Source organism: Callospermophilus lateralis, chromosome 6, assembly GCF_048772815.1.
Source record: "Callospermophilus lateralis isolate mCalLat2 chromosome 6, mCalLat2.hap1, whole genome shotgun sequence".
Taxonomy (NCBI): Eukaryota; Metazoa; Chordata; class Mammalia; order Rodentia; family Sciuridae; genus Callospermophilus; species Callospermophilus lateralis.
The window spans coordinates 121446640-121518728 of NC_135310.1; the positions used below are offsets into that span (position 1 = coordinate 121446640).

A 72089-nucleotide genomic window follows, 5' to 3' on the forward strand; every position below is an offset into this window, starting at 1 on the left:
CCTTTGGATTTTGGAAATTGGCTTATTTTACTTGGCATTATAGTCTCCAGTTCCACCTGCTTACCAGCAAATGCCATAATTTAATTCTTATTTATGGCTGGTATTATTCCATTGTGTATATGTACCACGTTTTCTTTTCCATCCATCTGTTGAAGGGCACTTAGGTTGGTTCCATAGCTTAGCTCTTGTGAATTGAGCTGCTATAAACATTGATGTGGCTGTGTCACTTAGTATGCTGATTTTAAGTCCTTTTGGTATAGACCAAGGAGTGAGATGACTGCATCAAATGGTGGTTTCACTCCAAGTTTTCTGAGGAGTTTCTATACAGCTTTCCAGAGTGGTTGCATCAATTTGCAGTCCTATTACCAATTTATGGGTGTACCTTCTCCCCCACATCCTCACCAACATTTCTTATTTCTTGTAATTTTGATAATGGCCATTCTGACTGGGGTCAGATCAAATCTCAGTGTAGTTTTAATTTGCATTTCTCTAACTGCTAGAGATGTTGAACATTTTTTCTTCATATATATATATATTTTTTTTTTCACCAATTGTATTTCTTCTTCTGTGAAGTATCTGTTCAGATCCTTTGCCCATTTATTGATTGGGGTAATTGGTTATTTAGTGTTAAGCTTTTTTAGTTCTTTGTGTATCCTGGAGATTAATGCCCTATCTGAGGTACAGGTGGTAAAGATTTTCTCCCATTCTATAGGCTCTCTCTTCACATTCTTGATTGTTTCCTTTACTGGGAAGAAGCTTTTTAGTTTGATATGTTCCCATTTATTGATTCTTGATTTTCTTCTTGCACTTTAGGAGTCTTGTTGTGGAATTCAATTCCTAAGCTGACATGGTGGAGAGTTGGGCTTACTTTTTCTTCTAGTAGGTGCAGGGTCTATGGTCTAATGCCAGGTCCTTAATCCACTTTGAGTTTTTTAAGGGTGAGAGATAGGGCCTAATGTCATTTTGCTACATATGGATTTCCAATTTCCCCAGATCATTTGTTGAAGATTGCCTACTGAATTTGAGGTGTAATTGAATCTTACATGATCAGCAAATGTCCCATTGGAGTGGGAAAATAGTTACCACCTGGCAGGTTATAAAATAGAGGTCTTTGTAGCCCTAAGATTCTCCAAACAGCAACACTGAGAATGGCTAAGTATAAGAACAATGCACAATATCTTGTTTAAATTTGTAATATTTTCCCCCCAAAATATTACAATGCCAGGGCATGCTAATACAACTGACTTCAGACCTTACTGTATTCTATTGGTTTCAAGTAGAAATTATATTTTGAATGTATGAAGTTTAATAAAATAATAATTTCATCTATTCCTTTTTCTTTTAAAATGTACTAGCAAACTTAAGATTGCATCTAGGGCTCATAGTTGTGGTTCAAATTATAGTTTTTTGGATAGCTCTGTTTTAGGAGCTTAATAATTGTATCTTCTATGTTCAGGTCTATCATTCATTTCAAATGGTTTTTGTACATGGTGTTGTTTTTCTCTTTGGGTCTCATTGGTCACCTCTGTTTGTTAAAATATGATCCTCTCCCTTTGGGTTCCTTGAGTCCCTTTCCATCAGCTTGGATGTACATTTCTAGTTGTGCATCTTTATTCTATCTTAGTGATGTAGACTACCCTGAGCCAGGCCTTTGTTTTATTACTTGAATGCAGAAGTATTTCTTGAAAATAGTCTTGACAATTCAAAGCTTTTTTTCACTTGCATACTGATTATAGACTTCAGTTTGTTAGTTTCTAAAAAACAGGCATCTTGATTTCAATTTCAACATTGAATCCATAGATCAATTTGGAGAGAACTGATAACTTGTCAATATCAACTACTCGAATCCTTGACTATGGCACTTTTATTTAGTTTTTTATTTATTTTCTCTTTATGATGGCTTATAGATTTTAGTGTAAAATGTTGCTGTTATTTTAAATATTAGATGTCCCAAAAATCTCACATGTGAGACAATGCAAGAAGGTTTAGAGGTGAAATAATTGGGTTATGGGAGTCTTAATCTAACAAATGAATTAATACTGATAGGGATTAACCAGATGGTAACTGTAGACAGGTAGGGTGTGGCTGGCAGAGATGGGTCCCTGGGAGTGTGTGTTTGGGGTATATATTTTATCTTTGTTAAGCAGAGCTATCTCTCTCTCTCTCTCTCTCTCTCTCTCTCTCTCTCTCTCTCTCTCTCTCTGTTTCCTGATGTGATGTCCTGAGCCAGTTCCTCTATTGCACCCGCTGCCATGATGTGCTGCCTCACCTCAAGCCGCAGGAATGGAGTCAGCCTTCTGTGGTCTGAGATCTCTGAAACTGTGAGCTGCCAAATAACCTTTTCATCATGTGATATTGATCTTGTCAGATCCTTTAGTCAGCAATAAAAAAACTGACTAAAACAATTGCCTGGTTTTTAAGAATGAGTATCTAAATGTTTTATTTCAATGTTATTATAAATGGAATTTAGGGTTTTCCCCCTAAAATATTACAATGCCAGGGCATGCCAACACAACTGACTTCAGACCTTACCGTGTTCTAAATTCATTTATTAGTTCAAGGAACTTTCTTTGCCTTAGGATTTTCTATGTATACAATCATGACATCTGCAAATTAAGACACTTCATCATCTATAAATTGAAACATAGTCTTTTCAATCTATATTCCTTTTATTTCTATCTCTTGCCTCAAGATTCTGGCTGAGATGATGAGTTACAATGTGTCACAGAAGAGGTGGGAGTTGACACACTGGCCTATGAGTTATGGTTTGGATCCTGAATGTCCCCCAAAGGCCTAATATGCCAAAGAATTGGTGACAGTCTAATGGATGAAAACTTTAATAGTGGGATTCCAGGTAAAGAGGCTAGTTTATTAGGGGTGTGCCCTTGGACAAGTGACTGAGACCTCGGTCCCCTCCTCTTTCTCTTTGTTTCCTGGCATCATGTGGTGAAGGGACTTCCTGCCACATGCTTGTGCTGAGGTACTGTGCCCCCACAAGCCCAAAGCAATGGGGCCAAGTAACTAGGCAATGACACCTCTGAACCAGTGATCCAGAATAAAGCTGTCCTCGTTTAAGTTGATTGATCTCAGGTGTTTTTTCACAGCAACACAAATCTGACAGCATATCTTAAATAAAAATATCACCATATCTTAAATAAAAAGCACTTTCATGAAAAATACATTGTTAGCTGTAGATTTTTTAGAGATGCCCTTTATCTAAAGAAGCAGCCTTTTACTCCTGGTTGGCTAAGAAATTGGATCAAGATTAGGTTTTGAGTTTGTATAATGCCTTTTCTTCAAGGAGATGGTCCTGTGGTTATTATCCTTATCCCATTAATATAGTAAATTAGTATTGATATTAAATATTCATCAAAATGTATAGTCTAGGATAAAACTAACTTCATCATAATGTTTATATTTGATTTGCTGATATGTTGTGGATTCATGAGTAATGTTAGTCCAAAGTTTTCTAGTTTCTTATGTGAACAATATAAAATTCAAATAAATGTATACATGTATGCAACTATCATCAAAATACAATTATGGAATAATTCCATTACCCTAAGTAATTGCTCCTGCTCATTGCCCTGCCCCCACTTCCATGGTTAGGCAAACACAAATCTTCACTTGAATTCTATGAATTTGTTTCACTTCACATTTCATATAATTGGAAATATATAATCTGTGGTCTATTCTGTTTGGCCTCTTTCATTTAGCATATTGTGTTTGTGTTTGTGTGTGTGCACGTGCTCACACATACATGCACAGTGCTGGGGGTTGAACCCAAATTCTTGCACAATGCTAGGCAAGCACTCTACTACTGAGCTACATCCAGCCCTACCATAATGTTTTGAGGTTTATACATGTCTCAGTATTTCATTACTTTTTATTGCTAAATATTATTCTATAGTATGGATATACCTCATGGGGTTTGTATCTAATTACCAGTTGATGTGGTATTACAAATTTCTACTATGAATTTCATTTTGCTAAAAGGTATGGAGCCATTTAGGTCATCTATGACTTCTAGTGTGTATGCAGATTCATGAGAGCATTTCAGAGGATATTTCCTAGAAAAAGAAATATGATGCCAATGATTCATTATATGTAATTATATATGACTATATAATTCTAAGTTATTAGATATCTGTTTTCCACACCAAATCTGCCCATTGACTTTCTTTCTGCGTTATTCCTCCCTCTGTGGTGAACCAGTACCACTATCAGTACCACTGTCACAACAAGTGTAACTCCAACACATGACTTCTTCAGTTTAATGTAACCAAATTTCTGGGTCTGAGACACTCTGATTGTCTAATATTGAATTTTAATGAAATCCTTCTTTCACCAGTCTCACTGAAAAGCAGTATTCCTGCTGTCTGAATCCCAATCACAGAGCAATGAGGAATGCAGCCTTCCTCTAATCCACCATCTTGACCATCCCATACATGACTCTTTGCTGAGTCACCCCCATGTCTCTCAGGGGAACACCAGCGACCCGCTCCACACTCCCCACCAGAGGAACTAGCTCACCAGCCCCTTCCTCCTCAAACATCCTGAGTCCACAGCGTACACATAGTGGGACCTTCACACCTGCCTCAGTTTTGTGATGGTCTTTTGCCCTGTAATATTTGGGGTTCTCCACCTGCTTCTCATTGGTCACCCCAATTCTTTTCTGGCCACTTTCTCTGTTTAGCCTTTTTTGAACCTCTATATTCCACCCCAGATTCTATGTGACTACAGAAAAAGTCTTCTTCTTATTTTTTTAAAACTTTATTTAGTTATTTTTATGTGGTGCTGAAGATCAAACCCAGGCCTCATACATGTGAGACAAGTGCTCTACCACTGAGTCACAACCACAGCCCAAGAGGAAAAATCTTGAGATAATTGATGGGTTTTGGCTAGAGAACACTCTGGTAAAAATCTAAAGATCTCTTGACTGAAGCTCAGATGCTGCAGCCCTTAGGCATACGCGTTGAGGCCTTCATCTCAGCCTTTTGGGGGAAACAAAGCTTTTCACTAGAAGTTAAGAGATTCTTGGCCAGGGCGACACCCTGTAGACACTGAAGCCCAGTAATTATGAGATGTTGGACCCTGGTACCCATTAGGATAAGGACTTCTTCTATTCCTTTTACCTTCTTATCTGTATCTCCAGAACACAGAACATCATGGGACCCTCAAGGGTCAGAGGGTGCCCTCCATCTCGGGTCAAGATGCCCTATTTAATGCCTGTTTGTCTCTCGTGTTTAAACAACAGCTTTCCTTACTCCTTAGCTGCCTTCCTGATACGCTGTCCCTCCAAGGCTGGCATCTGGAGTGTCAGCTACATAAGAAAAACTGGTTTGAGACCAGAGGGAAAAAGTGTCACTTCTAAGTTTAAGCTTCAGTGGGACCTGAAGACTGTTTTCTCTTCACTTGTGCTCTGGGACTCTGCTCTCTCCTTAGGTTCTTCCCTAATGATGATTGCACAGGGAAGGAAAATGGAAAATCCCACCTGTGCAAGTTTTCTTTTTCTTGAGAACCTTTTCCTGAGGTCCACCCTCTCCTGGGACTTCATGGGCTTCTACAGTCTTTAAGTATTTGGATGACTCTGATTCAGATTGCACTCTGGTCTGATGGATGTTCCATGTGTCTCTTTACTAGGGTAATTACAGGTGTGTAACTTTTTAAGTCTTTTTTTTAAGTTTTTTTTTTGGTAAATTCACCTTTGTTCCATGTACCTAAATTAATATATTTTTGTTCTATTGAGTCTTGTTTAATCTAACTGAAGTTTTTAGTCCTATGTGTTATACTGCTGTCTTTGTTCAGAGGCTAATTATTCAAAGGTGAATTCTCAAATACACCAGAAAAGGAAAGACCCCTTCACATGGTCCTAAAACAGAGAATAAACAGTGGTGATATTGACATAGGTCTACCTCATGGCTGGACAAGTGGCCATCTGAACCATTGATTCAGTGTCCAGGTGTGATTGATGGGCCCTGTCCCAGCCATCCCCAACTGTGCAGGACTCCTCCAGGTCTATGCCCTTTATTCTACAATATATTGATCACTGTCACACTGAAGACATTTGTGACTGGCTTTGTTTTAATTTCTGAAGGGTTAAATGTGATAGAAAATGTGTCATAAACACCTGTAGTTCTTTTGTCTCTTGTCTGCAGGGAGCATAAACATGGCAAAAAGTTATGCAATCCCCATTTCCTCTTTGATTTCATGTAGGTTTGTGCACACCTGTGTATTATATACTACGTCTACACACATGCTGTGTCTGTGCATCATTTATATGGTACCAAAACTGGCTTATAGACATATAATCTGGTTTATGGATAAATTTTAAAAAATGGGTTCAAATGACTTTTAGTTCTAATGACTTAAATAAACCTTTAACAAAAAGGTCAATTTAAATTATACAAAAAGATAAAGATAAAAAAATTACTAATCCACATGTTTTTCTAGGTGTTCAGCCAGTCAAGAGTGTTGGTTTCTATAAAATGTATCGCGTCCAGTGCTTTTAAGGTTTTTCTTCATCAGAAAAAGATGGCTCTAAACATTAGCATTCATTTTCATTGGTAATAAAAAGTCAACAATTAAAATGGGTAAACTAGATTTAGCCTAAATGATACAAACATTTATAAATATGTTTGTTAGAGAAGATACTTGATTGATTTGCAAAGTTAAAATACAGAACATAAAGTTGTATATATGAACTCAAGTACTCTTGGCTTATTAACTTCTTTAACAAATATCTGTAAAGTCTTTTAAGTGATCTTTTTAATAACTCTGGTTCTCTTTATGGTATTTAATGTTCTGAAACTGAATAAACGTAACCTGTCATCAATAAGTGATTTAAAAACTTTATGTCGCTCTTTATAGTGGAATGGAAATTTAAGTTTAAATGTATGTATTTTTTAAAATAGTAAAAGGGGAGTCTGATTTGCTTAAAAGTTTGACAATATGGAAAAATAAAAATATTTTATCACTTTTTCCACAAAAAAGAAGTTTCGAGCCCTGACTTCTGTTTGCTTCCTGCTTTAGATATAATGCATGTTTTGTTAAATGATATTCAGATAGGCTCAGGAAACATTATATGATAACTTTGTCGAATAACATTTAAAATGAGGCAAGGATCAGCTTCAAAAATAAAAACTCTAAGATTCCTCAAGAGCATTGTCTCACCTGAGATAGGTCTCTGCCTCTCACCCTAATAAGATGAGAGAAGTTGAGATGGCTCCAAAGTAGACTAGAATTAAACTCATTTGAAGTTATGTTCATCCTCAGAAAACTTGGAATGAGATCACCATTTGACCCAGTTATCCTACTCAGCATATACTCAGAGGATTTAAAATTAGCATACTATAGTATAACACCCACATCAATGTTTATAGCAGCTCAATTCATAATAGCTAAGCTACGGAACCAACCTAGGTGCCCTACTACAGATGAATGGATAAAGAAAATGTGGTATATATACACAATGGAATATTACTCAGCCATAAAGAAGAATGAAATGATGGCATTCACCAGTAAAATAGATTGAACTGGAGATGATCATGCTAATTAAAATAAGCCAACCCCCCAAACCACAGACTGAATGTTCTCTCTGATATATGATGCTAACACACATGGGATGGGGGAAGAACAGAAGTTTATTGGATTAAACAAAGGGGAGTGAAGGGAAGGGAGCAGGTATGAGAATAAGAAAGAAAGAAGAATGAACTGGGCATAACTTTCCTATGTTCATATGTGAATATATGACCCATGTAATTCCACATCATGTACAACCACAAGGATGGAGAGTCATATTATATGTATGTATAATATGTCCAAATACACTCTACTGTCATGAATATCTGACAAGAATAAATAAAAAAGTTAAACTCATAAAAGATAAAGTATGTTGAGCTGGGGCTATGGCTCAAGTAGTAGCGCACTTTCCTAGCATTTGTGAGGCACTGGGTTGGATCCTCAGCACCACATAAAAGATAAAGTATGTTCAAAAGATAGATTTTTGTTGTGAAGATTACTGAGATCTCAAAATAAAGGGGATATAATACAAAATAAAGTAAAAATTTTGGGTCAATTATAAAAAGTATTTAAAGTTTGTAAAGATTTAAAATAAAGAAAAATTTGTAAAGGATTTTTTATGTGATTGAGTTGGTAAAAATATATGGATCTTTGTAGAATAAATACATGGGTCTTTATGGAGGCTAAATAGATACAAAAGATACATTCGTGTTATTATAGAAATTATGCTTCTTGGATCAAAGTTATTATACAACAGTTTTGCTTTTGTAAAATTTTATACCCATTGTCTGTCAGTGCTTTGCAGAATTACTACTCTAACAGAACAACCGGAGTTAATTTAAGACAATAAGTTATCACCTGCAGGATTGAGAGGATATAATGCTGACTTCCAGTACTAATAGTTACCCTAAATATTGTCCCTAAGTCAATGAAAGAGATAACTGTAAAATTATAGACATTAAAGATAAAACCCATTACTCCCTCCTCAAGACTGGTGAAACTGGCCTATTGGATATTTAAAATAAAAATTTGAAGACAAAAGCCAAGGAAGTAAAAGGGCTAAGGAAAAAGCAGTCAATATTTGACCCTTGCCCTCTAAGGTCAGCCAGGACCCAGGGAATGATGGGAATACTCTAGGGACATCAACTCTGGCAAGTCATTTGACCTCCTGATCAGGGGGCTGTGAGGACCCTAGAGAATAGGAAGCCAACCAATGAATATTCTGCAGAGAATTATTGGAGAAGGAGATGTCCCTGATGCTTCCAAAGGAAGCCATGAGTGGTCAGCAAGAGTCTGACCCATCCTGGCAGATGAAATGGCTGGTAGAGGAAAGCTAAAGAGGCCAAGCTTCTTCTCACAAGTTCCTAAGAGTGATCCCTGAGGAATCTCAATGGCCCTGAGTGTAGGACAAGGTCTATTTTGAACAATTTAATCTTAAATCCTGGCAGTTAGTACAGCCAAAGCACAGCCATTAAGTGGACATGTAAAAGGAAAGACAATCTTGTGATGTATACTTGCGTCAGTCCTCCTAAAAGTCAGTAAACTAGGTGGTTATAAAGAGAGGGTTCTTGTGCGGGAGAGCCTAGTAAGTACCACAAAGGACTCTGATAGAGTGACAAGTCTGTCCTGAGTCCATTTGAGCCTAATCTCACAAACGTATCAAACTTCCTCCCCTCCTACATGAACGGACTGGGTCTGTGTTTTTGGCTTTCAATCTAGCCCCAAGCACAGCATCCATCAGAGCTAAATGGGCTATACCACTCATTCCTTTCCTGGTAGGACTGATAATAACTGCTGGGTGGATACAGTGATAGGAGGTCCATCCACCTCCCTCTCCTATCATCTAGATTTATCTAAAGATCTCTGTGTTAGTCTAGAGGAAACAGCAACAGACATAGTTACCCTGCAGAACCAGGTGGACTCACTAACAGCAGTCACTCTCCAAAACTGGAGATGATCATATCTATTTACCACCAAGAGACTGTGTCTCTTCTTGGAAGAAAGATGGCAATTTTATGTAAACCAATCTGGTATAGTTAGAGATGTAACAAAGAAATTAGCAGACTGTCCCTCCAGGATTAGGCAGAAACCATCAGATTCATAAGGATCATGGTCAAAATTACAGCTGGGTGTTTTGGTGCCATCCTGGTGGCATCCTTTCTGATGCTCCTAGCTCTGTTGCTTGGACCCTTCCTGTTAAACCTACTGTCATGGTTGATCTCTTCTCATCTAGAGGCTGTCAAACTCCAGCTGGTGCTGCAGCAGGGCTTCAAACCAATCCCACAAATGCACCCAAATGCCCTGCTGTCTCTTTTTGACAGATAGGGTGAGGGGGTCATGGTCCCCAATTAGGCAGGGAGAAGGACCCCAATGTGCCTGAATCAACTACAGGAGATGAGACCTCCAGCTCCTCAGCCACCCCAAAAGAATTTTGGGATCATGTCTCTCAGGGGAAAATGAGGTAGGAGTTTAGGGGTGTTAAGATAGTGGAATGTAGAAGAAAAATGTGGGTTGGTGTCCAGTATGGCTGCCTTATGGCAATAAGTCCCAGTACCATGACTATCTCTGCTCTGGAGGGCTTATTGCCCATGGCAACTCCCATCTCAGGTTCTGTATTCTAATTAGGTAAAAATAAAGTAAACACTGGGAACCAGCAGGACATATTCTTCAATCATCCTATGCAGAGAGGGGACCAAGGCACAGCTCAGCATGTAAAAGAAACTCACCAGACTCTGAGACCTTGGGTCATGCTCTAGCTTGACCCACTCTGCTCTACTTTAGAAGTGTTACTTTCCCTTTTCCTTTCAATAAATCTATGCTCTGTTATTTCTGTGTTTCTTGGTTACTTGTTTGATTGGGAAGCCAAGAACCTGGGCCTCATCTGGACATCCCACCAGTAACAGTTTTGAGGCATGATTTTTGGTGGATTGACAGTGATAGGGATTCCTGGTCTCCAAGGCCACGTTTCTTGCTTTTCAGCAGTGATTGATTTACATCATCTGAATAATGTGTGGGTGGACCTAGATCTTCTACATTGGCCTTTCTAGCCCTTATGCCTGGTGATCAGGTCCATGCAAAACAGGAGGGCTCTTACATCTTATCCAAATGTTTAATTCTATTAGTATTAAATACATATTCAGTATTAAACATAATCACTATTCTGTAAACTGCCCCTTCACCTTCTCTTAGAGCAGCTATTCAGCAGAGAACTGAAGAGGGTATTTTCTTTTGTTTTTGGAGAGGTCTCACTTGAATTATGTATATTTCCTTTCTTCCATCTTGACCACATTCATTAGAGTCCTCTATCTTTTCCTATCATCCTGGTGTTTAATACATCACCAGATAGAATAAGATTCTGTAAACTGCCTCTGATAGCAAAGATGTCGTTCAGGATTTGGCTTGAAGCTGCACTCTGTCAGCTTACTTCATAAGAAGGTTTCATTTTCATCATTATCCCAGGGAGGTGTGGGGACCTGTTAGGTTTCTGACCCAGAATGTGCGAGGGGAAGGAGAAGGTAAGGTGGAGGAGAGACAGTAGCAGGTCTTCTGTGGGTGGTGTTTGGGGGCGTATAAAGATCTCATCTCTAGTGTCCTTACATGGCATATGAGCTTAAAGAAGACTGTTTTTTCATTCACAATGAGGGGCACTGTCAGATGCTAGATGAAATACTGAATAAAATTCCGGATGAAAGAAGTTTAGAAACTTGGGCTAGAGGTGTAGCTCGGTTGCAGTGTTCATGCCGAGCATGCTTGGCTTGGATCTCCAACATCTTTAAAAAATTCAGAACCTAGTCTTGTGCTTGAGTCCTGCTCTGCTGTGCAACTTCCCAGTCTTTGCTCCGGGATGCAATGGTGCATTTCGGCCAACAGATGGCGACAGAGACCGAAGTTTAAGTGGTTTTTCTTCTGCTGCGGCGGAAATCCCCGTGGAAACCCGACTATTCACAGGGGCTCTCCCCCAGGCAGCCTTTGCCTCTCTCTTCTTTCTCACATTACATCAATCTGCGAGGTTCTGACACCGGCGACAGTGGGATGTGGAAAACCAGGGACAGGAGAAGGGGTGATGGGCAGCTTTCCAGACCAGCCCCTGAAGCCCTCCTGCTTCCCATGGACCCAATTGTAGGGCGTCAGGCTGGAGGACAAGTGGGCGACCTGGGTCAGTCCCTGCATCCTGTAGATCCTACTGTGGTCCCCCTAGAGCTGAGCTCCCCCCGGGCAGGGATTCCGCTCCTGCACCCTGACCCCCGACATTTTCTCCACTAATGTATTATCATCACCTAGTTCAGTCCCACTGAATAAGTATTTGTTGAATGAAAGAGTGAAGTAGAAAAATTGAGGCCCTGCTCCTCTAAATTGCTTATCTGGGTTCCTTCAGGCCCTTAGTGGCAGGGCCAGGTCTATAGCTCAGGTTTTCTGATTTCCAGTTTGGTTCTCTTTCCACCAGTTTGTATACTCCCATCCTATCTCCATTTAGACTCTTTTAGTCCTAATTATTGAATGAAAGACTTCATCCTCCCTTAGAGCAGTTAGCGAGCAGAGAACTGCACAGGTATTTTTTGTTTGTTTTATTTTTTTGGAAAGGTCTCACCTGAATGATCTATTTTTCCTTTCCTCCATCTTGACCATGTTCATTAGAGTCCTCGATCCTTTCCCGTCGTCTTCCCCAGATGAAGAATTCAGGTTTTACATCTTATCTGAATGTTTATCACCCAAAAGTTTATATGTGTGTGTGTGTGTGTGTCCGTGTCCTAAGGGTTTTCTTCTTCTTCTTTTTTCTTGCATTATAATTTGTCATAAAGGTGGAATTCATTGTGAATTGTGCATGTAACAGAATTTGGTTGATTCCCTAAGGGTTTTCTTAACCCCTAGACTATGAATCCTACCAATCTGAGGGAAGACCAGCATTTTTCTTCTCTGACAGAAGTTGTGTTGCATATTCTATAGGAAAAGGTGGGTTCAGAGTCAGAATTCTCCATTTGTCTCTGGTTCAGGAAATGTTTAGAGCATGTGATTTGAGGAACAGAATGGACACTACATAGAGGAAATTTCTTGATGATGTGATACAGTTTGGGAGACATAATGCTGTGGAGATCAGGACCTTGAAGGGAAAATGCATGGTGATTTTTTATTCCTGATTTCTTTCCCCCTGCTTTACTTCTCTTCAGTTTCTACTCCTGGGTACTGTCTCCTTGATATTGAGAATACAGCAAGGTGCAGTGGCACACACCTGTAATGCCAGCAATTTATGAAGCTGAGGCAAGAAGATCTCAAGTTTGAGGCCAGCCTCAGCAACTTAGTGAGATCTGCAGCAGCTTAACAATACCTTGTCCACAAAATAAATAAATAAATAAATAATAAAAAGGAATGGGGATGTGGCTCAGTGATAAAATGCCTCTGGGTTTAATCACAGTAAAAAAACAAACAGATAATCCCCCCAAAACAAACAGAAAAAAATGGAGAAAAGGGGGGAAAACTAGAAAAAAATACATATTTTTTCTTAGAAGAAACAACAAAAAACCCAGAAAATAAATGCTGTGAAAATTTTCATATTTCTTTATGACTTTTATGAACTGTGACAGCCGTATTTTAGGGTAGAGATATTTGATCTAATTACTATTAGGAAGACATAGAAACTCTTAATGGGAGTTATATGCCTTACATAATTTTTTCCTTTTTTTTTTTGCTTGCCTCTCCTACCTTGTTGCCTGCAATTATCCAACCAACTTACTCTGTTCCAACTACACTCTCCTTTTTCTTCAAACACACGAAGTACTTGCCGAGCATGCCTGGCTTGGATCGCCAACATCTTAAAAAAAAAAAAAAGGTTCAGAAACCTAATCTTGCACTTGAGTCCTGCTCTGCTCTGCAACTTCCCAGTCATTGCTCCGGGACGCAATGGTGCACTTCGACCAACAGATGGCGACGGAGACCTCTCTTGCCTCTAATGCACTTGTCTGAGATCTTAACACAATTTAAAAATACCTATTTGTCACATCTGTTCAAATCTAAGCTCCATGAGGCAGGGACCATGCCAGCTTTTCTTCTATGTTACTTTGTAACTCCTGGTAGAGTGGTAATGGGAGGCCAAATATTTTATTTGAAAAACATTGTAGCATGAGTATCCCAATGGAATATATACACATCAGAGGAACTATTTTATCTATATTTTCAGCAGGTAGAGAAACACATTTTAGGATTCAGTAAATTGTTATTAAATCCATATTGAATTCTTCCCATTGATTTTTGAACATTTCAAGTTTGAAAAAAAAACCAGAAAATCAGGATGCTATAGGTAATAGGGAGGGGGCAAAACCAAAAGCAGACTAAGGACAGGATTTCCTTATGTAAACCCCAAATTTATCCAGATACAATAGTGGTACAAGGAACATGTCTGATTAACCAGCGTTCTCTGTTCTCCTCGGTGGATTTCCAGTTCTTTGCCATAGGTGATATATAAAGAATGAATAAATTTGCCAAATTAATTATTTCAAAGACTGACATGAAGATTTTATTTGCTTAATAAAAATTTAAAGGAATTACTCAGTATTTCATTAGGAGAGTGCAACTGAGGGGGTTAAAATATGAATGTTTGTCTTATTTTAAACATTATCAGTGCTGTGAAAGCACTTGTTTTCTTCCCTATGCTGCCCAGGCTGGTCCTGAACTTCTGGGCTCAAGCCATTTTGCTACAGCCCCTTAAGTGGCTGGGACCACAGGTGAGTGCACCTGGCTTTGAAAGCACTTAAATCAGTCAAGACCTATCATTAACTAAATTCATATTTGATACTAATACATAGCAGAAATTAAAATCGGAGTGTTATTTGCAGGACAATTGTAGAGTGTTGTGGTCATTGTCACTCTTCCAATTCCATTGATAACCCTCAGGCTTGTTCTTGGTGATGTATTTGATGGATTTACACAAGCTGTGTTATTTGAAATTATGTGATTTCATTGTTTCAATATTTTGTTCAAACATTATTAATATAAATGACTAAAGTATTTGCATGAAGTTTAAGACTGATGATCAAAGGCACATCTTTAAAACAAATGATAAACTGTGATGTTGGGCAAGTTACTCAGACTGAAGCATGGTTTCCTTATCTAAAAATTTAGATAATAATAATCACCCTAGAGTCTGTTCAGGTTACTTGTGTCAAGATATTTTAAATGTGCCATGTCAGGCACATATTAAGATTGAAAGATGATAGTTATTATTGTTTATACTAATGAAACAATTGTTATAACTGTAATAATAATTTCATGTCTATTCTTCTCTGGATTTGATTTAGAATTTGAAAAACTCCTATTAACTTTCAGCTTAACCTGACCTACTTCCTGTTAATCTATTTCACCTCTGGTTGCTGCTGGAACTGGGGTATCAATAGACTCAGAGGTGTCAAGTCATCCTTGTGCAGCTATTTCCTGAAGAGCCTCCTCTGAATGCCATGAAAAATACATGTGTTGATAAATAACTCAGTTAAATAACCCAGGGAACTTTTCTCAACTATTTCCTCATCACAGCCTCTGATTTGTCCCCTTTAAAAACACATAACATGGCTTTATCTTGGGGTTCTAGCTCTTTGCCAGGATCTGCAATTAATATGTCATATCTATAAAATTTTATTTTGTCTGAATACCAATGGTGTCAAAGAGAAAGTGTCTACCTGTTAAAGGTACAATGATTGAGGCTAATAGAGATTATGTAATCTGCCCAGAGTCACAAAATCAATAAATTCTTCAACTGTGATACAAATACATTTTCTTTTTTTTTATTGGTTATTCAAAACATTACAAAGATTGCAGAATCACATCGGTTACACATCCACATTTTTACATAATGCCATAATAGTAACTGTTGTATTCTGCTACCTTTCCTATCCTCTACTATCGCCCCTCCCCTCCCCTCACATCTTCTCTCTCTACCCCATCTACTGTAATTCATTTCTCTCCTTATTTTTTTCCCATTCCCCTCACAACCTCTTATATGTAATTTTGTATAACAATGAGGGTCTCCTTCCATTTCCATGCAATTTCCCTTTTCTCTCCCTTTCCCTCCCACCTCATGACTCTGTTTAATGTTAATCTTTTTCTCCTGCTCTTCCTCCCTGCTCTGTTCTAAGTTGCTCTCATTATATCAAAGAAGACTTTAGGCATTTGTTTTTTAGGGATTGGCTAGCTTCACTAAGCATAATCTGCTCTAATGCCATCCATTTCCCTGCAAATTCCATGATTTTGTCATTTTTTTAGTGCTGCGTAGTACTCCATCATGTATAAATGCCACATTTTTTTTTTATCCATTCATCTATTGAAGGGCATCTGGGTTGGTTCCACAATCTAGCAATTGTGAATTGTGCTGCTATGAACATCGATGTGGCAGTATCCCTGTAGTACGCTCTTTTAAGGTCTTCAGGGAATAGTCCGAGAAGGGCAATAGCTGGGTCAAATGGTGGTTCCATTCCCAGCTTTCCCAGGAATCTCCACACTGCTTTCCATATTGGCCGCACCAATTTACAGTCCCACCAGCAATGTACAAGAGTACCCTTTTCCCCACATCCTCGCCAGCACTTGTTGTTGTTTGACTTCAGAATGGCTGCCAATCTTACTGGAGTGAGATGGTATCTTAGGGTGGTTTTGATTTGCATTTCTCTGACTGCTAGAGATGGTGAGCATTTTTTCATGTACTTGTTGATTGATTGTATGTCCTCCTCTGAGAAGTGTCTGTTCAGATCTTTGGCCCATTTGTTGATTGGGTTATTTGTCTAATTTTTTGAGTTCTTTGTATACTCTGGATATTAGGGCTCTATCTGAAGTGTGAGGAGTAAAAATTTGTTCCCATGATGTAGGCTCCCTGTTTACCTCTCTTATTTTTTTTTCTCTTGCTGAGAAAAAACTTTTTAGTTTAAGTAAGTCCCATTTGTTGATTCTTGTTATTAACTCTTGTGCTATTGGTGTCGTATTAAGGAATTTGGAGCCTGACCCCACAATATTTAGATTGGAGCCAACCTTTTCTTCTATCAGACACATAGTCTCTGATTTAATATCAAGGTACTTGATCCATTTTGAGTTAACTTTTGTGCATGGCGAGAGGAGGGGATTCAGTTTCATTTTGTTGCATATGGATTTACAGTTTTCCCAGCACCATTTGTTGAAGATGCTATCCTTCCTCCATTGCATGCTTTTAGCCCCTTTATTGAATATAAGATAATTGTAATTTTGTGGATTGGTTTCTGTGTCCTCTATTCTATACCATTGGTCCACCTGCCTGTTTTGGTACCAGTACCATGCTGTTTTTGTTACTATTGCTTTGTAGTACTGTTTGAAATCTGGTATCACTACACCTCCTGATTCACACTTCCTGCTTAGAATTGCTTTTGCTATTCTGGGTCTTTTATTTTTCCATATGAATTTTATGATTGCTTTATCTATTTCTACAAGAAATGCTGTTGGGATTTTGATTGGCATTGCATTGAACCTATAGAGAGCTTTTGGTAATATCGCCATTTTGATGTTGTTAGTTCTGCCTATCCATGAACAGGGTATATTTTTCCATCTTCTAAGATCTTCTTCTATTTCTCTCTTCAGGGTTCTGTAGTTTACATTGTATAAATCTTTCACCTCTTTTGTTAGGTTGATTCCCAAGTATTTTATTTTTTTTGAGGATATTGTGAATGGGGTGGTTTTTCTCATTTCCAGTTCAGAAGATTTGTTTCTGATATACAGGAATGCCTTTGATTTATGCGTGTTGATTTTATATCCTGCCACTTTGCTGAATTCATTTATTAGCTCTAGTAGTTTCTTTGTAGACCCTTTTGTGTCTTCTAGGTATAGGATCATGTCATCCGCAAATAGTGATAATTTAAGTTCTTCTTTTTCTATTTTTATGCCTTTAATTTCTTTTGTCTGTCTAATTGCTCTGGCCAGTATTTCGAGAACTATATTGAATAGAAGTGGTGAGAGAGGGCATCCCTGTCTTGTTCCAGATTTTAGAGGGAATGCCTTCAGTTTTTTTCCATTTAGAATGATGCTAGCCTGAGGCTTTGCATATATAGCTTTTACAATGTCGAGGAAAGTTCCTGTTATCCCTAGTTTTTCTAATGTTTTGAACATAAAGGGATGCTGTACTTTGTCGAATGCTTTTTCTGCCGTCTATCAAGATGATCATATGGTTCTTATCTTTAAGTCTATTGATGTGGTGAATAATGTTTATTGATTTCCATATATTGAACCATCCTTGCATCCCAGGGATGAATCCTACTTGATCATGGTGCACGATCTTTTTGATATATTTTTGTATACGATTCGCCAGAATTTTATTGAGGATTTTTGCATCTAAATTCATTAGGGATATTGGTCTGTAGTTTTCTTTCTTTGAGGTGTCCTTATCTGGTTTGGGAATCAGGGTAATATTGGCCTCATAGAATGAATTTGGAAGTTCTCCCTCTTTTTCTGTCTCCTGAAATAGATTATGGAGTATTGGTATTAGTTTTTCTTTAAAGTTCTTGTAAAACTCTGCTGTATATCCATCCGGTCCTGGGATTTTCTTGGTTGATAGTCTTTTGATGGCTTCTTCTATTTCCTCCCTTGATATTGATCTGTTTAGGTTGTTTATATCTTCCTGTCTCAATCTGGGTAGATCATATGTCTCAAGGAATTTATTGATGCCTTCACTATCTTCTATTTTATTAGAGTATAGGGTTTCAAAATAATTTCTAATTATCTTCTGTATTTCTGAATTGTCTGTTGTGATGTTGCCTTTTTCATCCCGTAAGCTAGTAATTTGGGTTCTCTCTCTTCTTCTCTTTGTTAGCGTGGCTAGTGGTCTATCAATCTTATTTATTTTTTCAAAGAACCAACTTAGTTTTGTCAATTTTTTCGATTGTTTCTTTTGTTTCGATTTCATTGATTTCAGCTCTAATTTTAATTATTTCTTGCCTTCTATTGTATTTGCTGCTGATTTGTTCTTCTTTTTCTAAGGCTTTGAGGTATAGTATGAGGTCATTTATTTGTTGGCTTTTCCTTCTTTTAAGGAATGAACTCCATGAAATGAATTTTCCTCTTAGTACTGCTTTCATAGTGTCCCAAAGATTTCGATATGCTGTGTCTGAGTTTTCGTTTACCTCTAAGAATTTTTAAATTTCCCTTTGATGTCTTCTGTAACCCTTTGTTCATTCAGTAGCATATTGTTTAATCTCCATGTGATGTAGGGGTTTTCCTTTCTCATTTTATTATTGATTTCCAATTTCATTCCATTATGATCAGATAAAATGCATGGTAGTATCTCAACTCCTTTGTAATTTCTAAGATTTCCCCTGTGACATAATATATGGTCTATGTTTGAGAAGGATCCATGTGCTGCTGAGAAGAAAGTGTATCCGCTTGATGTTGGGTGGTATATTCTGTGTGTATCCATTAAGTCTAAGCTATTAATTGTATTATTGAGCTCTATGGTTTCTTTATTCAACTTTTGTTTGGAAGATCTGTCCATTGGTGAGAGAGGTGTGTTAAAATCTCCCATGATTATTGTATGGTGGTCTATTAGACTTTTGAACTTGAGAAGAGTTTGTTTGATGAACGTAGTTGCACCATTGTTTGGGGCATATATATTAATGATCGTCAAGTCTTGTTGGTGTATGGTTCCCTTGAGCAGTATGTAGTGTCCTTGTTTATCCCTTTTGATTAACTTTGGCTTGAAGTCTATTTTATTTGATACAAGTATGGACACCCCTGCTTGCTTCTGGGGTCCGTAAGAGTGATATGATTTTTCCCAACCTTTCACCTTCAGTCTATGTATGTCTTTTCCTATCAGATGAGTCTCCTGTAGGCAGCATATTGTTGGATCTTTTTTTAAAATCCATTCTACTAGCCTATGTCTTTTGATTGGTGCATTTAAGCCATTAACATTTAGGGTTACTATTGAGATATGGTTTGTATTTCCAGTCATATTTGGTTATGTATGTTACTTAACATGATTTGTTTTTCCTCTATGCTTAGTTTTTCCTTTACTGTACTACCTCCTGCTGTTGGTTTTCATTGTTATTTTTCATTTCCTCTTCCTGTAATGTTTTGCCAAGGATGTTTTGAAGAGCTGGTTTTCTAGATGCAAATTCTTTTAACTTTTGTTTATCGTGGAAGATTTTTATTTCATCTTCAATCCTGAAGCTTAATTTCGCTGGATACATGATTCTTTGTTGGAACCCTTTTTTTTTCAGCGTTTGAAATATGTTGTTCCAGGATCTTCTAGCTTTCAGAGCCTGTGTTGAAAGAGCAGCAGTTATCCTGATTGGTTTACCCCTAAATGTAATCTGCTTCCTCTCTCTTGTGACTTTTAAGATTCTCTCCTTATTCTGTATGTTGGGCATCTTCATTATTATGTGTCTTGGTGTGGATCTCTTATGATTTTGTATATTCGGTGTCCTGTAGGCTTCTAGTATTTGGATTTCTTTTTCATTCTTTAAGTCTGGGAAGTTTTCTAGTATTATTTCATTGAATAGATTGCTCATTCCCTTGGTTTGGACCGCTGTACCCTCTTGTATCCCAATAACTCTTAGGTTTGGTTTCTTGATGTTATCCCATAATTCTTGGATGTTCTGCTCATGATTTCTTAACCTTTTCGCTGAGGTGTCTATGTTTTTTTCAAGTTGAAAAACTTTGTCTTCGTTGTCTGAAGTTCTATCTTCTAAGTGTTCTACTCTGCTGGTAAGACTCTCATTTGTTTTTTTTTTTTTATTGGTTGTTCAAAACATTACAAAGCTCTTGACATATCATATTTCATACATTAGATTCAAGTGGATTATGAACTTCCATTTTTACCCCAAATATAGATTGCAGAATCACATCGGTTACACATCCACAATTTTACATAATGCCCTATTAGTAACTGCTGTATTCTTCTACCTTTTCTATCCTCTACTATCCTCTCTCCCCTCCCCTCCCCTTCCCTCTTCTCTCTCTACCCCATCTACTGTAATTCATTTCCCTCCTTGTTTATTTTCCCCTTCCCCTCACAACCTCTTATATATAATTTTGTATAACATGGAGGGTCTCCCTCTATTTCCATGCAATTTCCCTTTTCTCTCCCTTTCCCTCCCACCTCATGTCTCTGTTTAATGTTAATCTTTTCTTCCTGCTCTTCCTCCCTGCTCTGTTCTTAGTTGCTCTCATTATATCAAAGAAGACATTTGGTATTTATTTTATAGGGATTGGCTAGCTTCACTAAGCATAATCTGCTCTACTGCAATCCATTTCCCTGCAAATTCCATGATTTTGTCATTTTTTTAGTGCTGCGTAATACTCCATGGTGTATAAATGCCACATTTTTTTATCCATTCATCTATTGAAGGGCATCTGGGTTGGTTCCACAATCTAGCAATTGTGAATTGTGCTGCTATGAACATCGATGTGGCAGTATCCCTGTAGTACGCTCCTTTAAGGTCTTCAGGGAATAGTCCGAGAAGGGCAATAGCTGGGTCAAATGGTGGTTCCATTCCCAGCTTTCCCAGGAATCTCCACACTGCTTTCCATATTGGCCGCACCAATTTACAGTCCCACCAGCATTGTACAAGAGTACCCTTTTCCCCCCATCCTCGCCAGCACTTGTTGTTGTTTGACTTCAGAATGGCTGCCAATCTTACTGGAGTGAGATGGTATCTTAGGGTGGTTTTGATTTGCATTTCTCTGACTGCTAGAGATGGTGAGCATTTTTTCATGTACTTGTTGATTGATTGTATGTCCTCCTCTGAGAAGTGTCTGTTCAGGTCAGGTCCTAGGCCCATTTGTTGATTGGGTTATTTGTTATCTTATTGTCTAATTTTTTGAGTTCTTTGTATACTCTGGATATTAGGGCTCTATCTGAAGTGTGAGGAGTAAAAATTTGTTCCCATGATGTAGGCTCCCTGTTTACCTCTCTTATTGTTTCTCTTGCTGAGAAAAAAACTTTTTAGTTTAAGTAAGTCCCATTTGTTGATTCTTGTTATTAACTCTTGTGCTATGGGTGTCCTATTAAGGAATTTGGAGCCTGACCCCACAATATGTAGATCGGAGCCAACTTTTTCTTCTATCAGACGCAGAGTCTCTGATTTGATATCTAGTTCCTTGATCCACTTTGAGTTAACTTTTGTGCATGGCGAGAGGAGGGGATTCAGTTTCATTTTGTTGCATATGGATTTCCAGTTTTCCCAACACCATTTGTTGAAGATGCTATCCTTCCTCCATTGCATGCTTTTAGCTCCTTTATCAAATATAAGATAGTTGTAGCTTTGTGGATTAGTCTCTGTGTCCTCTATTCTGTACCATTCGTCCACCCACCTGTTTTGGTACCAGTACCATGCTGTTTTTGTTACTATTGCTCTGTAATATAGTTTGAAATCTGGTATCGCTATACCGCCTGATTCACATTTCCTGCTTAGAATTGCTTTGCTATTCTGGGTCTTTTATTTTTCCACATGAATTTCATGATTGCTTTATCTATTTCTACAAGAAATGCCTTTGGGATTTTGATTGGCATTGCATTAAACCTATAGAGAGCTTTTGGTAATATCGCCATTTTGATGATGTTAGTTCTGCCTAACCATGAATAGGGTACATTTTTCCATCTTCTAAGATCTTCTTCTACTTCTCTTTTTAGGGTTCTGTAGTTTTCATCGTATAAATCTTTCACCTTTTTTGTTAAATTGATTCCCAAGTATTTTATTTTTTTGAGGATATTGTGAATGGAGTGTTTTCCTCATTTCTGTTTCAGAAGTTTTGTCGCTGATATACAGGAATGCCTTTGATTTATGCGTGTTGATTTTATATCCTGCCACTTTGCTGAATTCATTTATTAGTTCTAGTAGTTTTTTTGTAGACCCTTTTGGGTCTTCTAGGTATAGAACCATGTCATCCACAAACAGTGATAATTTAGTGAGTTCTAAATTAATTTTAGTGAGTTCTTCTTTTCCTATTTTTATGCCTTTAATTTCTTTCATCTGTCTAATTGCTCTGGCCAGTGTTTCGAGAACTATATTGAATAGAAGTGGTGATAGAGGGCATCCCTGTCTTGTTCCAGATTTTAGAGGGAATGCCTTCAATTTTTCTCCATTCAGAATGATGTTAGCCTGAGGCTTAGCATAGATAGCTTTTACAATTTTGAGGTAAGTTCCTGTTATCCCTAGTTTTTCTAATGTTTTGAACATAAAGGGATGCTGTACTTTTTCGAATGCTTTTTCTGCATCTATCAAGATGATCATATGGTTCTTATCTTTAAGTCTATTGATGTGGTGAATAACATTTATTGATTTCTGTATATTGAACCATCCTTGCATCCCAGGGATGAATCCTACTTGATCATGGTGCACAATTTTTTTGATGTGCCTTTGTATCCGATTCGCCCGAATTTTATTAAGGATTTTTGCATCTAGGTTCATCAGAGATATTGGTCTGTAGTTTTCTTTCTTTGAGGTGTCTTTGTCTGGTTTCGGAATCAGGGTGACGTTGGCCTCATAGAATGAATTTGGCAGAGCTCCCTCTTTTTCTATTTCCTGAAATAACTTGAAAAGTATTGGTATTAATTCTTCTTTAAAGGTTTTGTAAAACTCCGCTGTATACTCATCTGGTCCTGGGCTTTTCTTGGTTGGTAGTCTTTTGATTGCTTCTTCTATTTCATCTATTGAATTTGGTCTGTTTAAATTGTGTGTATCCTCCTGACTCAGTCTGGGCAAATCATATGACTTAAGATATTTATCGATGTCTTCACTATCTTCTATTTTATTGGAATATAGGTTTTTAAAATAACTTCTAATTGTCTTCTGTATTTCTGTAGCATCTGTTGTGATATTGCCTTTTTCATCCCGTATGTTAGTAATTTGAGTTCTCTCTCTTCTTCTCTTTGTTAGCATGGCTAAGGGTCTGTCGATCTTATTTATTTTTTTGAAGGACCAACTTTTCGTTTTGTCAATTTTTTCAATAGTTTCTTTTGTTTCCATTTTGTTGATTTCCACTCTGATTTTAACTGTTTCTTGCCTTCTGCTACATTTGCTGTTGTTTTGTTCTTCCTTTTCTAGGGCTTTGAGATGAAGTGTGAGCTCATTTATTTGTTGTTTTTTTCTTTTTTTTTGAGGAATGACCTCCAGGCAAAGAATTTCCCTCTTAAAACTGCTTTCATTGTGTCCCATAGATTCCGATATGTTGTGTCTGTATTTTCATTTATCTCTAAGAATTGTTTGATTTCTTCCTTTATGTCTTCTGTAACCCATCGATTATTCAGTAGCATATTGTTCATTTTCCATGTGATGTAGGATTTTTCCTTCCTTCTTTTATCATTGATTTCCAGTTTCATTCCATTATGATCAGATAAAATGCATGGTATAATCTCCACCCCTTTATATTTACTGAGGGTTGCCCTATGGCATAATATATGGTCTATTTTTGAGAAGGATCCATGTGCTGCTGAGAAAAAAGTATATTCACTTGATGATGGTTGATATATTCTATATATGTCAGTTAAGTCTAGGTTATTGATTGTGATATTGAGTTCTATAGTTTCTTTATTCAACTTTTGTTTGGAGGATCTGTCCAATGGTGAGAGAGGTGTGTTGAAGTCACCCATAAATATTGTGTTGTGGTCTATTTGATTCTTGAACTTGAGGAGAATTTGTTTTATGAACGTCGCAGCACCATTATTTGGTGCATAAATATTGATAATTGTTATGTCTTGTTGGTGAATGGTTCCTTTTAACAGTGTATAATGTCCTTTCTTATCCCTTTGGATTAACTTAGTCTTGAAGTCGATTTTATTCGATATGAGGATGGCCACCCCTGCTTGCTTACGAGGACCGTGTGCGTGGTATATTTTTTTCCAACCTTTCACCTTCAGCCTGTGTATGTCTTTTCCGATCAGATGTGTCTCCTGGAGGCAACATATTGTTGGATTTGTTTTTTTAATCCATGTTACCAACCTATGTCTCTTTATTGGAGAGTTTAAGCCATTAACGTTTAGAGTTACTATTGATATATGGTTTGTACAGCCAGCCATGTTTGATTATTTATCTTTTTTTTTTTAATTTAGTTTGTTTCTCCATGATTAGTTTTCCCCCCACCCTCTGTCATTACCGAGGCACTTCCCACTGATGGTTTTGGTTGTTGTTTTTCATTTCTTCCTCGTGTAGTGTTTTGCTCAAGATGCTTTGCAATGTTGGTTTTCTGGCTGCAAATTCTTTTAGCTTTTGTTTATCATGAAAGATTTTTATTTCATTGTCATACCTGAAGCTTAATTTTGCTGGATACAGAATTCTTGGTTGGCATCCATTGTCTTTCAGTGTTTGAAATACGTTATTCCAGGATCTTCTCGCTTTCAGCATGTGTGATGAAAAATCCGTTGTTAACCTTATTGGTTTACCCTGGAATGTAATCTGCCTCCTTTCTCTTGTAGCTTTTAATATTTTCTGTTTGTTCTGTATATTGGCTATCTTCATAACAATGTGTCTTGGCGTTGGTCTACTGTGATTTTGTGTGCTCGGTGTTCTGTATGCATCTACAATTTGTATATCCGTTTCCTTTTTTATTTCTGGAAAGTTTTCTGTAATTATTTCATTCAGAAGGTTACTCATTCCCTTGGTTCGAATCTCTGTACCTTTCTCTATCCCGATGACTCATATGTTTGGTTTTTTTATGTTATCCCATATCTCTTGGTTGTTTTTCTTGTGATTTTTTACCAGCCTTTCTGAGTTGGCTAGACTCTTTTCAAGATGATATATTTTGTCTTCATTATCTGACATTCTGGCTTCTACTTGCTCCACTCTGTTAGTGATACTCACAATTGAGTTTTTAATTTGGTTTATCATTTCCTTCATTTCTAGAATTATTGTTTGATTTTTTTAATAATCTCTATCTCCTGATAAAGATGCTTTACTTCTTCTTTTATCTGTTTATGTAATTCATTTTCAATGTGTTCTTTCACTGTTTGGATTTGCTGTCTCGTATCCTCTTTAACGTTCCATTCCATCTGTCTAAGGTATTCCTTGAGTTATTTATATGACCATTTTTCTGGTGACTCTAGGTCCTCCTGAATATTTAGGCTGTCCTTCATTGTTTGTACTCCCTTTCTTCCTTCCTTTTTTTTGTTGCTCATGTAACTTCTTGTTCTGTTTGATTGCTGAGTTACTGTTTACTCTTATAAATTTATTTGATGCTTGGGAGGAAAGATATTAGAAGGGAAGGGAAGAAGTCACTAAAGAGAATGAGAGTAGGCAGGTAGAATTCAAGGAAGGGGGAATAAGAAAATTGAAAAGAAATGAAAAGACAAAAGAAAAAAATAGAAAATAAGGAAAGAAAGAAAAAATTAAAAAAAATAATAATGATAATAAAAAATGAAAATTAAAATTTAAAAATAATAATAATAAAATAAAAAAACTAAAAACATTTTAAAAAGTTAAAGAACAACAACAACAAAAAAATGAAAATGAAAGAAAAAAAATTAAAAAAAAAATAATAATAGTATTAATAAATGCAGTCATAGAGTTCGATTAACTTCTCTTCCAGTAGGTGAAGCTGTGCCCACTGGGCCAAGCTTCTCCTCTCAAAAGGTGGGACCCACTCACTGTGCAGCAGCTCTTCTTCCCAGACTCGGCGGGTCTCCAATCCTGAGTGCCTAGGGCCTTCTCTTGTGTTTCCTCAAGCAGCCCCTGCTCATCGGTGACGCTCACCACAATACTGGCTAGACGCCAGGTCTGCTGCTCCTGGGAGCCCTGTTTTCATGAACTCCTGGGCACACTCTCCCTGTTTGCCATTCCCTCAGACCCTAAGTTTGTAGAGCTTGGGGCTGAGAACCCCCAGCGAATTTGCTTGCCCTCTGGTAGCCACGCCCCCAGTAGCTGGTGCAAGGGACCTCAGTTGTCAGCACTGGTGGGAGCGGTAGCCAGGAGTTCTGCGCCGCGAGTCCCACGCCACTCCTGATTCCCTCGGTCTGGCTATCGCGCTCACGGGAGAGCTGGGAGGGGCCCTTAAGGTTTCCCCGCTGTGTGGAGAGTGATGGCTAGGGGATTACACACCTGTCGTCGCTGGTTTCAATGAAGTTATCTCCTCCGCCCGTGACGTCAGTTCTCTGCCATGGTGGTATCCCATTGCAAATGGTGACCGTTAGTTCCCTTTGCCGGGTGACCAATGCAACAGGTGGGTCCTGACTATCTTTCTCTCAAGCCCCGTTTCAATCCTGTGGCCACTGCCTATGAAGGCTCAGTTGGCTTTTACCTCTGTAAGTTAGAAGGGCCGACCAGTTATTTCAGTGGGATCATTAGTGCTGAGTCACGAGATTCAGGCGAACCGGAGCTTGAATGCAGCTGATCCGGGCTCCGTGTGTGTTCTCCGTGGGTTCTTTAGCACTGAGCCTGAGTAATTTGTCTGCGAGACACAGGCGAATGGCAGTTTCTGCGGGTTCTTAAGCCCTGGGCCAGAGCAGTTCCGGGAGCCGGAATTCGGCCGCTCAGGGCTCGGTGTATGTTCTGATAGGAGCAGGCTCCAAGAAGCAGTTTCCGCGGGTTCTTTAGCACTGAGCCTGAGTAATTTGTCTGCGAGATGCAGGCAAATGGCACCCTGAAATTACCTGTTCTCTAGCTGAATGAGCTTCGATCAGGGATGGTGACGTCAGCTCTCCAAGATGGTGGCCGCTGGCTTCCTCTGTGATCTGACCAGTGTGGAGAACCGAATTGGACCACTTCCTTCCCCCGTCTCAAACCCAGAATTCAGCACTGAGTACAGTAATTGCACAGCTGGCAGGAGCCCGCAGAATCCGCAGCGCTGTATCTTTGCGTTGCTATCTGGTCCCAGCGCGCGCCGCAGCCTCTAGCCACGGGGTAATTTGTTGAATAAGCAGCGTGACCCTCAGTGTGGACAAATCTCTCGAGTTTGAGCCCCAGTAGCTGATCCTCATGCGATGGAAATCCTTCCTATAGGTTTTGGAGCACCCCAATTTTGCTGGAAATTCCTAATAAGCTAACTTTTAGCTGTTCTAACTCGTCATTCTCCCGCTCAGTGACGCGGTAGACGGGGGAGATGCACTCCCTTCGCCGCCATCTTCCCGGCTCCCAGAGTAGTAATTTTAACAACACATCCCTTTGTGTGTGTGTGTGTGTGTGTGTTTGTGTGTGTGTGTGTGTGTTTTCTCCCTCCTTTACCCTTTCCCTATACTTTTCCATCATTCTTATTCCCAATTAAACCACCTGTACCTAAGTCTTGTCTTAGACAGGGGACACCAGTTTCAGATGAGTTAGTGATCTGTGTGATCCTCATTAAGCGGCTGGCTAAATGCCAAGGAGAAATATGCTGTACTTTATGTTTTACCAAGAATGTGGACCTATACTTAATTTCCCCCCTCAAACTACACTAATTTTTTTCTAATATAATTTCTTATCTCAAGATCAGTAACAGGTTTCCAGTATCATTTATTCCTTTGTAAAGTTAGAAAGACAAGAAATCACTACTTTTTGAATATGATGGAGTTGTTGAAACTGTTGTCCTACATTGCTTATCTAAGAGCCCCGTGTACCTTTTACATGATCAACAGAACTCTTAAACAGAGTCTAGAAGCAAAGGAATAACTTATCAACCCCTTTGGTATTTTCTTATTAATACATGCAGGATACCTCTTTTCACAATTTTACAACACAAGAGAAAACTATTTAGATACAAATAACTTATTTGTTCTTTTTGTCAATACAAACCTTGAACAAAAATTATTCTGATGAAGCTATCAAAAATTAGAATTTAACATTCATGCTTTTAAAAATGAATATCTGCAAGAATGAAATTGGAACCAAACAGATCTTCTGGGTCACAGGATACCAAACCCTGATTTATTATTTTTAAAATTTGCTTTCCCACTTTTTAGTAACTTGCTATACCACTTCCCTCTTTCCTTGTTTCTTTATATAAGATTTTTGCTTTTCCATGAAGTACTCACCTCTTCCCTCTTGTCTTGATCTGTGCCACATGAGACCTTGCCACTTCCAGTTTCAGGACTAAGTTTGGTATTTGTAACTTAGCCTCAAACATCACTGGGGAGATTCATATAGGATGGTGACTGTGGAACTGGGAACCACCCCTACTGCTAATCCCCTGCCTTCAGAAAAGGAGAAAACAGACTCTCATCAGGAGGTTGCTAACCCAGAACACTATGTAAAGCATCCTCTACAGAATAGATGGGCATTCTGATTTTTAAAAAATGATAAAAGTAAAACTTGGCAAGCAAACCTTCTACCTATCTCTAGGTTTGATACAGTTGAAGACTTTGGGGTTCTATACAGCCATAGCTAGTTGTCTAGTAATTTAATGCCTGGCTGTGACTATTCAAATTTTAAGGATGGTTTTGAGCCTGTGTGGGAAGATGAGAAAAACAAATGGGGTGGAAGATGGCACATGATACTGAACAAAAAGCAAAAACCAAGTGACCTTGACCTCTTTGTCTAGAGACACTGCTGTGCCTTATTGGAGAATCTTTTGATGACCACAGTGATGATGTATGTGGAGCTGTTGTTCATGTTAGAACTAAAGGTGATGAGACAGCAACATGGACTTACTGAATGTGAAAACAGAGAGGTTGTTACACATATAGGGAGAGTGTTTAAGAAAGATAGAGATTGGTTATCAGTCTTATAAAGACACAGCTACCAAGAGAGGCTCTACCTTTACAAATAGGTTTGTGTTTAAGAAGAGGCCTTCTGAGTGTTCTCAGAGAAGACTGCCTCAAGCAATTGAGATTTGGATTTGAGCCAAAGCCTCTTAAAAAGCAGAGTGAACTGGATTTAAATTTGATTTCATTTAAATGTTGCTGAGATATAAGGAAGTCTAATTTGCCTTTGTCTTGTACTTCAGTGTCCATTTTTAAAAATTTTAAAAATTGAGTGTCCACTATCCCAGTCAAAGAATTACAATCAACACAGTCCCCCAGATTCCTTTTTTTTTTTTTCTTTTCGCTGCTGGGGATTCTTGAGCTTTTATTTTTCTTAGGCATCTTGACTTTACCAACATAAAGAGTAAAACAAATCACATACACAAATCAAACCCCCAGCCCTGCCAGAGTCGCTGCAGCCTGAACAGGAGCTATTTTAAATGAGAAGATTATAGCCATAGCTAATGGAGCAGGAGCAACAAACACTTGTCCTGGGCTGGCAGCGCCAAATGCCCCTTATCACCCTCAATGAGTGTATTATTTTAATGTTAAACACAGGAAATTGCAAACTAGTAAAGTCACATTCAGACTTTCCTCCCCTCTGGTTGTCTGGTGACAGCGTGAGCATTAATAAGTTCTTGGTATTGTGAGTTTTCTTCGAAGCCCAGCCCGGTTCAGCAGTCTTTATCTCCTCTGGTACCTTTCGTTGAACCAAGCAATAAAATCTCCTTTTAGAAGCACAATACGTTTCCCCCAACCCTATTCTTCTGGGGCTTTTATGACTCACAATTGACAAAAGCTAATGGAAATGCAGCTTTCCAAAAACACTGGCGGCCCAGAAAGTACATTAGCATGTCCGCATCAGGGAGAGAGCTGCTTCCAACAAATTTGTGGGATAAAAATGTTTATTTGATGCTGGGATAGAAATAAAATAGCCGTGATTAGATCTCCCATGCAGACGACAACCCCTTAAGAAGGTTAAACTTTTATCCCTATGGTTTCATTGCAGGCATTATTCAGATTCAAACAACCTGATGATACTACTTTTATAAAGCCTTTGATTAGGAGACCGGATGGGGCAGGAGGTTTGGGTACTCTGCCTCTCCCTCCTCTCTGTTTTGCTTCCCAAGGAAAACTCAGAGGAATATCTAACTGATGGACAGCAGCAATGGGATTTGTCACCTCTAAACAGTTGACCATCTTTTCTTCTTGCTCATTCATCATCTTCTATTATTATTATTATTTGTGTGTATGTGTGTGTGCACACACACACACATTATACATGAAGAATAGTCAGTGGAAGGTGGCCTTTGCCTGGCGAGCCAGCCCTGGGGACAGGTGCTGAGAAGCAGGGCAGGCTGCCTGCATTAGCTTGCTAAGGAAGCCCTAGCACAGGGCCACAGACTGGGTGGTTTGAACAACAGGAATTTATTGTCTCAATTGTGGAGGTTAGAAGTAAAAAAAAAAAAAAAAAATCCAGGGACCAACTGTGTGCTGGTTCCTTGTGGGGACTGCGAGGCTGGGCCTGCCCAGGCCTGCCCAGGGCTCTGTCCTCCGCTTGTAGATGGTGGCTTTTCCCTTTTCCCTCCCTGTGTGTCTCCACACTTTCCATCAGCTTGAAACACTTTCCATCAGCTTGAACCCCAGATTCCATAAATGTGTTCCTGGCCCATTTTGTATTAGCTTAGTGGAATTGCCATTACAAACAAGTTTTGACAATATTCAAAAGAACTTGCATTTTTATACCTTAATAAGAAAAAATTGAGTTTATATTTCATTGTGTGCAGAACATATTTACTGGTTTGAAAGAGTATGATGCATACAGTTTTCTCGAAATGATTTTGTTTCTTTTTACAGCATTATACTTACTGTACTCTTGATGAAGGCTGCTAGATTTCTTTATTTGTTTCTCTACTCAATAACACTAATGATTCTGATTCCAGTTTTCCATTTGTTTTGCTTTTGTTTTTTGCTGCATGTAACATGGGTGAAGCATCCATTTTTTGTTTTTTGTAACTACAAAACTAGCTATAAATTTATATATTTCATTCAAATCGGTGACTTATCTTTGTGTGATTTCCTGAACATAATTATGGATTATAGAAAAAGACATCATAGTTACATTCCTAACTAGAATTACTATGCCTGATATCATTTTTTTTTATGTTGTATTTTAACACTTTGCACTACTTAGGTAATTTTGCTTTGGTGTAAAATGGCTCAAGTATAAAAGTAATCCCACTCACTCATTTAAAGACAGTGTAGAAAACTGTAAATAAAATGTGTAGAGTGAATTGTATTTTAGACAAAAAAAAAAATCACTGGTATATTCTTTTTGAGGATTTTCCACCTCTTCTAAGAAGGAGAACCATCATTCAGAAGTTATATGCTGTGACCAGCACAGCCTTACTGGTCGTTCTGGTGAGGGGTCATGGGGAATTAGAAAATACAGAGATTCAGACATGTGTATTTTGGAGATAAAGCTGAGATCTGGTGGAGCAATGCTCTCTCATAGAGAAGCAGATCTAGAGAGTTACACCAGCAATCTTTATTTATTTATGTCTCATTATCAGGATAAAGACTATGCAAGCATTATTCTTTATATTTAGGAAAGTTACAGAATTAGAAACATCTATGCAGCTTTTCCACAATTGCAATCCACACTTCAATGTGAAATGTTAGGAGCAGTTGTGTAGTGCTCAAGAGGGTACATTATTTAGGCTTGCAGGCTCAGAAGTAGCAGAGCTGGTGAAACATTGTGGTTGTTTAGCATAAGAATTCTTCTATTCTCAGGAGATATGTGCCTGAGATCAAGGTTGAAGCTGATAAAACTCTTGCACAGAGCTTCCTTAAGCAAGGTTTTACCATAGCATCGAGGCATAGGTCATTTAGTGAAAATAGTATGAGTTAGCATCATCATCTCCTCAATAACCTCTTTTGAGGTTACGGAAGGGCATACATTTAAAATATTGGGTGATTAACATGTGCAGGAAATATTCAATATTTTATATAATAAAAGTGCCTAAGTTATAATGTCAATAATCACAATTTATGCGCTTGAGCATGGAGTGGATTTAAATGTTTTTATACTATTATAAATGTCCACAGGATGAGGCTTTAGCTGCTTCTGCTATAGGTGCCTTTATCCAGTATATTGCCTCTCTCTGTTTGTTTTCATTGATGTTACCCACAAATGGAGAAATGTATGGGGCACTTTCTGGGACACAAACAGCATTTTATTATTTTCTTGTTCTCACTTCTATCTTCTTTCTGGCCAATCCAGAGAGCTTCCATCTCATCTGGGGTGAAATATGGGGACAGACATATTGAATCTTTCTGCCATCTTCACAAATCCAACATTTGTGAAGAACATTTTGACTTTATGTTCTTGAAAATCCAATATTTGACTTTAAAAATATTTTATTTCAAGTTTTTATATCTTCCATAGCTTTTAGAATGCTATTTGAAAACTCGACCTTAAGCATTGCTCTTTCTTTTTTCACAAAAATACTACATTTAGGGAATAAAGTATTCACCATACTCAATGATCCTGAAAAGGGTAAATAAAGAGTGAGAGCAAAAAGGAAATGCAGAATGTAAAAAAATATTTTATTATGATACAATATCATTTTGATACTTCAGCTGTGGTGTTATTAATATGGCCTGATAAAGAAGTTAAGGACCTAAGAAATCTGACAAAATTTCAATATAAGCTCTTCCATTCTTTTGCACAACTTAAATTAGTTCTAGGAAAAAGACAGAGGAAAAGTATACTCTAAGCAAAGACACCACAGAAAGAGATTTATTTATTTATTTTTCATACAGATTTTGGATGAGGGTGACCCAAAAGTCAAGTAGGTAAATGGGTGGGACAGGTCTCTCTGTGAAATGTAGGCAATCATGTAAGACTAAGTTGGAAGGTTTTATAAAAGTAAGGAATCTCTGTGGGAAAAATGTTTCATGAATTCCACTCAAGCAGGGCAGGGAGGAGAGCATGGAAGGAGCAATACAATAAACTAGAGCAGGAAGTGGGTCTAAGTCACATAGCAAGGCCTGCACAGAGAGCTAGAGTCAGCCAACCATTCCTCTTCTTTATTGTAAATTGTGATTATCTGAAACAGCAGACAGCATGATGTTGATGGGGCCTGTGCCCCTGTCCAAGGTCAAGCCATTCTTCAATTAGCCTAGAAGATTTCCAAATACATTTAGGCATACAGGATGCCAACCCTGCACTCCCAGCCTCCCTGTCTCCAGTTTCAGATATGACACATCTGAGTCCTTACTTGTCTGTTTTCTAGATTATCACACACGAGGTCCTATGGTGGCTGGAGGTTCCACGGGAGTGCAGGACTTGGATGATGAAGATGGTGCCTATCACAACATACATGAGGCAAAGAGCCAACCCCAGGGCACAGGCCACAGTCTCTGTCAGCTCTGACATAGGGGTTGGAAGCTCAGGTTCCGAGACAAAACAAACATAGTCACAGGACAGGGTGTGTCTGTGGGGAAAATGGTGCATGTGTTTAGAAATGCACAGGATACCTAGACTTTGGGAAAGAGTGAAGTCAATTAGTGGACAACTTTGCAATTGTGGGAAATAAAGTTGTGGCAATGGGGGTTAAAGGGTTAAGGCAAGAGAATGTAGCTTGGGGACAGAATTGGAAGGTAGACAAATGATGATGGGATTTCAACATACCCCAGTGCTTGAGGAGCGGCTCTTCTAGGCCCCAGTGTTCCACCTTGCAGTCATAGAAATCCTCAGTGGAGGGGACAAAAGCAAGGTAGCTGAACTTGAGGAAGGAGTGGTCACTCTTGGGATAGAAGATGGTCTTAGCAATACCTTCTGGAACTAAATGTCCATTGCTAAACCAAGTGATATTGATCACAGGAGGAAAGATGTCATCCACTAGACAAATGAGGGTGTTGGGAATGCCCAGGGTCACCTGAGATTTGGGGAACACAGCCACTTCAGGGATTTCTACAACAAAAACATCACACTTATTGGCATTTATGATAACTGTGCCTTGAGATTTTTAATCATTTTAGAGGCGCCTAGTATTCCCCAGATACTAATGAGATATTTTCTTGTCATTTTAGAATAATTTTATACCAGTTACTGCTTCTATTTTTTCACTTTGAAATATTTTTTCACATTTCTCTCTTTGGGAGCCCACAGGGTGTGCGTGTATGTGTGTGTGTGTGTGTGTGTGTGTGTGTGAGAGAGAGAGAGAGAGAGAGAGAGAGAGAGAAACCAACTTAGAGCATCTTAGGCCAAGAAGTTGGGAATATCCTTGTGTAGAAATTCAAGGAACATCTCATGGAACCTAGCAGAGGGATATTTAAAGATTAAAAGAATATGATGTGGACTATACGTGTACTAGAAAGGGGGAATAATTTACCATGTAATGGAAAGAACACTTACCCCCAGGGAAGGAAGAGCTCAGACCTGAATGTGAGGTAGGCACAGCGAAGAGAAGCAGAATGTGGACCCTTACCAGTGGTGGCAGGTGTGAAGTTGGAATCTTTAATCAAAGTGTCCAAGTTTTTTTGGACCACAACAAGGTTTCTCAGGGCCTTGTGAATTTTAAATGTTGCAAAATTGCTAAACTCAGGCTGCCTCCACACAGTCTCCTTTTTTTCCAGGTCTACTTAGAACAGCTCATCTCCATCAAATTCATATGTAAACTGGCCATAGTCACCATATGTCTGGTAGATATTTGTGGCATAAGTGCAGACATGGTCAGCTGGGGAATAACCATTCCAGAGCATGAAGATAAGGGTGAGCAGGTGAGATATAGGGAGAGGAAAACAACTTCATAAATAAGAAGGCATAGGAAATACTGTGAATATTGCAGTATATAACTTTATTTCGTTTCTATAATAAAATATCATAAACAAACTATATTTTTCTCCTTCTGGACTCTCAAATCCATGTCTTTTCCAATTGAATTTATTCTATCTCAAGAGTCTCAGAGGTTTTTGACTTGTTTTGGCACCAACATAAAAGTCTAAAGTCCAAACTCCCATCTAAATGTCACCTAAATCAGATATCCCAGATTCAAGATATTCTGAGGAAAATTATTCTCCAGTTATAAAGCTGTGAAATCAAACACGTTGTGTGCTTCCAAAGTACAGTGGTGAGGCAGATATCAGATAGACATGTCTGTTCCAAAATGGCAAAGTATGAAAACATAAAGGAATGGGAGGTCTTGATCAAGTCCCAAACCTTGCAAATAGAAAATAATTTTCTTTGGTTTGATGTTTTGACCTCAAGGGTCTTGCCTGGAGTAGTATTTGGGCCTACAAGGCTCCAGAAGGTACAGACCCCATGGCTTTGGGAGGCTCCACCTTCATGCCATTTCTTTATGGTGGCCCAACCTAGGTATTGGCTGTGTGCCTGGGTCTTACTGCCCTGGATCTTCTGGGCTTTACTCTAATAGGGGCTTTCTGCAGTGACTTCAGTGTTTCCAGGGCACTTGCCCTCTAGGCCTTTGCTGGATGGTAGCAACTCCAATGACCTCTGAAATGCATTTGAGGTCATTCTTCCATTGCCTTGGATAACAGTTCCTGGCTTCTCATTAGATGGCTGACTAACCTTGCCATTGTCTTCAGGCTAGCACGTGGCTTTGGTTGAGATGACTAATCCATACTAATCTCCTTATCAAGTGGTCCCTTGGCCATAGCCTGCTCTTTCCCAAGCAGGCCGTCTCATTTTTTTTCTTAAAAATTACACTTTAATAAGAAATAAATTCAATAAACAATGATAATACGGAGAACCAAGGCATTCAGGTTTCAAAATCATACTACTTTTCAGTTGATCCAATAAGTTGTCAACTAAATGTTCAAAAGTTTGTTCACAACCAACATTACTTACTAATATCACACATCTATTATTTCATACATTTACTTTCTTCCCCATAAAAGCCTGTTGATAAACATCTAAAATGTCCAGGTTTAACATAGTTGAGATGAAGCTGGATCAAATACTGGTATCATTTTAAACTATCAACTCAAGTGTTTAAGTGTCACAAATTTATTCAACCAGCCAAACAAATGAAAATCATAATGGCAGAGCACACATGGTATATAAATCAAAACAATGGCATGTGTAACAGAAAGACAGAGCAGTGGCACATTAAACCAAAACTAGCTAAATACAAAACAACTGTCTATTGCATAGAACATAAACTGAAAATGGTCCCAAGTGAAACAACCTGATGGAGAGGTCACTGTGAAGCTGCCAACTGAGCTTCTGCTGACACTGACTGACCAAAGAAGATTCATGCATGATGCATCATCACACAGTTCGTTCAGAGAGAATGTGATAGTAACTGCTTGAAATTACTCACAGTAACTGCTAGAAGTCTCTCACAGTAACTGCTTCTGTCACTGAGTAGTTAGGGGCCATCTGTCTCCCTCTTTAAGGAGACCTTCTTGCCATTTGCTTGGTGGTGGCACATTGAAAGATCATCAGTGCTGTGGGATGAATTGGGCCTTATTGCTTTACTTCTTTACTTCTATTCTGTGCAGTTTCTAGAACCACTTTCACCTTGTAAGGGTATTTACAGGGTGTGTAGATGGAATTCAGCCTCAGGCACGGGAGGGACTATTGCAGCAGTCCAGTGAGGAGTTCACTTTAGCATGATAGAGGTCTGTATTTGTCCCATCACAGGCATTATAATAGGGCCAGCTGAGTAGAAGTACTCAGAGCAGCTGGTGGGAGGACAGGCACAGTCCCTGTTATAATGCTTGGAGCAGACTGGGCTGTTGCCACAAGAGAAAAGGCAAAGGCTGGTGATTTAATGTGGGCATCTCTGCAGGTGTCATTCAGAATCAGGAGCTCATTAGATGCATCTTCTTCAGGCTATCTTCTCCTTCCAGGCCATCTCATTTTTAACAATATGTATAGGCTGAGGATTATCCAAATTTTAAAGTTCTGCTTATTTTTTTATTAACAACTTCATTTTAAGTCATTTATCATATAGTACAAATAGCCAAGAATATCCAACACTATGCTGAGAAATTTCCTTACCCAAATATACAATTTAATTTCTTACAACATCTACCTTCTAGGAAACACTAGGATACAAACACAATTTAACCACATTCTTTGCCATAATGAGTATCACTTTTACCACAGTTTACCATAATCACCTTTACCACAGTTCCTAATAACATGCTCTTCATTTTCAACTGAGACCTCATCATCAGAATGACCTTTACTTCTGAAAATCTACAAGCAATTTTTTCAGGATCACTTTGATTCTTAGGTATTAGCTATTCACTAAGAAGATTGAGGCTCTCTTTTTATAGCTCACTTCTTTTCCTTTTGGGCCTCTGCAAGAATCATTCTTCACATTCTGTCCATGATTGTGGACCTTTTATAGCACACAGCAGAAAATCTTTGCAGCCTGTATCCATTTTGCAGTTCCAAAGCTGTTTCCATACTGGTTACACCAGTATCTTACCCTTCTCCTGGTATCTATTTTCTATCTTAGTCCATTTGGGGTTGTTTTAACAGCATTCTATAAACTGGTTGAATTATAAACAGCAGAAATTTCTTTCTCTTAGTTCTGGGGCTTAGAAAAACCGAGATCAGGACACCAGTAGATGTGACATTTGCAGAGTCTATTCTCTTGAAGGCCATCTTTTCACTATAACTTCAATAGCAGAAGGGGCAAGTGAGGCTGGGTGCAATAGCATACACCTGAAATCCCAGTGACTCAGGAAGCTGAGAAAGGGGGATCTCAGTTCAAAAGCAGCCTCAGCAACTTAGCAAGGCCTAAGTAATTTAGTGAGACCCTGTCTAAAAGCAAAAAAGTAAAAAAAAAAAAATTGGGGACGTACTCAGTGGTAAAACACCCCTAAGTTTAATTTGTACTACAAAAAGACAGACAGAAAAAAAGAAAAAAAGAAAGAAAGAAAGAAAGAGAGAAAGAAAGAAAAAAAGAAAGAAAAATAAAAATCCAGTGAGAATTTTTAGAAATATCTTATAGGGGCACTTGTCTCAGTCTAATAATCTATTAAAGTCCCAATCTCCTAAACCATCACCTCAGAGGGTAGGATTCGAACATATGAACTTGGGTAAAGGGACGAATAGCATGGGGTTTCCTATTTTGCGTAGTCTGATGCAAACTCCCCATTTAGGTCTTTTCCCTCTTTAAGTTATTGAGAGATAAAGTTTAAAATTTGACTAAGTTTTAAATTTTAATTAACTAAAAATTAAATTTGTTTTTATGTAAATTGTGTTTTCCATGATATTGTATACTTCATAAGAAATAGGGATGTTATGTCTTATTCGCTTCTGTACCTTGAGTGCTTCGTATACTTCATGGCACACAGTAGGAATTCAGTAACATTTATTAGATAAATAAATAAATGATGATTAGGAAATATTTTAAAGATTTCATTGTATTCCATTTTTTATAATTTTCTTTGCTTGGATTTTTTTTGGGGGGGAGGTTAAACTTTAATGATTATTTCAGTATCCATGACATAGCAGTGTAAAGGGCTAGAGAGGAGGCTGATATGAACTGGGGTGAGTCATAGATTAAGAAGGTATTGTGGAAATGGAACAGGAAATCAGAGAAAAAGATTGATGTAATTTAATCTGTTTTGCCCTCCTTCTAGTGCTTTGATGGTTAGATGTGATAGGACTTGGAGTTTGGGCTGACCAGCTGAGACTAACTTATTTCTAAGTCCCTAGGTTTTCCATCACACATTATTCCAGTTTTCTGAGACAAAAAACCAAGATGTTACACTTATAATAATGCCAAACCTTGGCACGTATAGAGCTCTTTATTAATTAGAATATACATTTGATCATTTATTTTATTTGTGTGTTTCTCCAAATATTGTGTTAATTAATTATACACATGGGAAATCTGAAGATCAACATATGGAACTGACTTGCTCAATGTTATTCTGCTAATAATTTTAATTTTTCCCATTCTAATGATCTTCAGTCAAATTTATTCTCCTTGCCTCTAAAGCCCAAAGTTGGAAAATTTAAATTATGTTGGAAACAAAGTAAAAAGTGACATACTATTTTCTGTATGGCAAAAACATTTATGGACTTAGTTATCCTAAGAAAATGGATAAAATAAGAATAAATCTGCAATAGCTTTGAGAAAGAGTTTAAAGTGGGTGAGGAGTAGTAGGTTCATAATCTGCTGTGAAAGGAAAGCAATATACTTGGAGAAAGATCTCTAATTTCAGGAGTTATCATAAATTAATGCTGTAATAATGCCTGAGTATGTCATTTGGTTCTGACTTCAGAAAGACAATAATGCCCTTCGTGAATACTCAGTGAGAGGTGGACATTGTAGAATTCAGTCTAGTCTACTAAGATTGGGTTTTAGGGGTTTTGGTTTCTTGGAGGGAAAATAAGTGTAACAATTCAGATTCAGGGGAACTGTGGTTTCATATACTACTACCGGGCAACAAATTCAGTCAGGTTTTAGTTTTCAATTTTCTCTCACAGTCCTAAATCCTCAACCATGTACTCACCCACTATGTCCTCACCTCCACAGGGGCTCACAATGGCCAGCAGGGTGAGAGACCCAGGATCAGAGCTTTCTTCATGGCCACTGTCCTTCAAGGGAAACCTCAGAAGTCACTTTTCTGAATGGGGGAAGGGATGAGAACTGTGCAAAGAAAGTAACCTAAAGAGAACTCCTGGAAGAAAGCATTAGGAAGAGCCCAGAGCTACCCTTGCTGTCAGCCCATTAGAGAAACCCCTGGAGCTGACACCTCAGTTGCCAGTTGAAGTATATTTACAGAGACCTGGAAGGAGCCTGTGAACTTCCCCTGTGTTGAATGCTGTAGGAGCACAGATTCACAATGGAGCAGAGGGAACTTTCATTCTGTAGATGGAGGAGAGGAACAGGGACCTCCATGGACCCTGGCAGAATGTGCAGATGTAGGGAGGAGCCTGGAGGTGGATGTGCTGGGAAGCCTCATGGATGGTCACTGCATGGTGTCCATGAGTCTGTATTAATTATTACTTCTCCGGGAAATCTTCATTGTGTCATGTCCCACTCCACCCCACTCCACATCCCTCCTCCTAGTGTTTTTGGTGCCTGGGACATTAGAGAAACCAAATAAGCAAAATTTTGTTTTCAATATGTTTTTCTATATTTTGGGTTAGCTTTATTCTCAAAAAGGTCTACATTAGTAGGAATCAAGTAACATTTTATGTCGTCCTACTTCTGTACTTCCAATTAAGCAAGTTCTTCATTAATAGTCTCAAAAGCCCCAGAATTGTAAACATCAATATTTTCAAATAATTAAAAAAATGTGTAGTATCCAGTAGAACCATCCACACTGACATGTCCTTTTCTACATCTTCCTGATTTTTTTTTCTGCTTAATGATCTCCTTATGGTCTGTCTGTGTATGGTGTTACATATTTTAAGTTGAAGTTTGTGGATATGTTCATCAATGATAACTGCCTCCATTAATTATGCCTACCAGAAACTATGAACCCCTGTGGAGTTTCACATCTATCTAAAGTTAGCATTAAAACTTTTGGCATAGATTTTTGAAGCTACTGAAAGTCTTATGCTTCACTATTTCCACATATGCATCTGTAATTAGAAGCTGTTTCTGGATCCACTCAGAACCTATTCCATTTACTTTGTAGCTTCTAACTTTCTGAATAACACACCATAATTGTTGCTTTTATCATTCTAACTTACATTCTGTCTCTAAAATCTCTTGAGTTTCCAGCAGCAGACAAAACACTTTTTTGCAATTTGATCTATTATTTTTTTGATAAAAAATTTTGTTTAGTAGTCTGAGATTTTTAATGTATGAGATCTGAATACCATCAAACAGTGTCTAGTTTCAGAGCTCAGATAGGATGAAGGAAAATCCAGTCAAATTCCTGCTACCAGATAATAGATGGCAGATTTGTATGTGCATGCATGCATTTGTGTGTATTGTGCATGCAACTTTGTGGAAGATTGGGGAGATCAATTACTTTTTCTGTTTCTCTGTTTCCTTTATCCATTATACTTTTTTCCCTATTTTTGGTACTGGGGATTGAACCCATGAAAATTCTACCACTGAGCTACACCTCCAGCACTTTTTAATTTTCATTTTGACACATGGTGTCACTTACTTGCCAAGTCTGGCTTCAAACTTGTTATCCTCCTGAGTCTCCAAAGTCTCTGGGATTATAGGTGTGCACCACTGTGCTCAGGTTTCCATTAAACTTTTAACCACTTCTTGGTTGTTTTGAGCGTAACATGGTAACTTTACAGTTAGCAAACTTAGCATAATTATCTGAGTAAAAATAAAGAATAACATTTTGATAATGACTAACACAAGGTTTCATTTTATTGGATGAGGAAAGAAAATGTTTCTCTTGCTAATTTAGTGGAAGGAGATGGAAGCTTAAATCATGTAAATTTTTCTAACAATTTGCTAGTATTCTCAAACATTAGACATATACTGAGGGCAAATATTTTTTGATATAAAATGTTATACTCAAACTGAATGGTATATAGTGCCCATCAATTTTTTCTTTAATGCAGGTTTTCTGAGTGATTCCCTGAACAGCACTCAAGTTAGTATTAGTCAACATGGATAATACAATAAAAATCTGTATTTTTTCAAGTGCTATAAAGTTTTGCTATTAGTTCCATAACCTCTTTGTAGTCACAACATCCACCTGAGGTTGAAGTTCATCATGGTAGCAGAGATGAGCAAGACTTAGGATAGTGCATGGACTTCATATTAAAAGGACAGGAATTTGAGGCAGGAGTTGTGGCTCAGTGGTAGAGCACTTGCCTGGTGCACGTGAGGCACTGGGTTTGATCCTCAGCATCACATAAAAATAAATAAAAAAATAAAGGTATTGAGTTCATCTACAAGTAAAAAAGTGTATTAAAAAAAGTCAGGAATCTAAGTTCTCTGTCATTTATCAGCTACGTGGCTTTGGACAATTGATGTACATAATCTTAGCCCAGTGTTCTTATCTATGAAACAGAAATGTAAGTCTTACCGTATAATTAGCAGACCAAAAACTTTTTGCTATTTGATCTATTATTATTTGACAAAAATTTTATTTAGTAGCCTGGCATAAAAACAGTAAAGAAAATGATAATGAAGTAAATGTAACCTAAATCATATGTAAAAATATGCATTCAATTAGTTGGCATAAGCTATTCATAAATCTCCTTTCATCATTTTGCTATGTATAGGATCTGTAATGATAGACTTACTTTCATTTTCTTTTTTTTAAAGAGAGAGAGAGAGAGAGAGAGAGAGAGAGAGAGAGAGAGAGAAAATTTTTTAATATTTATTTTTTAGTTTTCGGCAGACACAACATCTTTGTTTGTATGTGGTGCTGAGGATCAAACAAACCCAGGCCGCACGCATGCCAGGCGAGCGCACTGCTGCTTGAGCCACATCCCCAGCCCAACCTACTTTCATTTTCTTACTGGTAATTTCTGTTTCTTTCTTCTTTCCTGGAAGTTTATACATTTTTATTAATAATTATACAGTATCATCTTTAGTGTTTGATAATGCTGTTTGCCAGTTTTCTTTTGCATTGGTATCTGCTTTTAGTTTTATTTTTTTTTCTATTTTATACTTTCTTTAGGTTTATGACTTTTTTCTGCCTTCTCAAGGTTGAAACTCATATCACTAATTAAACTTTTCTTCAGTTGCAGCGCACATATTTAAAGGGATTAATTTCCCTTTGAGGTCTACTTTAACTGAATCGTATATATTTCGATACAGTGTTGGTCCAACTGGTGTGTTCACATTGCTAACAATAATCCAACTCTCCATTTCTGATTTATGTTTTGAGGCAGACAAGAAACTCATATGTAACCCACTGTTACAGTATAACCAAAAGGCAGAAAATACTATGAATTTTGAATTAATGCATAAATAGGGAAATAAATACCCAAATCTATCAAAGCCACATTGGATACTGGTTTAATGACTCATCTAATGGAGACTGACTGGAGAAGAAGGTAGTGCATGGGGGGCTTCAGAGGAATAGGCAGAAAATCAATCTTGTAAAAATAACCTTCTAATCTGAGTGAAGACATTTTGAAAACTAGCCTGGGACCTAGAATGCAGGACACTGTATTCCACGGTTGCTGTGGAATCTAATGAAAGGGGCTTGAATGTGGAGAGAATCAGAGGTGATAGACTTGGGAAGGTGTTGATCTTGGGAGTAGAGTGGGGACTTCAATGGTTTGGACTCTTGTAAGAGACATAGCAGTAAAAAGAAAAAGGAAGTAAGTGGAGGGATTGAAGTATTTTTAGAAACAAAAAGGAATCACAAAATCAGACCAATTAACTTCTGATGCATTATTGAAACTGCACTGCTCTGTACTAGCACTAGAGGGTGATCTTGAACTAAGAAACTCAGTAAACCACAAAAATTCTTCCCTTAATATTCAAACCACTGTGCATAGCACAGGAAAATAGACTTCACAGAATAAACCAAAAACTGTAGATGTGATCTATTAAAGCCTCTGCTATCTAGAATATAGTGTCTCCAATACAAGAATAAAGAGAGGAACAAGAATGACTTCAACACCAGTAATGAAGCCCAAGGGAAGTGTAACACCAGGCCCCAGATGGAATCAACCATTCATGAATTGAAGGAAAATTCAAATTAGAAATGAAATGAACAGAATACAGAAAGACATGAGTTAACTCAGGAAAGAAGAAAAAGACAAAAATCACTTTGAAAACAAAGACTAAATGACAAATGAATAAAGTTTTGAAATTAAAACATAACAAAGGGCATTGTAAAATGGCATAAGAACAGTAAAGAAACTGATAATGAAGTAAATAGGTAAATGAGTATCAGCAATTGCCTGAGTTTCCTAATGTTGCAAAACATATTACCATGAAGAGCAGTTAAAAATAACACAAATATATTTCCTCATAATTCCTGTAGGCCATAAGTTCAGTTGCAACTTCCCTGGGTCCTCTACTTGAGGTCTCACAGCCTACAATCAAGCTAGGCCAGGCTGCATTGCTAACTGGAGGTTTGACTAGAGAAGAATCCACTTCCAAACTCAAGTAGGCAAGATCCACCTACTTAGAGGTGAAGCACTGAGGGTCCTGTTTCATGCAAACTGCTGACCAGGATCCCCACTCAGTTGCTACAGGCCACATGGACTTTCACAGGTGCTAACACAACCTGAAATTTATTTCCGTGGCAGCAAGAGAGAATCTCTCAAACATGCTAAGATAAAGTCTCACATACAAAACAAAACCATGGAGCAATATTCTATCACCTTTGACCTATAACTTCTAGGTAAGGAAGGACATCCTATTTGCCAAGTAGCATAGCCTTATCATCTTTGCCACATCATTCTGGTTAAATTCAAGTCACTAGAGGGGAGGAGGTTACACAGGGTGTTACTCCTTAGGGATCACTTTGATGTACATCTACCTGATGGCTTATATGTCTCCCATGTTTAAAATACATTTATTATATGCCAAAGTCCAAAAGTCTCATTCTATGATAACAACAGCCCACAGTCCAAAATTTCACATAAATCAGGTCCAGCTGAGGATGAGGCACCTGGGAATAATTCAGTACAACTTCTGCAATAGGATTCTTTTCCATTGTGTAATTGTGAAATAGGGACAAATTATCTACCTCCAGAATACCCAGTTTATCCTTGTGGGGCAGGCATAGGGTAAGAGCTACAGGCATTCTTGTTCAAAAAGGGAGAAAGTAGAAAGTTAAAAGGGCTCCCTGGTCCATGCTGGTTCTGAATTCCAGATGGGAAAACTCTATCCAGACCCCTTTGGCTAGGTTCTGAGGACTGGGAGTAATCTACACCCTCACTTTCACAGGGGTGGAAGGGAAGGGCCAGCTTCCTTCTTGCAGGGTGACAATGCCCCTTACTCTTCCAGGCTTCGGTGGCTCTTTGCTGTGTTCTCTGGGTTTTGGGTCTGCCCTGAATCATCCTTCTCTTTTCATGGAAGGTGCATGTGTTTGCAACTGAATAGTTTTATCCATTCACTTCCTGATAGTGGGATTTTGAGAGTCCACAAGCTGCTTTCACCTGCTTTTCCCCATTTTGTTTAGGTAAACACGTTTCTTAAAACCTTTGTGTGTTTTCAGTGTATTTCAGGGGGATTCACCCTAGTAAAGTGAAAAGCCACATCCATCAGTCTTTTTGAGAGTCTCTGTGTGCTCTCTGCTGAGGTGGTTGGGGGACAACAGCTGAGAGGACAGGTGAGAGGATCCTTTGTGTGACTGAATTCTCTAACCATTTGATCTTCCTGTGGTGAATCTGCCACAGTGGTGCAGTGAGTGGTACAGAGGACAGGCAAAAGAGGTGAACATACACAGAGTGAAATCCATAAAGAAGAAAGAATAAGACAGTGTTAGGGTTATTTTATTTCTAAATTGCTTTCATTCTTGAGTATAAAAAGGGGGCAGTCTTTAAGGCAGATGTAGAAGTACTAAACAGTTATCAATTTAGTGTTTGGGTAATAGTGTCACAGTCATGGAAAACAAGAGGAGGGAGAGAAAGAAGAAATAAAAACTAGACTCCTGTTCAATCTATACTGAAACACATAATTAAGAAAATATATTGCTGTGTACAGGTATTCTAGAAAAAAGACATTAGGAAGAAAATAGAAAAAAAAACAATAGAAAACTTTTCTTGAGTAACGTCTTTGGATGGAAAAGATTCATTCATAATTTAAAGGAATTAAACTGGAATTAAATCTACAGATTCATAGGTAATGATAATTTTTTTTTGACTACAAGATAGAGAAACAAAAGAAAAAGAAAAAAATATTTAAAATGTTTAAAAAACTTTCGGAAAGGAAATAGGCCAAGAATTATATATAAAAGGATAAGAACCAAACAGAAAATATTTCTTTTCTGAAAGAAGAAAAACTGAGCAACAACCATTGGAAATAGTGGGGAAAAGTATTGCTAAGGAGAGCGTTATTTCAAAGCTTTCCTTTCCTTGTGTGGCAGATTCAAAATTTTTGCCACGCATTCAGAGACTTAAATTACAGTAAACATTTTTTGAGTTATTTTTGGTCTTTCTTTTGAAAAATTGTGCTAAAACATTGATTTGCTGTAAGAAGTTCAAGGTGCCTAGGATATTGACAATCTGAAGGGTATTAATTAGGTCATGCGCACCAGCAGGGGGAGACTCTGCACTTTAGGAGTTCCAGGTGCACTGCTGCTCTCCCTTCCCCTCCCAGGTCTCCCTGGGAAAGGCCAGCAGTTCTACCCAGCGCCTGGCAACCAGCTCAGCTCTGATTTCACTGACCATTTCATCATATTTTTAGTAAATGACGCTATCTGAGGTATGGGTTTGGATGTTTGAGCAGCAAAAAAGCATGAAATAGAGCAGGACTTCAACTCTGCTTTTGCTTTCTGACTCAGAAACTATGAGGTTACTTATATAATAATTACATGCTTAGGAAACTAACTTCACTGCCTTCCCTCTAGTGCAAGCCACAACCCTTGTTCCTACTGCTTTCATAATTCTCTGCCACTGTCAAATGAATTCTTGATACTTCAACAAGTCATATTTTATTTTATAATTTATATTTAAAAATTATCAGAAGAGTACATATAATTTAAATATTAAAGAAAAGAGAGGTGTTTTAGTAAAAACGGGAGAACTTCGTATATATATAATAATAAAAATATTGATAGATTCTTATTTTCTTGGGTAATTTAAACATGAATGGACTCTGAGTTCTGTTAAATGCTTCTTTGGGGATTATCTAAGGATCAATGAATTTGCAAGGTTTAAAATTATACAAAGTTTGCCTACTGACCAAAATGAACTAAAATTAGAAACAAATGCAAAAATATATTGGCAAATATTTGAAAAGTAAAACCCACAGTGGTTTTGAATAAAACATGGATCAGGGAAGAAAATCAGAAAGGGATTAAAAAATTATTTTGAGATGAATGAAATAAAACGCAATATACCATGATTTATACATCTAAAGCAGTGTTTCAATAAATAATCACAATAATTATTCAGTCATTTATTCGAGGCTACAGAGACAGAAAACAATGAAGAGAAATCTCAAATTAATGAACTAAGAAACTACCCTAAGAAATTAGAAAACCCTGGAGCTCGGTGGCCGCCATCTTCCATTCTGGCCACAGCGGCGGTGAAGACGCGGGTCCCTGGGCTCTGCTTGGTGGCGGGCGCGGACCAGGCAGGAGCTCGGAGGCTGCCCGCCCCTTTGCCGCCCGTGCGTGGCCTTGGGCGGAGTGCGGAGCGCAGACACCGCCTGGAGCGCCAGACCCGCCGGAGGCGCCCCGCGCCCCCCCTTCCCCCACCCCCGGCCGCGCGGATGGGATAGGAGCAAAGATGTTCAAATTCAAAGGGGTCTTAAAAAGGAGGCCCAAGGTGTAGCTTGGTGGCGACAGCAGGAAGGAAGAAAAGCCTTCTCTTTTACATCGCACTCAGGAAGAAAGAAGGAAAAGAAGAAGAAAGGCGAAGATTAAAAAAATGCAATAATTATTCAGTCATTTATTCCAGGCTACAGAGACAGAAAACAGCAATATTCCCTCCAGAGAAGTGCGTTCCATCACTGTGCACACTCGGCAGAGTCTGGTAGCACTTTCTCCATCACTAGTGCCCCCTAACTTACCCTCCTGGTAAGGCAGCTGGTATGGCTGTATTAGAGTTTAATTAAACACAGCTCCCTGTTTGTCAAGCAACGGGATGGATCCGAGAGGCCAACATGCTTATTTCAGATAAAGAGTCTCATGAGCCTCTGTTGCAGGTGGCTGCAGAGCTGTAATGAGGACAGTTTGAATGTTGCACTTCCAAAGCCAAAGCTTGAGGTCTTTTCGTCTGAGAATACTTCCTTGCCTGTTTTACTAGATGCTAGCTATGTGGTGTCAGTAATTGAACAGGTTTTGCACGACATGATCCACAATGGGTATTATAGGTCTCTCTATTTGTTGATTAACAGCAAGCTTCCATCAAGTATTGAATATTATGAGTTATCGCGAGCTCCTGTAGCAAACATTTTGCTGGAGAATGTCCTAAAGCCGTTGCACTTTACCTACAGCTCCTGCCCAGAAGGTGCAAGGCAGCAAAGTTTTTCAGCCTTCACAGAGGAGTTTCTGGCAGCACCTTTTACAGATCAGATTTTCCCCTTGTCATTCTGGCATTAGCAGATGTACAGACCGTTTTCCCTTAAGAGCCCTTTCTGAATGCACTATTGTTACTAGAGAGTAGATGTTCAAAAAGGAGTGGTGGAGCACCTGGCTTTTCTATTTTTTGTAACTGTTGGTGAAAATGACTTGGGGGTGCTCTCTGAGGAGGGCCTGCTGGTGTATCTGCACGTGCTCCAGACTTTCCTCTCCCAGTTACCTGCCTCCCCTGCAGGTGCCAGCTCCCAGGACTCCACCAGGGACTCTGAGAACGAGAGTGAGGAGGCCGACAAGCCGGCCAGCCCTGAGGACGGCAGAGTCTCTGTCCTATACATCAGCAAGGAATGTCTGAAGAAGCTGGACACTAAGCAGCAGACCAGTGCCCTGCTCAACCTGGTGTGGAGGGACTCAGCCACCGAGGAGGTCTTCACCTGGATGGCTCCATCTGCCACACGCTGATGGTGCCCAAAGTCAGGCTTCTCTACAGTTTAGCCTTCAATGCCAGGTTTCTGTGGCACCTTTGGGTCCTCATCTCTTCCATGGCAACACGGAAGATCACAAGGCCGATGGTACCACTGCTTCAGGTGATATCCAGGGGCTCTCCCATGATCTTCCAGGACTCAGGATGCATCATCCCGCTCTTTTACCTCTTAAGCTCCCTCTTCATTCACTCACTGATTTCCATCCATGATAACGAATTCTTCTGAGATCCCATAGAAGTGGTAGGGCAGAGGCGGTCGTCCACGATGCCCTTCACACTGGAGGAGCTGGTCGCCCTGTCCCGCTGCCTATGTGATGCCTACCTGTGCATCATCAAGCTGGCCTACCTGGAAACAAAGCCTAGAGTGCAGGAGGAGTATGTCACCACCTTTCACAGCATCAGCGTGACCACCAGTGCTGAGATGCAACAGTGTATACAGATGGAACAGAAGCACTGGAATTCAGTTGTTTAAGGTTATCACCAACCTAGTGAAAATGCTGAAGTCCAGAGACACGAGGAGAAACTTTTGTCCTCCAAATCATTGACTATCAGAACAAGAAGATATTAAAGCAGATAAGGTCACCCAGCTCTATGTGCCCACATCCAGACATGTATGGAGGCTCCTTAGGATGGAGAGGATTGGCCTGCTTCAGTCTACCCTGGAGGTGGGCCTGGAGTCCCCACAGCTGTCTGTGTCTGAGGAGTGGCAGCTGACTGTCCTGACAGAGCTGCCTTTTGTGGTCCCCTTTGAGGAGCAAGTGAAGATCTTTCAAGGTTGATTTATGCAGATTAACAAGAAGTTCAAGGAGATGGCCCATTTCTGGATGGCATTAATGTCACAATAAGAAGAAACTATATTTACGGGGATGCTTATGACAAACTTTCCCCAGAAAATGAACCTGATTTGAAAAAGCAGATCTGTGTGCATTTGTTCAATGCCCATGACCTGGATGAAGCTGGCATGCATGGTGGTGGTATTTTCAGGGAGTTTTTAAATGAACTACTAAAATCAGGATTTAACCCTAACCAGGGGTTCTTTAAGACTACTAATGAAGGGCTTCTGTACCCCAACCCAGCTGCTTAGATGCTTATAGGAGATTCTTTTGCCAGACATTACTACTTCCTAGGCAGGATGCTTGGAAAGGCTCTCTATGAAAACTTGCTGGTGGAGCTGCCCTTTGCTGGCTTTTTCCTCTCCAAGCCGCTGGGCACCAGTGCCGACGTGGACATCCACCACTGGCCTCCTTAGACCCCGAGGTCTACAGGAACCTGCTGTTCCTCAAGAGCTCAAGGAAGACACAGAGGAGCTGGGGCTGAACTTCACCATGGTGAACAATGACCTGGGAGAGCCCCAGGTGGTTGAACTCAAGCTTGGTGGGAAGGATATCCCTGTCACCAGTGCCAACCACATTGCATACATCCTTCTGGTGGCAGACTACAGGCTGAACAAGCAGATCCACCCACACTGCCTGGCTTTCCCACAGGGCCTGCCTAACATCCTCAGCCTGGAGTGGCTCCGAATGTTTGACCAGCAGGAAATTCAGGTATTAATTTCTGGTGCACAAGTTCCCATAAGTCTGGCGGACCTAAAATCCTTTACGAACTCTTATGGAGGCTATTCTGCCCATCACCTTGTCTTTAAAATCTTCTGGAGAGTGGTAGAAGGGTTCCCTGATGAAGAGAAGCTCAAGCTGCTCAAGTTTGTGACCCCTCCCCTGGGGTTCCAGGAGCTATACCAGGCCTTTTGCATTCACAATGGGGGCTCTGACGTCGAGTGGCTCCCCACAGCCAGCACCTGCATGAACCTACTGAAGCTCCCAGAGTTTTACGAGGAGACCCTTCTGCGAATCAAGCTGCTCTATGCCATCCAGTGTGCTGCTGGCTTCAAGCTGAGCTGAGCTGGACCCTCACAGAGCAGCCAGCACCTCCCCAGGCCCAGAGAGAGCTCAGGCTGGACCCCACTCTCCAGGCTCCTCCCTCCTCCTGACATTCCTCCCTCCCACCATTTTTTAGATGATTTTTATTACAACATGGTCACTTATTTAGATGGACGTCGCTTTTCAGATAACTTAAAATAACAATTGTTTTTGTGCCTGGTGGCTGATGTAGTCACTTTGCCAAGAAGAGCACACTTTTTAGACTAGTGGCATCTCAGTGAAATTAACCAAAGATGAAGCTTTGGCTTTGCTGATCTTGTTAGACTCCTTCTGAGCCTTGGCCACTACCTCCTGTGTGGGCACCCCAAAGTCTGTGACAACTGAGAGGCCCAGGTGCTGCCACTGCTTCTCAAGTGGTTGATTGTTTACAAGTCTAATTGTTAAAACTAAAGGCACTTTCTGATGCTCCCCCCCCCCCCCCCCCCCCCGCCATCCTGGTTAGGTTTGGACAGCAGGTGATGGTAGTGGTACTTGTGTTTTTCTTACCATTTCTCCCAGCTGGGACTGACATGCTTGTTCTCAGTATAGCCTTGACCTGCATCATGATGACTTGGGTATTGCCATGAGGGTGTGAGGTGGTCACTGCATTCTCCTCTGTGTATCTCCACGTGGTTCCTGGAGAGCTTCCCGGGGAGGCCAAGCACACATGTGACCTGCAGTGAATAGTGGCTGGGGGCTTGGAGGCCCATCAGCTTCTATTAAAGTCATTTGACCACAGTGGCAAGCTGTGTCTCTCCGTGACCACCCGCCCTCCTCAGTCTGGCTGCAGTGCCCATCACCCAGGGCATCTTGGGGTATCTTACACCCTTTTCTTCCAGCTGCTGCTCTGACATGGAGATAGGCATCCCTGGTGCGTGTGGGGACCGGGAGTCTCACATAGGCACTTTATCAGGACCTCAGTCTCCTCAACAGCATCGGGGTGCTGGCTACTTGGGCAGCCGAGCTGGTGCTGGGGAGAGCTGCAGACCCCGTCCCTGTGCACCCAAGTCCCCTCCACTGGAGGCCTGTAGGCCTTTGTAGTCAATAGACCAGAATTAGCAATATGCTTCTGAATGGGAAAACAAACAGAACGACACTTTTAAGACAATGACTGTTAATCAAAACAAAATGTATAATTTCTTAATTTGAATAACAAATTGTTTAAATGCAAAAAAAAAAAAAGAAATTAAAAAACCATCTATTACTTCCCTTTCCATTGCAGTATAAATCCTAATAAAGCCTCTTTCTGATGAACCAAATAAGAAATTATAAACTTAATATCAATATAAGCCCAAATTAAGCAGAAGAAAGGAAATAATAAAGTACAAATCATTGGCATGGAAACCAGAGAAATGAGAGAAAACTAAGTGAAATAAAAATATATTTATTTTTCTGGAGGTCAATTTATACTTTATGCGTATAAATTGGACCACTTAGATAAAATAGGAAAACTCCTTGATAAATACAACTACTGAAGGTCATTCAAGAAAGTGCAGTAACTTAGCCCACGTGGTAGTGAATGCCTGTAATCCTGGCAGCTGAGGCAGGAGGATCTGAATTCAAAGCCAGCTTCAGCATCTTACCAAGGGCCTAAGCAACTCAGTGAGACTATGTCTCAAAGTAAAAAATAAAAAAGATCTGGGGAGTGGCTCGGTGTTTAAGTGCCCGGGGTTCAATCCCCCAGTACCCCACCCCCCCAAAAAAAGGAATAACCTAAAACAGTCTTGTACCTAATAAATTCATTGAATTTTTAGCTAAAATTCTTTCCTCAAGGATGCTCCAACCCCTCCCAGGTGATTTCATTGACAAATTCTTCGAAGCACTTAAATAAGCCATAACATCATTATATAAATTGTTACAGAAAATGAAAGAAGAGGGTATACATCTCACCTCTTGTCATCAAATTAATCTTCTACCACAATTAAATATATACAAGAAAACCCTCATGAGCTAATACCTTCATAAGTATAGATGAAAAGTTCTCAATGCAATTTTAGTTAAACCAAACTCAACAACATATATGAAGAATAATTAAGCACAACTAATCAAAGAATGCAAGTTTTTTTTTTTAGCCTGAAGAACTTTACCAAAGTGGTTTATAATAGTAATGGAAAAAATGAAAGAAATAATCATTAACTCAATTTTTGCAAAAAAGAAAATTTGACAAAATCAACATTGATTCATGATGGAAATACTTACTTAGAAAGTTAGAAATAGAAAAGAAATGTTATTAATCTGAAAAAGGGCCACAAACATCAAACTCAATATTGAAAGAATAAAGCTTTTGCTCTTATATAGGGACTCAGCAACGAATGTCTGCTGTTCCTACTCCTAGTCAATTGTGAAAAAAGCAAGAGAAGAAATAAGAGAGGTTCCAATTGGAAAGGGCAAAGTATTTTTTTTTCCATAGGTAACATGATTGAGAGGGATTGGCATTTTTTTTCTATTAAAAAGTAGACATTTTGGGCTTTGTGGTCTAAGACATGAAATCAAGGATACTATATAGATACTTGTACAATCATCTCAAATGTAACCATTGACAAATGTAACAACTTTTCTTAGCTCATAGATTGTACAAAAACAGGTGGTTGGCTGGATTTTGTAGGGCATGATGTAATGTGGGACATGTTGCATCAGAAAAAAAGGAAACCTAACTTGCTGGTTGCTACTCGATTTCCAGTCCTGGGGCCACATGTGGCTAAGATAGCACCTAGTGATTAGCCAGAAGGCATTGCCATGGGTTGTGGTGAAGAATCGGACCACCTCTAGGATAGGCTCAGAACCCTTCTGCCCTCATGGACAGCTCAGCTTGGACAGCTTGTGTCTCCCATTACTGCCTGTAGGATGGGTGTAGATGTAAATTCTCCCCACCCTGCTGACCTTTACCCTGATTGGCTCCTGTACATTACATTAGCTATGTGTGTTTTCTCCATAAATGAGATCCTGCTTTGACTGTTCTCCCTGGCGCCTGATTGTCCTCCAGAAAGGGAGGGCTGGGTGTGGGTGGCCAGTCCACCTTTATCTTTCTTGGTTCCTCCTGGTCCGGGCATGCTCCCCCAATCTCTCCCACGGGTCAGGAGGGAACAGGGGGCTAAAAACCCCGACAGGATGTGGCCTGTTGACTATGATTTGTCAGCCCCTACAACAGAGTGTCTTATGGAGTCCACCAAAAACAAACAAACAGGATAAAGAAAAACTGAAACTAGCAATGTTTCAGGATACAAATTCAATAATAATTACCATTTTTATTTATATGTAGCAGTAATGAACTATCAAAAATTGAAATTTTTAATTTTAACTTGCAGTATCATCAAAACTACAAAACATGCAGAGATAAACCTGACAATTTTTATATTGTAAACTATAAAACATGGTTGAGAGAAATTAAGATAATAAATGGAGAGATATACCATGTTCATGTAGTGGAAGAATCAATATTGTTAACATAATTCTTCCCTAACTTATGTATGTATAAATTCAACACAACTGCAATCCAAATACATACAGGATTTATTGAAGAAAATTGATAAGCTTATTTTTAAGATTGAATGGAAATTCAAAGATGATAGAATAGGAAAAATACTTTTGAAAAAAGAATAAAGGTTGAAGTTTATGATTCCTGATTTTAAGACTTTTTATGTTGTCAACATCAAGATGGTATGGTGTTAGTGAAAAGGTAGATATGTAGACAAATAGAATAGAACAGATTCCAGAGGTCTACTTACATATATTTCACCAATATATGCATGTAAACAATTTTTGACACCCAAGCAATTTAATGGGGGAAATACTAATTTTCTTTAACAAATAGTGCCAGAACAATTGAGTATCTATATATAAAAATTGCAAATAGACTTTTACACAACCAAAAATTAACTTGAAATGAATACTAGTCCTGAACAGGAATGAAAAATTAAAAAATTCAGTAAGAAAATTGGAGAAAATCTAAGCACCTTCAGCTTAGGCAAAGACTTCTTAACTAACATACAGAAATAATAAAAAAAAACTATAAAAAATCAACCAGTTTAACTGTATCAAAATAAAGACTTTTGTTTTTGAAAAGATATATTTCAAAATTAAAAAGACAACCACAAAATGGGAGAAATATTTACCAATGTCTGACAGAGATCTTTTATATTATATAAATAAAGAACATGTATGTTCTTAGCAAAAATAGAAAACAACCCGATTAAAAGTGGTCAAAAATTTTGAATGACACTTCATCAAGGAAGATATAAAGATGGTAATTAAGCACACTAGAATATTCAAAAGCAGCAGACATTACGAAAATGAAAACTAAAACCACAGCAAAATGCTACTATATTGGCATTGAAATGGCTACATTAAAGACCACTATACCAAGTGCGGGCAAGGATGTGAAATAACGAGAACTCTTATACTGTTGTTAAATAGTACAATCACTCTGGAAAATATTTAGGCAACATTTTAAAAAATAAAATAAAACATCATGATTCAACCATTTCACTACTAATTATTTACCCAAGAGAAAAGGAAATAATTTACATAGGAAGACTTGTATGGGCTATTCAGAATTTACATGTAATAGCCAAAATTTCCAAAACAACTCCAAGGTCCATTAACAGGTGAGTAGATAAGGAACTTGTGGTATATCTATACAATGAAATGTTGCTAGACAATAAAAAGGAAGATGTCATTGACATATACAACAATATGCTTAGGCCTCAGAATAATTAAGCTGAATGAAAAAAGACAGAAAATGAGTTCATATTTTATGATTAATTTGATAAAATTTTAGAAAATACAGACTAATTTATAGTGACAGAAATCAGATTAGTAACTGCTTGTTGGCTGGGGGTGGGGCTGGTTTACAAATGATCATAGGGAAGTTTTAGGAATGAGAGAGAATATTTTTTGAAGAGTAAAATATATTCAGGTTTAAAAAAAATTTTAATTGATTTTTTAAAAAACATAAAATGACAGCAGTTCTTATTACACATATAGAGCACGTTTTTTTATATCTCTGGCTGTTTATAAAATATGATCCCACCATTTCATGTCTTCATACATGTCCTTTGGATAAATGTCCATCACATTCCATCATCCTTGCTAACCCCCTGCCCCCTCCCTTCCCCTCCCACCCCTCTGCCCTATCTAGAGTTCATCTATTCCTCCCATGCCCACTTCCTACCTCACTATGAATCATTCTCCTTATATCAGAGAAAACATTCTGCATTAAGAGAAAACTGCAAGAGAGAAAATCCAAGAGTGCTAAAAATGAGCATTTCACTGTACCAGTCATTACAAAATTCTTAGTATTATGTATATATTTATTCAGCATTAGAAAGAAACATATATATAGTGGGTAGTGAGATGTATTATCTTTCACTGGTAAATTTCCACTGCAATAAATAAACCTATTCTCATGCTCAGGCTACCATTACATATTGCTCTTGATTCAGGAATATTTATAAACCAACTTGGCTCAAAATATCAGTCATCACAGGTTTTCTCTTTTAATTTTTTAAATTTTTTTATTTGTTCTTTTTAGTTATACATGACAGTATAATCTATTTTGGCATATTTATACATTTTGCAAATTGTGTAATGCAAAGTAAATCATGCCAAATTTTTCTGATTTGCCACTGGGTGGGGTGAGAGACAGTAAGGCCCTGAATAACTTAGCTCAGGTCCTGAAGGATTCATGTTCCAAAAATTATACTGTGCCCTTATTCAAGGCCCAGTATATGCATGGGGCTTAAGACTCAAGGGACTGGTTTCTAGCAGGGGGCTCTTTTATAGTCACTAGTTTAAACAGGCAAGCAGCATTGTTCTAATCTATGCTCAGAAACAAAGTGTGACCTCTACATATCCAGTCCCCTGGTTAATACAATCTCACTGTTCAAGCTCCACTCCTCTATGGTGTGGAGACAGCAGCTCTGCGTGGCTGGTACAGAGCTGTCCACCACTCTCACTGCCATACCACACAACTTCAGGTTGTTCTTATTGCCATGGACTTACCATCTGCTTTCTTTTCTTTTGGGAAACCTTCTGTAATTAGTGTATGTTAGATTCATATGCCCCGAAAGTGTATTGTAGAACAGAGTCTTGTTGAAAGTTCTGTTATAGTGACCGTACTTTTAAACTATACTTTTATGATGCTGTTAGTTGTGAATAGTTTTGTTCTGATCTTCTTCATATGTTGGAGGATTGGCCAAAAAATGAATGAATGAATATATATATATATTCATATCTTGTATATGGATATTGTTGTATATGTTGATGATGTCTTCCTTTCTATCGTCTAGCAGCATTTTATTGTACAGATATACCACATTTATATACATTATATATAAATATATTTTTAATCTAAAATTACCTTGAGAACCTCAGAAAAACAACACACAATGTTTGTAGAAATGAGAAGCTGCCTGAGCATAGGAAGTGGTTATTTGGTTAGGGTTGTGGTTAAAGAGGAATAATGATGACATAAATCTTTCCATAAATCACATTTCCAGGAAACTATGACCCATAATTCAATATGTTTCTTTCCAGCTAATAAGGCAAAGGTGAGAGGGCAGCATCAGTTGTCTCTGACAGAATACACTGCCAAGAAGGCACACTCAGAGTTTTAGGAGAAAAAAATTCCTTTAAGATAAAGAATAATAGAAGATTTATAATATTTTTCTTAATCTCTGTTGTTTTGTTTTTGAGGTTATTGTGAATATAATCATTATAATCCATTTCTTTTTAAAGTTCCTTCTTACTACAGTGTAGAAATATAGTTGATATATATATATATATGCAGATTTTGATCTTACAAACTTTAAATGTGTTTTATTCTAACAGTTCTTTTATGGATTTCTTGATCTGATATTTTCTGTAAATACTGTGAAGTCACCTGTGAATAAAGACAGTTCCAAATCTGAAAAAAAAGAATAATAGAAAATAACAAAGAATAATTTTCATAAGAAATGCATATAATCAAGAGATAGTAAAAATGATATTTTACTAAAAAAACAAATTATACAAATTAATGAAAAGAGATCATAAACTTCAATGGAGATTCAGTCTATAGATTTACAATAATTTTTGCTCAAACTCTTCATAAAATTGAAAAATTAATATTGTGAAAGCATAGGATAAATACATTACATTGTAGTAAATATTTTCATGTGTTGTTAATTTTCAAAAGGGATTTTCTGTTCCATCTAAGGAAGGCTGACTTCTCCAATCTCTGTGAAAATAATAAAAAAAAAATTGGCGTTGTTTTTCTTTACGTAAATATATTTAAAGTTGCCTTCAATTTCTGATTGTTTGTTTTATCTAAGTTTTGTTTTGTTTTGTTTATCTTTCTTACTCCCTTAAAAATGTTCTGTGTTTCTCGATATTATTTTACAATTTTTAAAATTTTAATTTGTTATATATGACAGCAGAATGCATTACAATTCATATTATCCATATAAAGCATAATTTTTCATATCTCTGGTTGTAGACAGAGTCACAGCATTCATGTCTTCATACATGTAAGGTATGAAGTAATGATGTCCACCTCAATCCACCATCTTTCCTACCTCCCAATGCCCCCTCCTTTCCCCTCCCTCCTGTTTTCCTGATTTAGAGTTCATCTAATCCTCCCATGCCCCCCACCAACCCCATTATGAATCAGCATCCTTAAATCAGAGAAAACATTCAGCATTTGTTTTTTGGGGGGATTGACTAACTTAGCATTATATTCTCCATCTCTATCCATTTAGCTTCAAATATCATGATTTTATTCTTTTTTAATGCTGAATAATATTCCATTGTGTATATATACCACATTTTCTTTATCCATTTATCTACTGAAGGGCATCTAGGTTGGTTCTACAATTTAGCTATTGTGAATTGTGCTACTATAAACATTGATGTGGCTGTGTCCCTGTAGTATGCTGTTTTTAAGTCCTTTGCATATAGACTGAGGAGAGGGATAGCTGGGTCTATGTCTTTCCATCTTCTGAGGTCTTCTTTGATTTTTTTCTTTAGGGTTCTGTAGTTTTCATTGTATAGATCTTTAACCTCTTTTGTTGATTCCCAAGTATTTTATTTTATTTTTTTTGAGGCTATTAAGATTGGGGTAGTTTTCCTCATTTCCCTTTCAGAGGCTTTGTCTCTGATATACAGAAATGCCTTTGATTTATGGGTGTTGATTTTGTATCCTGCTACTTTGCTGAATTCATTTACTAGTTCTGGAAAAATTTTTTTGGGTCTTCCAGGTATAGAATCGTATTGTTGGCAAATAGTGCTAATTTGAGTTCTTCTTTACCTATCCATATCCTTTAATTTCTTTTATCTGTCTAATTGTTCTGGCCAGTGTTTCAAGAACTATGTTAAATAGAAGTGGTGAAAGTTGAAAAGGAGCATTTCTATCTTGTTTCAGTTTTTAGAGGGAATACTTTCAATTTTTTTTCCATTTAGAATGATGTTGGCCTGGGGCTTACTATAGGTAGCTTTTAAAAGGGATTAAAAAATAGCTATGAATTCAAAGATGGGATTTGATAGGATAAGGGCTAATACTACAAGGTCTGTCTCCTTTACTGAGTGACCATGAAATCCATAACATGTAATTATTTTTTCTGGGTCTATTCAAATTTTCTTAAGAGGAAACTCCAAGTAGTTTGCTTGAGAAGACAGATAGCAGGCCAGGTCGCCTGAATGGTATGTCCCCAAGTAAAAAATTGTTTTAGTAAATATCATTTCAAGCATACGGTGATTTTTAGTAGCCACTAAAGATGATATTTTATGAGACTGCTCAGTGATATAGGAAACTATGCACCATAGATTATGTGTGAAAAAGATTATAAGACAAAATTTCCAATTCTGTAAAGTTTTATATCTATACTGATGTGTGTATCTATATTTATAATATCAGGAAGGACTTTAATGACATTCATAGGACTACAAATGACAAATGACAAATGTTTCCTGGATATCATGTCCTGAACTGCATTCCTCTGCCACACCCTTCCACCATGGTGATCTACTTACCTTGGGCCCAGAGCTATGGAGTCAGTCAACCATGGATGGAAACTCTGAAACCATGGGCCAAATAAGTTTTCTCCTCCATGTTGTTCTTTTCAGGTCTTTTCTTCACAGCAGTACAAAAGCTGACTAAACAGTGGGCATTACAGTTTTTCTCAACATTTTTTCTACTTAATATTATGCAATAATGAAACACTAAATTAACTTGTTCACACATGATCTCCTCTTTGTGGAGTAAATTTTTAGGAGTGAGGTTGGTAGATTAAAGGGTCAAGGCCTATGCCATTTTGTTGGATATTGCCAACACTTTTTATAGCAGGACAGCTTTCACCTGTCACCAGCAATGCATGGGTTGTCAATTTCACCATAGCTTTGTTCAGGCAATGGTCATAAAGCCTTCATATTTGATGATTATTACTTACCTAATAAGTATGAAGTGCTATTTTCACTGTAGTTTTAATTTGCTTTCTAACACATGCTTCAAATACTTTTGTTTACTTTTTTTCTGTGCAAGCCTACTGTCTATTTTTATATAAGTATTTTAATCTCTGTGTCTTAATTTTTATTTCTTCACATTTAAGCAATGCATAGTACAAATATATACTTCCAGTTTTTAATTTGCCTTTTGGCTTTCCAGAGATCTTTTGATATTTGCAGTACTAAAGCTTTCGTTTATAAATTTTAAATAGTTAACTTTATACATCCTGGGGCTGGAGGTAAAGTTCAGTGGGAAAGAACTTGTCTAGCATATGCAAAGCCCTAGGTTCCATACCCATGACTATATAAATAAAAAATTATGTCCTTTCTTTTATTTTCTTTTAATTTTTGAACCACAATTAGAAAGATTTTTCCTGCATTTAATTTATAAAAAGAATATGTCTAAATTTTCTTTTAACAGTTATATAGCTTCATATTTTTACATTTCGTTCTCTGATTAATTCAGAGTTTTAAAATTGTTTCTTGTATGGATACGGTTTTATCTTTCTCCAAGAGCCTATCATTGGTTGCAACAGCATTTATTTGAAAAGTTCACTGATTTAATATGTCACTTTTATTATGTGCTAAATATCCATGTGTACTCAGCTAATTTTCAACTTTTCCTTCCTTTATATTAATAACTATTTTTAGAACAATTTTACACTTCCAGAAAATTTGAGCCTCTAAAACAGAGTTCACCGTATGATTGAAATGATATTTACTAAAACATGATATTCATCTGTACACAGATTTTTCTATTCTAAACATCTTACATTAGTATGGAACATTTACCACAATTAATTAAATAATGCTAATACATTATTTCTAACTAAAACCCATGATTTATTCAGACTGCCTTAGTTTTTTTGTACCTAGTTTTTTTTTCTTTTCCAGGGTCCCCTGGAGGACCCCACATTACATTTGAATGTCATGTTTCTTTAAGTTCCTTTTGTCTGTGATAGTTTTTAAAAAATTTCCCTGATGGAAATTTTTAGGAGCTCTGGTCAATTATATTACAACATAAAGTGCTATTAAGTGACATTGAAAAGTTTTTCTTCTTGTTTCTTGCTAGTAATCAATTTTTGTATATTAACATTGTATCCAGTGATCCTATTAAATAAATTCAATTCTTTAAAAAATGATAGAACTACCACATTTTTCTCCTCTTGATATTGTATTGTCAGATCTAAGGCAGATCTAAGGCAAGTGGCCCTGAAAAACTTTAGTTTGGGGAAATTTGCATATGGATCACTTTACAGAATTTCTCTTCCTTTTCTCCCTCTCCAGCAGGCCTTCATGGTCCCCCTGGGATCATGGCTAGAAACAAAGTTTGTGTTCTTAGTTGAGCCCTCAAATTCATTTCAATCATTGTATATATCTTTAGTCATTATACTTCTCATTCTCACCACTATGGTCTTTTTTTTTCCTATTTATCTCATGGATCCAAAATAATGACATCATAATTCCTCACAGATAAACAGAAGATGAAATACTATTCCCTAACCCCAATGAGCCTTTTATTTTGAACCCATGACTCCTAAGCTACCCAGGGGAACAGAGAGAGAAGAGTACCAAGGCTTTTGATGAAGCGAAAATCTTTTGTCATCTTCGAAGTGTTTGAACCTGTAAGATTTTGAAGTAAATCTAACTGAATAAAATTTCAGATGCCTCAGATGATTGTGAGGGCTGTAAAGTGCATCATCTCTTCAAATAACCAGCACCTGAATTATACTGAATCTGACAAAGAACACCCATCTGTGCATCAATCAATACTATCAGGCATAAGAAACAAAAAGAGAAGAAAGAGCCCTTTTCCATTCATGACAGAAAGGGGGAGGTGACATCAGTTGAAGGTGTGCATGGCCAGGGCCCTATGCAATTACTTTTTTAGAAGAATTCAGTGAGTGGTTTAACAATGGTCCAGTGCCTACCAGAGGATATGTGGTATAAATCCCTTTCCAGGCCTCAAAGTAGAACAGTTATTCCTCTGTCCCATCATTCTGAGGTTTGAGTGCCTGAATTTCAATTCAGGTTCCACCTCATACTAATAATGTAGCCTTAGGGAACTATTCAACCTCTTCATACTACAATGTCCTAATTGGTAAAATGAAAAGGTGAATTAATAATAATAGACCTACTTTACTGCATCTCAGAAAAAGTAAGCCAGTTAGAGTAAAAACACTTAGGAGAGTGTCTGAAACATATTAATAAGTGTTCAATAAAAATTAGGCATTATTATAATAATTATTAATTCTCATCATCATCAGGGCAATATTATTAATCACGATCATCATCCCAATATCAATTTTCTCACCAGCCTGACTGATAAGGATCCCACACTTCTGAAAAGAAATTCTCAGGGTCACAAGTCAAAAGAAGCCTGCATTTCTTTATTTTTGGTGGGAATGGGGTGGAGAGGAGGGATATGAAAATAATATCAATTTTGTGTTTTAGATTCTAAAAACAGCCCCAGACACTTGCAGAAGACTAATCAGCTCCCAGACACATCTAGGTCCATTCCCTCACCCCCATCCTGGTTTCTTTCCAACCTTGTCCCATCCTAGAATTTGTTGGTTGACTCTGAAACTGCAAAGATCAGATTCATACCAGTACAGTTGATTCGTGGGCTTACTGACAGTTTAGTAAGCAGATCCATAAAGAAATGAAGTGTCCTCTGTGTTTCCAGAAGTGAAGACACTTTAAGATGTTTGTGTTGATAATTTTCCTTCCCCTTCAAACCTGTGGGTCTAAGCCATCCTTGTTCAAGTCCTAGCCCTGGATGATGACCTAGAGCACAAAGTCCCACCCCTTCCCCTGCTGAGCCCTCACTCCTCTATGCATATGGAAACTGTTCCCAACAAAGCAGCAGATTCCCCTGGAAGGCACACCAATGCCCTCTTGCTATCTACAATTCCTGACTCTAATTTCCAAACTCTGTCACCCACTCTTCTCTAGTCAGTCTTAGGTGACAAGCAACCTGTGCAGAAGGTAGGTCTAAGTGATGCCAAAATGAGACACCTGATATTCCCTCTCCAGGCAGTTAGAACCATAGAGCAGGTAGCATGGTTTGTCTTGGTCAGACTAAGCCATGAAGAATTATGGGAAGGACACCTAGTTATAAGGAAAGAAAAAAGTATTCATTAGCAAAGACAATAAATTCCTAATTCATATACTTAATAAGGAATGTAAAGAATTGGAAGAGAATACTACAAAGCTCTTTTTGAGAGCACAAAAGAAGATGATTTGTATGTTCCCAGAGAGGAATGTAATATACACATTTAATGCAGTGTCATTCAACATCTACATGGATTTTTAAAATTTTTAAATTTTTTAAAAGTTGATATTGTGTTTCTAGTTGTCACCTCTGAAAACTGACTATCTGTATACAGTTATTTGAGACCTTCACAGTATAGAGAAACTTTTAAAAATAATTAGCTTTCTTCCTGCTACATTGCTTAATTTTCACAAGCATTGTTTCTTTTCATATTACTTTGCTGTTTTTATATGGAGATATTTTTATTAATTAATTAATTTTTATTTATATATGATAGCAGAATGCATTACAATTCTCATTACACATATAGAACACAATTTTTCATATTTCTGGTTTATATATAGTATATTCACACCAAATTGTGTCTTCATACTTGTAATTTGGATAATACTGATCATCACATCCACCATCATTAATAACCCCATGCCCACCCCCTTCCCCTCCAATCCCTCTGCCCTATGTTAAATTCATCTATTCCTCCCATGTTCCCTATATGGAGATAATTTATTCTGATGTCTCTAATGGCAATATTAATAATAGTAGTTTGGTGTATAGAGAACCAAATCCTAAAGATAGTTTCAGGGTGGAAGGAGAAAAAAAAAACACCACAAAAGAAACCACCTTTCAGAGTGGCTTACAGCCCAGTCTTTCTCTGCTGAACCACAACCTACCACTACCTCATCTCCTCCAAGAGAGCACAGCTGAACTAGAATTTATCAACCTGAAGCCTTCACAGAAGTTGTGTTTAAGTGAAGCAACAATTTGTCATTGAACATGTTCTTTCCAGCCAATGAGGATCAGTGTAGGGCCATCTCTTGCCTCTGGAGGACTAAGCTGTCAAGAAAACTCACAGGAATGGAGCTACTGTGCAGAGAAAAGGTGTTTCTTCTCGCAATACTAATAAAGTCTAGTACATAGGAAACAAAGAATATAAAAATTTTTATTAATATATTCCATATAATATGAAGAACTGAAAGATTAATCTAGAATCCTGAATAGAAGTATAAGTTAAATACATATGAAGTTCTAAAATTAACATTATGTTTCTAAAAATCAATAGGAATGATGAACAAGCTATAGATTATGTAAAAAAATGTTTAATTAATTATATAAACTCTAATAATCACTGCTGCTTGGAATGCTTTACTTGTATCTGTCACAATAACTTCAAAACAACAGCAGATTTGTTCTATACCAGGGACCCATTAATATACTAAAACACAGAAGCTTTAGCCTTCAGACTTTGGCTGAAGGGTCTTACAAATTTGGTCATTTCCCATTATATAACCAAATTTGATTTATAAACATCATCTGTTTTTAATATTCAGAGTTAAATAAAAGAAGTCATGTTAAACCCCCAACAGGTTATGTTCAGATAAATATTTCTCATATTTCATAGTTTGAACATTTTAATTATATTTATAAAAATTCACATTCAGTAAAATAATGGTGCAGATTCTGTGAGAGCTTGGCATGCGTCAGGCCACATTTAATCTGAACACATGAGGACCATATGATGAAAGTTTTACTAGTGACATGAGAGACTTGGTTTTGCAGAATGTTCCACCTTCCACTTCTGTGTCCTTAATAGCTATCTTAGCTCCATTTGTTGGGTGTCCCATTAATGAAGTTATTATTATAATGGCTAGCCTGGGGGAAGCTGAGAGTAGATGGCAGTTAAAAAATATTCACAGAGGGAAATAGACCTGGAAACAAGATAAACAAAGGAAAGAAGGGCTTTTAGAATCACAGATGTGCACAAGTATGAGCACCACCCCTGGCAGCAGGAGTAGATCACAGGAAGATAGACAGTCACCTAATGCAGTCCTTCTTGAGCTGTGGAAGCAGCCACACCCACACAGCAATACCTGAGAACAGGCAGAGGTAAACAAGCACCCTGAGAAGCCTGACCTGTGCAATTGAAAGACTATTTGGCTTCTTCTAGGGGAATGAAGGGATTTTGTTCCAGTACAACTAGGAATTTGGCCAAGGTGCCCACTCTGCAGGAACTGGCTGGGACTGAAGTGACATGTGGAACTTGCTATCCACCGGTTCCTGAACAATGGGCAGAGGGTATTGGCCTTGGTGGATACTAATCCTTGGTGAACATGGATTAGTTCCCAGGTCAATATATTCATAGTGATGGTTATGGGTGACAATTAAGGGAAAGACAGTGTCCTTACAGCTCGGGATAGTCATTTGCCCCCACAAGCATAAATAGTACATATGTCTCCAATCCCAGAGTACATCTAAAACTGTGGCTACAGACCACAGCAGGGAGGTTTCACCTCTGTTTGTGAGTTGTGCAGGTGATTATGAGAGGATATGCAAAACACCTGCCCAAGTCTTAACCCAAACCTGAGGACTATGACAGTGAGGCAGTACTGCCTCCCAGGGAGACATGCAAAAATTGGAGTTACTCTCTTGGAACTGGAGAAGGTGGGCATAATGAGAGCCCCACATACCCTTTTTTATTTTTTTTATTTTTATTTTTTTATTGGTTGTTCAAAATATTACAAAGCTCTTGACATCTCATATTACATATAATAGATTCAAGTGGATTATGAACTCCCATTTTTACCCCAAATACAGATTGCAGAATCACATCGGTTACACATCCACATTTTTACCTAATGTCCTATTAGTAACTGTTGTATTCTGCTACCTTTCCTATCCTCTACTATCCTCCCTCCCCTCCCCTCCCCTCCCATCTTCTCTCTCTACCCCATCTACTGTAATTCATTTCCCTCCTTGTTTATTTTCCCCTTCCCCTCACAACTTCTTATATGTAATTTTGTATAACATTGAGGGTCTCCCTCCATTTCCATGCAATTTCCCTTTTCTCTCCCTTTCCCTCCCACCTCATGTCTCTGATTAATGTTAATCTTTTCTTCCTGTTCTTCCTCCCTGCTCTGTTCTTAATTGCTCTCATTATATCAAAGACGACATTTGGTATTTGTTTTTTAGGGATTGGCTAACTTCACTAAGCATAATCTGCTCTAATGGCATCCATTTCCCTGCAAATTCTATGATTTTGTCATTTTTTAGCGCTGCGTAATACTCCATAGTGTATAAATGCCACATTTTTTTAATCCATTAATCTATTGAAGGGCATCTGGGTTGGTTCCACAGTCTAGCAATTGTGAATTGTGCTGCTATGAACATCGATGTGGCAGTATCTCTGTAGTATGCTCCTTTAAGGTCTTCAGGGAATAGACCAAGAAGGGCAATAGCTGGGTCAAATGGTGGTTCCATTCCCAGCTTTCCCAGGAATCTCCATACTGCTTTCCAAATTGGCAGCACCAGTTTGCAGTCCCACCAGCAATGTACCAGAGTACCCTTTTCCCCACATACTCGCCAGCACTTGTTGTTGTTTGACTTCCTAATGGCTGCCAATCTTACTGGAGTGAGATGGTATCTTAGGGTGGTTTTGATTTGCATTTCTCTGACTGCTAAAGATGGTGAGCATTTTTTCATGTACTTGTTGATTGATTGTATGTCCTCCTCTGAGAAGTGTCTGTTCAGGTCTTTGGCCCATTTATTGATTGGGTTATTTGTTATATTATTGTCTAATTTTTTGAGTTCTTTGTATACTCTGGATATTAGAGCTCTATCTGAAGTGTGAGGAGTAAAAATTTGTTCCCATGATGTAGGCTCCCTATTTACCTCTCTTATTGTTTCTCTTGCTGATAAAAAACTTTTCAGTTTAAGTAAGTCCCATTTGTTGATTCTTGTTATTAACTCTTGTGCTATGGGTGTCCTATTAAGGAATTTGGAGCCCGACCCCACAATATGTAGATCGGAGCCAACTTTTTCTTCTATCAGACTCAGAGTCTCTGATTTGATATCTAATTCCTTGATCCACTTTGAGTTAACTTTTGTGCATGGTGAGAGGAAGGGATTCAGTTTCATTTTGTTGCATATGGATTTCCAGTTTTCCCAGCACCATTTGTTGAAGATGCTATTCTTCCTCCATTGCATGCTTTTAGCTCCTTTATCAAATATAAGATAATTGTAGCTTTGTGGATTAGTCCCTGTGTCCTCTATTCTGTACCATTGGTCCACCTGCCTGTTTTGGTACCAGTACCATGCTGTTTTTGTTACAATTGCTCTGTAATATAGTTTGAAATCTGGTATTGCTATACCGCCTGATTCACACTTCCTGCTTAGAATTGCTTTTGCTATTCTGGGTCTTTTATTTTTCCATATGAATTTCATGATTGCTTTCTCTATTTCTACAAGAAATGCCATTGGGATTTTGATTGGCATTGCATTAAACCTATAGAGAACTTTTGGTAATATCGCCATTTTGATGATGTTAGTTCTGCCTATCCATGAACAGGGTATATTTTTCCATCTTCTAAGATCTTCTTCTATTTCTCTCTTTAGGGTTCTGTAGTTTTCATTGTATAAGTCTTTCACCTCTTTTGTTAGGTTAATTCCCAAGTATTTTATTTTTTGGGGGGATATTGTGAATGGGGTGTTTTTCCTCATTTCCGATTCAGAAGTTTTGTCGCTGATATACAGAAATGCCTTTGATTTATGCGTGTTGATTTTATATCCTGCCACTTTGCTGAATTCATTTATTAGTTCTAGTAGTTTTTTTGTAGACCCTTTTGGGTCTTCTAGGTATAGAATCATGTCATCCGCAAACAGTGATAATTTAAGTTCTTCTTTTCCTATTTTTATGCCTTTAATTTCTTTCGTCTGTCTAATTGCTCTGGCCAGTGTTTCGAGAACTATATTGAATAGAAGTGGTGATAGAGGGCATCCCTGTCTTGTTCCTGATTTTAGAGGGAATGCCTTCAATTTTTCTCCATTCAGAATGATGCTAGCCTGAGGCTTAGCATAGATAGCTTTTACAATGTCGAGGAAAGTTCCTGTTATCCCTAGTTTTTCTAATGTTTTGAACATAAAGGGATGCTGTACTTTGTCGAATGCTTTTTCTGCGTCTATCGAGACGATTATATGGTTCTTATCTTTAAGTCTATTTATGTGGTGAATAACATTTATTGATTTCCGTATATTGAACCAGCCTTGCATCCCAGGGATGAATCCTACTTGATCATGGTGAACAATTTTTTTGATGTGCCTTTGTATCCGATTCGCCAGAATTTTATTGAGGATTTTTGCATCTAGGTTCATCAGAGATATTGGTCTGTAGTTTTCTTTTTTTGAAGTGTCTTTGTCTGGTTTCGGAATCAGGGTGATGTTGGCCTCATAGAATGAATTTGGCAAAGCTCCCTCTTTTTCTATTTCCTGAAATAACTTGAAAAGTATTAGTATTAATTCTTCTTTAAAGGTTTTGTAAAACTCCGCTGTATACCCATCCAATCCTGGACTTTTTTTGGTTGGTAGTCTTTTGATTGCTTCTTCAATCTCATCCATTGATATTAGTCTGTTCAAACTGTGTGTATCCTCCTGACTCAGTCTGGGCAAATCATAGGATTTAAGAAATTTATCGATGTCTTCATTCTCTTCTATTTTATTTGAATATAGATTTTCAAAATAATTTCTAATTGTCTTCTGTATTTCTGTAGCATCTGTTGTGATCTTGCCTTTTTCATCCCGTATGTTAGTAATTTGAGTCTCTCTCTTCTTCTCTTCAATTTCGTTGATTTCCGCTCTGATTTTAATTATTTCTTGCCTTCTGCTACATTTGCTGTTGTTTTGCTCTTCCTTTTCTAGGGCTTTGAGATGAAGTGTGAGCTCATTTATTTGTTGGTTTTTCCTTTTTTTGAGGAATGACCTCCAGGCGATGAATTTCCCTCTTAAAACTGCTTTCATTGTGTCCCATAGATTCCTATATGTTGTATCTGTATTTTCATTTATCTCTAAGAATTTTTTGATTTCCTCCTTTATGTCTTCTGTAACCCATTGATCATTCAGTAACATATTGTTCATTTTCCATGTGATGTAGGATTTTTCCTTCCTTCTTTTATTATTGATTTCCAGTTTCATTCCATTATGGTGCAGATATAATGCATGGTATTATCTCCACCCCTTTATATTTACTGAGGGTTGCCCTATGGCATAATATATGGTCTATTTTTGAGAAGGATCCATGTGCTGCTGAGAAAAAAGTATATCCACTTGATGATGGTTGATATATTCTATATATGTCAGTTAAGTCTAGGTCATTGATTGTGATATTGAGTTCTATAGTCTCTTTATTCAACTTTTGTTTGGAGGATTAGTCCAATGGTGAGAGAGGTGTGTTGAAGTCACCCATAATTATTGTGTTGTGGTCTATTTGATTCTTGAACTTGAGGAGAATTTGTTTTATGAACGTTGCAGCACCATTATTTGGTGCATAAATATTGATAATTGTTATGTCTTGTTGGTGAATGGTTCCTTTTAACAGTATATAATGTCCTTCCTTATCCCTTTGGATTAACTTAGTCTTGAAGTTGATTTTATTCGATATGAGGATGGCCACCCCTGCTTGCTTCCGAGGACCGTGTGCGTGATATATTTTTTCCCACCCTTTCATCTTCAGCCTGTGTATGTCTTTTCCAATCAGATGTGTCTCATGGAGGCAACATATTGTTGGATTTGTTTTTTTAATCCATGTTACCAGCCTATGTCGCTTTATTGGTGAGTTTAAGCCATTAACGTTTAGAGTTACTATTGATATATGGTTTGTACTGCCAGCCATGTTTGATTATTTATCTCTCTCTTTTTTTAATTTAGTTTGTTTCTCCATGATTAGCTTTCTCCCCTGCCCTCTGTCATTACCGAGGCACTTCCCACTGATGGTTTTGGTTGTTGTTTTTCATTTCTTCCTCGTGTAGTGTTTTGCTCAATATGCTTTGCAATGCTGGTTTTCTGGCTGCAAATTCTTTTAGCTTTTGTTTATCATGGAAGATTTTTATTTCGTTATCATACCTGAAGCTTAATTTTGCTGGATACAGAATTCTTGGTTGGCATCCATTGTCTTTCAGTGTTTGAAATATGTTATTCCAGGATCTTCTCGCTTTCAGCGTCTGTGATGAAAAATCCGTTGTTAACCTTATTGGTTTACCCCTGAATGTAATCTGCCTCCTTTCTCTTGTAGCTTTTAATATTTTCTCCTTGTTCTGTATATTGGCTATCTTCATAACAATGTGTCTTGGCATTGGTCTACTGTGATTTTGTGTGCTCGGAGTTCTGTATGCATCTACAATTTGTATATCCGTTTCCTTTTTTATTTCTGGAAAGTTTTCTGTTATTATTTCATTCAGAAGGTTATTCATTCCCTTGGTTCGATTCTCTGTACCTTCCTCTATCCCAATGACTCGTATGTTTGGTTTTTTAATGTTATCCCATATCTCTTGGATGTTTTTCTCGTGATTTTCTACCAGCCTTTCTGAGTTGGCTATACTCTTTTCAAGATGATATATTTTGTCTTCATTATCTGACGTTCTGGCTTCTACTTGCTCCACTCTGTTAGTGATACTCTCATTTGAGTTTTTAATTTGGTTTATAGTTTCCTTCATTTCTAGAATTATTGTTTGATTTTTTTTTAATAATCTCTATCTCCTGGTAAAGATGCTTTACTTCTTCTTTTATCTGTTTATGTAGCTCATTTTCAATGTGTTCTTTCACTGTTTGAATTTGCTGTCTCGTATCCTCTTTAAGGTTCCATTCCATCTGTCTAAGGTGTTCCTTGAGTTCTTTATATGACCATTTTTCTGGTGACTCTAGGTCCTCCTGGCTATTTAGGCTGTCCTTCATTGTTTGTACTCCCTTTCTTCCTTGCTTTTTTATATTGCTCATCTTACTTCTTGTTCTGTTTCATTGCTGAGTTACTGTTGACTCTTATAGATTTATTTGATGCTTGGGAGGAAAGATATTAGAAGGGAAGGGAAGAAGTCACTAAAGAGAATGAGGGTAGGCAAGTAGAACTCAAGAAAGGGGGAATAAGAAAATTGTAAAGAGATGAAAAGACAAAAAAATAGAAAATAGGGGAAGAAAGAAATTTTTTTAAAAGATAATAATGATAATAAAAAAATGAAAGTTAAAATTAAAAAAAATAATCATAACAATAAAAATTTTAAAAGGTTAAAAAAAATTAAAAACATAAAAAAATTAAAGAACAACAACTACAAAAAAGAAAATGCAAATGAAAGAAAAGAGAGAAAAAAAAACCCGAATTAAAAAAAAATAACAACAACAATAATAATAATAATAATGATAATAAATGCAGTCATAGAGTTCGATTTACTTCTCTTCCAGTAGGTGGAGCTGTGCCCACTGGGTCAAGCTTCTCCTCTCAATAGGTGGGAACCAGTCACTGTGCAGCAGCTCTTCCTCCCAGACTGGGCGGGTCTCCAATCCTGAGTGTCTAGGGCCTTCTCTTGCGTTTCCTCGAGCCAGGCCCCGCTCACCTGTGATGCTCACCACAATCCTGGCTACACACCAGGTCTGCTGCTCCTGGGAGCCTTGTTTTCATTAGCGCCTGGGCACACTCTCCGTGCTTGCCTCCCTCAGACCCTAAGTTTGTAGAGCTTGGGGCTTAGAACCCCCAGGGAATTTGCTTACCTTCTGATAGCCACGCCCCCGGTTTCTGGTGCAAGAGACCTCAGTTGTCAGCACTGGTGGGAGCGGTAGCTGGGAGTCCCGAGCCGCCGCTCCCGCGCCGCCGCTCCCGCGCCACTCCTG

The 72089-nt window shown here is 38.1% G+C and overlaps 3 pseudogenes; 2 read left to right on the plus strand and 1 right to left on the minus strand.

The window, feature by feature from the left end:
• Window positions 1-28563: 28563 nt before the first annotated feature.
• LOC143401999 (eukaryotic translation initiation factor 4E pseudogene) lies at window positions 28564-29257 on the plus strand (annotated as a pseudogene).
• Window positions 29258-32674: 3417 nt separating this feature from the next.
• On the minus strand, window positions 32675-41853 carry LOC143402000 (HLA class II histocompatibility antigen, DQ alpha 2 chain-like; annotated as a pseudogene).
• A 5651-nt stretch (window positions 41854-47504) lies between these two features.
• LOC143400731 (ubiquitin-protein ligase E3C pseudogene) lies at window positions 47505-50677 on the plus strand (annotated as a pseudogene).
• The last annotated feature ends 21412 nt before the right edge of the window (window positions 50678-72089 follow it).